The 72,089-nt window shown below is 37.2% G+C and overlaps 1 protein-coding gene across 2 annotated transcripts; it reads left to right on the top strand.

Annotated features, from left to right (window-relative positions):
* Positions 1 to 42,801: 42,801 nt before the first annotated feature.
* Positions 42,802 to 69,570, top strand: LOC143854232 (PHAF1 protein At3g51130). Of its 2 annotated transcripts, none has more exons than XM_077364086.1 (15): positions 42,802 to 42,966; positions 46,993 to 47,075; positions 55,527 to 55,601; positions 56,547 to 56,614; positions 56,692 to 56,794; positions 56,890 to 56,950; positions 57,307 to 57,470; positions 58,298 to 58,360; positions 60,379 to 60,426; positions 61,927 to 62,040; positions 62,265 to 62,364; positions 62,457 to 62,530; positions 64,824 to 64,928; positions 65,166 to 65,228; positions 69,334 to 69,570. In XM_077364086.1, the coding sequence occupies exons 1-14, from the start codon at positions 42,870 to 42,872 to the stop codon at positions 65,211 to 65,213; spliced, it is 1,203 nt and encodes a 400-aa protein (XP_077220201.1). In that variant the 5' UTR covers positions 42,802 to 42,869; the 3' UTR covers positions 65,214 to 65,228; positions 69,334 to 69,570. The 2 variants fall into 2 exon arrangements, with proteins under 2 accessions (XP_077220201.1, XP_077220200.1); XM_077364085.1 differs by having other exon boundaries at positions 57,304 to 57,470.
* The last annotated feature ends 2,519 nt before the right edge of the window (positions 69,571 to 72,089 follow it).

Raw genomic sequence — 72,089 nt, 5'->3', positions numbered from 1 at the left:
TTTTTATACCATAAGCATTGATTTAGGGGGAGTACCTAACTCAATCTTCATTTACTCCTAAATTGTTGTACAATTCAGTTCACCCTTTTTGCCGATGACAAAAGGGGGAGAAGTTTGAAATTGATTATCTATTCAATTGACTATATGCACCATATGCTTTTAATTGTTATAATTTATCTGTGTGCATATATTGAGGGGGAGTTCCAGCATTCACTTGCCTACTATGTCACTCCACACACACCTCATAATCAATTTTGTTTGTCATCATCAAAAAGGGGGAGATTGTAAGCCCAAGGGTCTACTCTCCTATCTTGTTTTGATGATTCTAAACATAATTGATTATGTTATTGAATACTAATCAATTTGCCTTGAAGTGTTGTGTTTAAGATAGGATTGATCATTGAAGAAACCAACACACTACATGGTCATGCTTGAAGATGTCCCAAACAAGAGTCAAAGGAGCTAAGTGAAGCTCACATCATCTCTCAAGCAAGCATACACAAGATGGAAGATCAATTGAAGACCAAGACTAAAGAGAAGTTGAAAGTTACATAGGTATCATTGTACATCCTTTCTCTTTAGATTTATTAGTTCAAGGCAAGGTTTTTAAAAGAGTTTTCAAAAACACTTAAGAACTTAAATGGTTTAGTGAATGGTTATGACGTGGACCAACATGTTGGGACCCTCATAAACATTCCAAAATTATCATAGGAGTTGAGTTCCAAAAGCCAAAAATCAAACAAGCAATAAAAATAAAAAGTCTGCTGATTTTTAGGCTTCTCGGAACTCCGAGAAATTGTCCAGTAGCTTCTGGCCATTTTCTCGGAACTCCGAGAAATAGTCCAGTAGAAATTTTCATCTTCTGGCCGTTCTCTCGGAACTCTGAGAATTTCTCAGAGCTCCGAGAACCTCGCGACAGCTGAGAATATAGCCGTTGGGATTTAAATTAAAACTTGGTTTTTGATAACAACACCCCCAAACGGTCATATTTTGACAAGAGGCTATATATACAACATCAAGAGGATCATTTCCTCCCTCTTGAACATTTGAAAAACCCCCTTAAGCATTCAAGTAAACTTGCAACCCTTTCAAGCTTAAGATTTTGTTTTTCCCAAACTTGCCTTGCACTTTCAAATCTATTGAGTTGGGATTTAGAGCTTTCACTTGCAACCATTATTGAAGAGCAATCAAGGGACTACAAAGTGCATCAAGCTTTCAAGAGAAGCCAAGCTATTCAACTTCTATTTCTTGTAAAGGTGGCTAGGGCATCCTACCTTAATACCCTAGGGAGCATCGCTTAGAACTCGGCGAAGAAGGAGAGTCGGTGTAAAGGTGTAAGGGCATCCTTATTTAATATCCCTTGGAAGTGTAATCGCCTCGGAGCCGGGCATCATGGAGGTCTCACATAGTGGAAAACCACTATATATCGGTGTGTTCTTTCTTGTTCTTGCACTTTCATTCTTTTTTGGTTTGGCATTTCATTTTGTTTTAATCTTATTTGCACTAACCAAAAATTTAATCAAGAGAAGAAAATTCAAATTAGGGTTCATAATTAATTTTCAAAAGGAATAATTTAGTGTTAAAATCAATTCACCCCCCCCTCTTGTTTATTTCACATACCATATGTAAGCGAGTACGGAGTGGCTCCCGTGGATGTACGGACAGACATTTTGTATGCCCAAAGTGCGAATGGAAACTTATTTGACCAATCCCTGTAGGATCGAGTCATTTTTCGAAGAATAATCTTGATATTTTTGTTAGCTATTAGCTTCTTCAACAGCGCCATTAGTTTGAGACCAGTACGAAGATGACTTATGATGCTTGATTCTAAATTCTTCACACAACGAGGCTACCTCTTTCCTGAAGTGGGATCTGTTGTCTGATATCAACTTGTGTGGGACACCATATCTGTAGATGATGCTGGCCCTGATAAACTTGGTAACTGATGCCGATAAAATCAAATCATATGACTGAGCTTTGATCCACTTGGTGAAGTAATCAATCGCGATAAGTATGTACTCGTGTCCACTGCAGGACTTGGGAGAAATTTTACTGTTAATGTCAATACCCCAAACTGAGAAAGGCCACGGAGATGTGAGAGAGTGAAGTTCTGAAGGCGGCAAGTGTATCAGGTTAGCACGAATCTGACGTAAGTAACACTTGACAATTGTGAAACAATCTGCTTCGAGAGTAGTCCAGAAGTAACCAAGACAAAGGATCTTTCGAGCTAACATCTTGTCATTCATGTGAGGACCACATACACCTGAGTGAACATCTTCTAAGATTTATGTGGCTCTTTCTTCATCAACACAGAGGAGTTGGACTCCGTCAAATGATCTGTAGTAGAGGTCTCCTCTACAAATGGCATACCTGGATGCAGTTTCCTTAACACACTTTTCTCCTTTAAGGAGGCCTCTGGGGGGTGTCCCCTGCCGGAGATAAGATTTTTGCTATCGAAATACAAGGTTTCCCGTCTGGACATCTGGCTGCTATCTGAACCATGTGTACATGTGCTAGGATGACGTGTCGCTTTATTGCCAAAGGATAGACCTTTACCTCTACTGGAATGTCAACCATAGATGCAAGAGTGGCCAAAGCGTCAGCAAACATGTTTCTCAATCTAGAGATGTAAAGCTGATATTGTGGAAACTTTTCATCAAGCTTGTAAGGTAAGTGTGATACGGAATCAACCTATCCTGTTTAGTGAGCCATTTCCCGTTTGTTTGACAAATAATCAATAGAGAGTCTCCGTACACATTGAGGTCTTTTACCTCTAATGACAAGGCTGCTTCCAAACCGACTATGCAAGCTTCTTACTCAGCCATATTGTTAGTGCAATCGAATTCTAACTTGATGGAAATTGGTATGTGCTCATCCCGAGGTGAGACAAGAATAATTTCAATTCCTTTTCCTCTTGAGTTTGACGCTCCGTCAAAGTACATAGTCCATGTAGTGCTACTAGGTTCGTCTATGATCGTCATGATCCTTTCATCTAGAAATTCACAGCTCAGCTCTGTATCTTCAGTAGGTGCACCAGCTAATTGTTCTCAATGATTCTACTTTTGACAGACTTCTGGGTGACATATGTGATGTCAAATTCTAATAACAACAACAACCAACGAGCGGTCCTACCGATCAGGGCTGGTTTTTTTAAAAGATACTTCACTGGATCTATCCGAGATATGAGGAAGATTTTCTGTGATAACAAATAGTACCTAAGCCTTTGAGTGGCCCATACTAATGCTAAACAGGTTTTCTCCAATTGAGTGTAACTCAATTCATAAAGTACTGAACATTTTCCAAGAACCCTCTGATTTCTTTTTCTGTTTGCGGAGACGACATCTCCTGGATTGCTTTGACTTTAGCAGGATCTACCTTGATTCCTCTGTAGCTGACAAGGAAGCCTAGTATTTTTCCGGATATAACTCTGAAAACGCATTTGTTTGGATTAAACCGGACCTTATATTTAACGATTCTTTCAAAGAATTTCCTTCAAACTTGAACATGATATGCTCGAGTTTTGGCTTTAACAATCATGTCATCAACGTTACCTCTACCTCCTTGTGGATCAAGTCATGTAAGAGGGTAGTTGTAGCCCTTTGATAAGTTACACCGGCATTCTTGAGACCGAATGGCATTACCCTGTAGCAGTAGGTTCCCCACTGTGTAGTGAACGTTGTCTTGGTCTTATCCTCTGGAGCCATCTATATCTGATTGTATCCAAAAAATCATCCATAAAGGAGAGTAGGGCATGACCTGCCGTGTTATCGACCAAGATGTCGATGTGAGGTAAAGAGAAGTCATCCTTTGGACTGGCTTTTTCAGATCTCTGAAATCAACACAACACCGCACTCTTCCATCCTTCTTAGGCACTGGAATGATGTTTGCCAACCACTGGGGATATGTGACAACCTCTAAAAAGCCTGCTTTCAGTTGATTGATCACTTCATCCATGATCTTGAGGACCCATTCAGGCTGAGCTTCTGCTTCTTCGGCTTAGCTTCTCGGTAAAGAGGGATATGGTGCTAAACAATCTCCTCACTTAATCCTGGCATATCTTTGTCTGACCAGACGAAGACTTCTTTGAATTCTTTAAACAATTTGATTAAGTCTGCACGCTCTTCAGGGGATAAGGTTTTGCCAATCTTTATCTCCTGAAGCAGGGATTCAGTGCCTATTTTAATAGTTTCAAACTCATCTTCTAATAGGTTTCTCGACGATGCTCCCCTCTCTTGATTAAATTTTTAATCTCGAGGGAAGTTTCATTTGTGTCCACATCTAAGGAGGGTTGCTCGATGTTGTTTAAAACATTTGTTTTGATAGAATCTAGAGAGAGATGAGAGTACAGAGAGTTCCTCGATTGATTCAAAAGATACATTAGAATAAGAACTGACTGATTCTTCAGGCATGGTTACATTTGACATTTTTTCAAAAGATGAATCCGAGTCGGAAAAGAATTCAGATTTAGAGGACGAGAAGTTCGTATCGGAGGGATAATTGTAGTAAGGAGTGGGACAAAGGTGTCCGACCAGTTGAAGAGTTCTGAAGTGCCAGCATTAGTAATCATACTCTGAGGGGAGAACATTAGAACGGATTCCCTGATCATACAAACAGCCAAAGAAGCTTCTTGGAACATTGATCGCATCAGCACCGGATCTAGGTAGTCTGTCCAATCAAAGTTCAAAGTCTCTGTACGTCTGTACTACTTTCTCCACCAAATCTCACCTTCTTCACCTGGCCAACCCGTAGCGAAGAAGATCTAGAATTCGGGAACCCTTTCTCCAGTGATAGGATGTATGGATCATTCTGGGAAACCATAGTAGGAGAAGTCTTCTCCTTCCCTGCAGAATTGACCACTGAGGGTCAGCTTGATTTCTGGCATCGGTATGACTTCTCCAGCTTCTTTGTACAACCTTCTTAGGGTTATACTTCGATACATATCTTGTTCCTCCTGGTACGTGTTGCGATAGCCCAGACCAGTTGTACCAACATTGGAAGGAAAATGCAGATCATCGAATTGAACTACTCCTTGCTGATATCGTCCTAATCTTATGCCTGGGATGTATCCGTTGATCTTATGGATTGCAGATATAATAGGATTGATATAGTACGGGAGTAGAACTAATTCGTTCTTAGCTTGTTCCTAGCTTATTATGGTAACATCAAGATGAAAACCATTGAGATAGACACTGTCTCCTACTGACTTTCCATTAGGATCTGATAAGATGGCGCCTACTTCTAAGTCTTCGTCACCTCGGATGATGATAACCTTGTTACCTTTCATAAATTTGAGCTTCTGATGTAAAGAGGAGGGTACAGATCCTACTTTTTGAAGCCAGGGTCGTCCTAACAACAAGTTGAAGGATGGCATGATGTCATGTACTTGGAACTCAACATCGAAAATTTCACTGCCCATATAGATGGCAGTAGAAAGAGATTCGACTACATCTCGCCGGGAGTTGTCGTAGGCCATGATGCCTTGATCAGATGGGGTGAAATCACTAGGACCAAATCCGACGGATGTGGCCATGCTCAGTGGACAGATGTTGAAAGCAGAACCATCGTCCACGAGTACGATGGATACCTTCTTTTGATTACATAACAAAGTAACGAGGAGGGTCTTTGAGTGATTCTTTCCTTCAGGGGCCAGATCTTGATCTGAAAATGATAGGGCTGTAGAGGCTCCAACTACTGCAACCAAATTCGTAAGCTGCTCGGGCGTAGTGTCCTTCGATACTTGAGAAGTCTGCAAACTTTTGAGGAGAACTTCTCAATGTTTAAGGGATACCATCAGTAATCCCCAAAGTGAGATGCCTTCCCGAGTCTTGCTGAGTTGCATGATAATGCTCAGATCTTCCTGATCAACTTCTATACTGACAACCTTATGTTTGATAGCGTCGATTTGCTTGTCTAACCTGAGTTCTGGGGGTTTGTAGTTTCTATTGCCCCCAGTGAGATGTCGTACCTCTTAAGTTCCAGGATCACTGATTCTACAATCTTCTAATGAAAGGACTAACAGAGTTTCATCTATTCCAACCCCTTCTAGATCCAGAATATAAGGAGGTTCTTTGTTGAAGTCTGTGTAAATGGCAAGATGATAGGGTTCTTCTTCGCCGACTTCTTGTATGTAATTGTTGTTAAGTAGCCCACGGATAAGGTTCGATGGTACAAATTAAGGATGAGACGTTGATCGGTGAGGATTCGGTGAAGATGGCATTTGAAGTGGACGAAGTTGGGTTATGATTTGGAAGAGGGTTGGTGTTGATATTTACTCAGACGGGAGAATTAATTGCTTCTTTTCAAGAAGGTCTTAGATAGCATGTTTCAAAGCGAGACATCTATCCTTTTGGTGTCCTTTACCTTGATGGTACTCACAATATTCTCTGTTGTTACAGTTTTTTTGGCAGAGGTTAGGAGGTGGACGGGGTGCAAGTAGAAATAACTTCTTTGCTTGCAGAATTAATTTCATGATGGTGTAAATGTAAGCCCAATGGTTTTTACCTTGGCATTCCCATCTTGTTTTGATGATTCCAATACACAAGTGATCATTTATCACTAATGTGTTTGATTGTCTAAGTTGTAGATCATGATAAAGTAAGATCAAGGATGCTTGGATTGAAGGCCAGGAAGCCCACATTGGACCACTAATTGGAAGGCCAAAGTCATCAAGCAAGAAGTCATGAAGACTTGAAGACATGAAGAAATTCATATTGAAGACCATTTTTTGTCTTTTAGAATGTAATTGATCCAAACCTAGATTAGGTTTTTAGAGGCATAATTAAGTTAATCTCACACACCCTAAATAAACAAGTGATTGTAATTGTGGAGTTCCAACACTTTGGAACCCTCATAGCAATCCCATCTTGGTTGAGAATTGGAAGCCCAAACAGAATTGAAAATCTGCTCTTCATAGGCTTCTCGGAACTCCGAGAGTTTTTCTCAGAACTCCGAGAATTATTCTCGGAACTCCGAGAAATGGTCCAGTAGACATTTTTAAGATTCTGTTAGAATTCCCGGAACTCCGAGATTCTTTCTCGGAACTCCGAGAACACTAATAACGGCTAGATTTATATCCGTTGGTGTTTTTCCAGAAATTACCGTAATGCCACTGAACGGTCATATTTTGTTTTTTCTATAAATATGGGTGTTCTAAACATTCAAACTATCAATCCTAACACTCTAAAATTTCATTTGAATATCCAAGAGTGAATCAAACTTCAATTGTGCCTCTCATCACCATCTTTAGGATTTGGATCATAGGCTCAAATTTGTACATCCATTTTGTAACCCTTGTGAGGGATTTTTCATTTCTTTCTTTCAAACCTTCGAGTGTTGTATTCGGGCGAGTATTCGGAGAAGCGTAGCCTATTCTCCGTGGTGAGGATAGCCACCGAGGTTAAAGCTATTGGGGTGAGGATAGCCACCAAAGTTAAAGCTATTGTAATTGGCATTCGATCTTCGCCAAGGTTAAGAAGATCAAATAGTGAAGCCATCAACGGGTTTGGTTGGTGGAGTGGAGTAGGCCTCGGATTTGAGGACCGAACCACTTTAAATCTCGGGTGCACTCTTTCTATCTCTTTGCTCTTTTATTTGCATTGCACCATTAGATTTAACTTGTATGCGTGAATATTGATTCTTGATCTCTTAACTTTAAAATCGGTTTAAAGGTTTTAAAATTGGTAGATTCTATTTCTTAAACAACCATATTCTCCCTCCTCATTGTGTTGCCAATCTAGTATAACTTGGGACCCCCCTACATCGGATTTTCAGTAAAGATTGGCTGGTATGGGAGTGAATTCCCTGGGTGGCTTGTTCACAATGGCAGGTCCCGAGGTGCATTGCTCTGTTGCCAAACGACTAGAGTTTCGAAGGTTTTTGGAACTGACTTCATCTCAGACTGAGTATTTCTAGAGTCGGAGGAGGCTTTACTGAGCCAACCACGGGCTAAAGAATCCTCAATTTTATTGCTGGTATCGATGAGGTGTTTAAGGTTAGTGAAGCATTGAATGGCCATGGGACGCTGGAAGGGCAAAGTCAGGTTTTACTTCATCATGTCGATCTGCTCTTCCTCGGTGAGCTACTTGAGCATCTGAGCTGTCCTGTGACGCCAACGTGAAATTCCAAAGGAAGGCCCGAGTACTTACTCTAACGGCAACTTATGAGGAGGTAAAATTTAAGTTACTAACAAGTTTTAATCTTTTGAATAACTCCAACCCAAATTTGAAGATTAAGAGATCAAAGATGAAAATTAAGCACACAAGTTAAATCCTAAGTGCAATGCAAATGTAAAGCATGAGATAAGAGAGAGTGCACCTGAGATTTAAAGTGGTTCGGTCCTCAAAACGCGAGGCCTACTCCACTCCACCAACCAAACCCGTTGATGGCTTCACTATTTGATCTTCTTAACTTCGGCGAAGATCGGTGCCGATTACAATTCCAATCGCCTTTAACCTTGGTGGCAATCCTCACCACGGAGAGTGGGCTCCGCTTCTCCGAACACTCGCCCGAATACAATCTTCTTAATAAAGAAAGAAAGAACAAAAAATCCCTTACAAGGGTTTACAAACTTTGTAGAAGATGTACAAATTTGAGCCTAATGATCCAAATCCTAATTCTAGAGGATGAGAGGCATAAACAAGCTTGATTCACTCTTTAGATATTCCAATAGGATTTTAGAGTGTTAGGATTGATGATTGGGAAGTAGAGAATACCCATATATATAGAAAAACCAAATATGACCGTTTGAGGGGCATAGTGGTAAATCTGGCAAAATCCCCAACGGCTATAATTTCTTCCCGTTATAGTGTTCTCGGAGTTCCGAGAGATTTTCTCGGAGTTCCGAGAAATTCTCGGAGTTTCGAGAATTTCTCTCGGAGTTCCGGGAATTGAAACAGAAGTTGGAAAAATGCTACTCGACCATTTCTCGGAGCTCCAAGGAATATCTCGGAGCTCCGAGAATTCTCTCGGAGTTCCGAGAAGCCTATGTCAAGCAGATTTTCAATTCTTGTTTCTTACTTGATTGGGCTTCCAACTCTACACCAAGTTGGGATTGTTATGAGGGTTCCAAAGTGTTGGAACACCACAAGGACAATCTCTTAGACATATTAGGGTGTGTGAGATTACTTTATGTATGCCTCTAAACACCTAAACTAGGATTGGATCTTTACATTCTAAAACGACTTCGATCTTCAATTGCGATGCTTCAAGCCTTCATTGCATCTTGGATCTCCAATGTCTTGGCCTTCCGAATGTGGTCCAATGAGAGCTTATTGGCCTCAATCCAAGCAATCTTGTCTATATACAATCATGATCTACAACTTAGACATTCAAACACATTAGTGATATAAAATCATTCGTGTATTTGGAATCATCAAAAGAAGATGGGAATGCCAAGGTGGGAACCATTGGGCTTACAATCTCCCCCTTTTTGATGATGACAAGCACAAGAGATTTTCCAATAAAAGCAAACATATATTTCCTTACACTAGATTTTTCTCCCCCTTTGGCATCAATAAAAAAGATGGGGTAAAAGAAAATCAAAGGGATAAAATTTTCAATTTTAAGCTCCCCCTTTTTCAAGGAAAAAGACAAACATAGAACTCCCCCTATTTAAAGTTTTTATTCAACACAAGAGGGGATATTTAACTAACCATAAAAAGATATTCAATTTTAAGTGCAAGCCCCTAATCTAAAAACACATATGAAGAGAATCATATGGGGGCTTTGGGAACCCAAGCTTTCTTGGTTCCACCACAATCCCTAATCTTAGATGCACATTGAAATTGGTAGTGACCATTGATTCCACAATAATGGCATCTAACATGAGGGTTAAATAGACTAGTCCTATCATAAAATACATGATTAGGTCTATGACTAGCCTTCTTCAAGATTATGTTAATGATTTTATCACCATTTAAAAATCCATGGAGACATAATCTTAACCTTTCATTTTCATTATGAAGATGGGTTATTTGATTTAGAAAATCATTAGTGTCATCTTCATAAGATTTGGAAGAGCTTGCCACATTATGAAATTGTACTAATTGGCAAGATTTCTCATCCAAAATACCCTTAAGGGTTTTAATCTCAAGTTTAAAAATTTCAATTTATGCTTGAGATTTAGATATGGAAGAAGATGACTCATTTTTTAAAACATCAAGTTCATTTTCTAATTTTGAAATAGATTTTTAAAGAACTTTGTTTTTTGAAATTTGAGAATGCAAAGTAATGCACAATTCATCATAAGATATGTTTCCACTATCACTGCTTGATGAATTACAAGAGGGGTTAGAATTTACCTCATCTTCATGGGTGAGTGCCATGAAGCAAAGATCATCTTTATTAGCTTCCCTTTCGCTTGAACTTTTGCCCGACGTGCTTGACGCATCCCAAGCGGCGACGAGACTCTGTTCTTCTTCCAATCCTTCTTTTTTCCCTTGTACTTTGAGGAAGATGAGTTGAGAAGAGGGCACTCCGGTCTTTTGTGTCCCGTCTTCTTACAATTATAGCATCTAATTCCTCCTTCTACTTCACTTTCTTCTTTCTTCTTCTTTTTATCCTTTTTGTGCTTCTTTCTCCATAAGCTTTTAAATTTTCTTAACACTTCTTCCTCATCACTATCCACGTCATTTGAGGATGATGAGTCCGTCTTGGAGGCCTTTAGAGCTAGAGATCGACTTTCTCTTTCTTTCTCTTTCAGCTTCTTCTCTTCTTGACGGCTAGTGAGGAGCATCTCATGAGTGATAAGAGATCCTACAAGCTCCTCCATAGTTAGCGTCTTGAGATCCTTTGATTCTTGTATGGCGGTGACCTTTGGATCCCAATGTGGCGGAAGTGACCTAAGCAACTTGCCCACAAGCTCATCAGTAGGATAAGATTTACCAAGATTAGCTAATTCATTTGATATTTTAGAAAATCGGGTATACATTTCAAAAATACTTTCATTTTGACCCATTCTAAATATTTCATATTTGCTCTTTAACAAGTTTATTTTGGAATCCTTGACTTGTGATGTTCCCTCATGGGTAACGGCAAGAGTATCCCAAATAACCTTGGCGGAATAAAAAAGAGCTACTCTATTAAAACTCCTCCGTAGATAAGGCGCAAAACAAAGAGTTTATAGCTTTGTAATTTAAATTTGCATGCCTTTTCTCTACAACATTCCATTCTTCAAATGGCTTATAAGGCAAAGTGTATCCATTTTCAACAATATGCCAAAGCTCCACATCTATCGAAAGAAGATAGATGCGCATCCTTGTCTTCCAATGTCCATAGTTGGACCCATTAAAGAAAAGAGGTCTAGTTGTGGAATGGCCTTCCGAAAGTTCGGTTCCATTTATGTTTGCCATTTTACAATTAGAAAGTTGCCAATGATCTTATGATATTTTCCTTGTTAAAATTTTAAAAAAAAATTAATAAAGATTTTTTAAAAAAAAAGAAAATCTTTTAAGAGCTAAGGCTCTGATACCAAGTGAAATTCCAAGGGTAGGCCCGAGTACTTACTCTAACGGCAACTTATGAGGAGGTAAACTTTAGGTTGCTAACAAGTTTTAATCTTTTGAAAACTCCAACTCAAATTTGAAGATTAAGAGATCAAGAATGAAAATTAAGCACAGAAGTTAAATCATAAGCGCAATGCAAATAATGTAAAGCATGAGATAAGAGAGAGTGCACCCGAGATTTAAAGTGGTTCGGTCCTCAAAACGCGAGGCCTACTCCATTCCACCAACCAAGCCCGTTGATGGCTTCACTATTTGATCTTCTTAACTTCGGCGAAGATCGGTGCCGATTATAATTCCAATTGCCTTTAACCTTGGTGGCAATCTTCACCACGGAGAGTGGGCTCCGCTTCTCCGAACACTCTCCCGAATACAATCTTTTGAGTAAGAAAGAAAGAACAAAAAATCCCTCACAAGGGTTTACAAACTTTATAGAAGATGTACAAATTTGAGCCTAATGATCCAAATCCTAATTCTAGAGGATGAGAGCCATAAACAAGCTTGATTCACTCTTTGTATAATCCAATAGGTTTTTTTAGAGTGTTAAGATTGATGATTGAGAAGTAGAGAATACCCATATATATAGAAAAACCAAATATAACAGTTTGAGGGGCATAGTGGTAAATCTGGCAAAATCCCCAACGGCTATAATTTCTTCTCGTTATAGTGTTCTCAGAGTTCCGAGAGATTTTCTCGGAGTTCCGGGAATTGAAACAGAAGTTGGAAAAATGCTACTGGACCATTTCTCGGAGTTCCGAGAAGCCTATGTCAAGCAGATTTTCAATTCTTGTTTCTTATTTGATTGGGCTTCCAACTCTACACCAAGTTGGGATTGTTATGAGGGTTCCAAAGTGTTGGAACACCACAATGACAATCTTTTAGACATATTAGGGTGTGTCAGATTACTTTATTTATGCCTCTAAACACCTAAACTAGGATTGGATCTTTACATTCTAAAATGACTTTGATCTTCAATTGCGATGCTTCAAGTCTTCATTGCGTCTTGGATCTCCGATGTCTTGGCCTTCCGAATGTGGTCCAATGAGAGCTTCTTGGCCTCAATCCAAGCAATCTTGTCTATATACAATCATGATCTACAACTTAGACATTCAAACACATTAGTGATATAAAATCACTTGTCTATTTGGAATCATCAAAAGAAGATAGGAATGCCAAGGTGGGAACCATTGGGCTTACACAACGCTTTATAAAATCGGAGAAGGCTTACATGGGTTCTTATCTGGTGGTCTGAAGATATCGACGAGAAGTTTCAGTGCAGTCTTCGTAAGAGGGATCCGACGGTCAATCCTGCAGAACCCTATAGTGGGCCCCACTGCGATCTCGCTCTGTAGTTAAACTACACTCGCATTAGGTCAGTGGCCTCCATCAAGACGTAACCCTGAAGATGACCGTTAGATCATCTTACCCCTAATCACATCTTGTATGTGCAAGTCCTTTCTTCTTAACTACATCTACTAAGTTGCGTCATACGGGAGGTGGAGACCATTTACCCCCTTGGCCCACTCTTGGTATACCATTTTGGTCAAGCGGTGTTCGGCCTCCAAATGCATTTATAAAATCCTTTGAAAACAATTCAATGTTTCATAAAACTTTCTGATAAATATTTTATCAAATTCACCTGACCAGGCTATTTAATAGGCCTACCGCTCTGACAAAATTGTAAATGTCAATCCCTAAATTTTAGGGTGAAGAATACCTTGTTGAGTATCACTATTGGTCTCGAGGGTTTGCTATAGGATATAACTCTATCCGAATGTGACTCTAAAATAGAGTCACTATAAGATAGACTAAGACCCTGGAACGGGCCGACAGACTATTAAGATCCCTCAGGTCTAAGGACTTGTGAAGGGTCCTATCTGGAAGAACAACTTTATACTTTCTTGTCCACAAGTTGTTCTTTATTTGATCCGGTTGGGTTGCGCGATCCAATCGTCGCACTCACTCTTCTTGCTTAGGGTCCACTACTCAGATGACCGAGATAAGTCACCTCACGACACGTGCATGTACGCAAGACTGGTGCTAGTTGTATATAGAAAGAGATGTTTAGTCTCTTTTCCAACTAGGATCTATTAAAGCTTGCATAGAACTGAGATGCCATATCTTCTTGCTCCCTTGGATCTGTGAATCCTTTGAGCATGGCATTTCTACAATGCTACCTAAGGACGAACATGTGCCAATAAAATAGCACATCACACACATTCTCTAATATTATTACCCATTCATGTCATGAAATAAATCTTTATTGATTAGAAAATGTCATTCCACTGTCTTTTCAAGGCATATACTCTAACACAAACCTTATCCAAATGTGTAGTCCTATCCCAATTCCCAATTCCATTCCAATTCTACAACTTTTGTAAAATCGGTTTGGGAATAACTATTCACATTTGGATTTCATATTACTATACATATTATTAATCATATTAATAATGTATAGTAAAGTATAATAAAAGAATAATTAATTAATAATTAATTATCCATTTAATTAATTGCCAACTCACATCCATTGGGAGTTATTTCAGCTCCAATTTGTCTTCAAAAAATTCTCTCATTGTCGCTTGTTAACTATTAACAAAGACATGTATATATATATATATATATATAAACATATATATATACTAGTAAAAAACCATGTGCGATGCACGGGCCGACAAAGAACTGTACGGACCACATCATAGGTTGATCCAAACCGTCCATGTGATGGATCACAACATCAATAGGTTGTGCCCGTAAAATCATTTCCATAGGCTAATCGTTGCCCTCCAATCTATAGAGGTTTCCATAGTTAAAAAAGCATAAAGGAGGGGGGTAGGATTGAAATTATGTGGCTTTAATGGGTGCCTTTGTTGAAAAGCATAAAGGACGGGATAGGATTGAAAATATATGGGTTGAATGGGTTCCTTTGTTAAAAAAAGTCAAAAAACGTGATGTATAATTCTCATAGAATTTTGGGAGAAATTAAAATAATTCTCTTCTTTTCTCTTCTATATATATATATATATATATATATATATATATATATATATATATATATACTTAATTAACATCCACATTGATCTAACGGATCATATCCATCCGTGCAATTACATAAAATGCGGAACTCCAGTCCGTTTGGATGTTATCGGGTCATTCGAGTTATGACTGGGATCGTCGTAGGGATCCGACGGTCAATCCTGTACAACCCTATGGTGGGCCCCACTGCGATCTCGTTATGTAGTTAAACTACACTCGCATTAGGTCAGTGGCCTCCATCGAGACGTAACCTTGAAGATAATCGTGAGATCATCTTACCCATAATCACATCTTTATGTGCAAGTCCTTTCTTCTTGACTGCATCCACTTAGTTGAGTCATACAGGGGTTGGAAACCTCTTACCCCCCCCCCTTGGCCCACTCATGGTATACCATTTTGGTCAAGCGGTGTTCGACCTCCAATTGCATTTGTAAAATCTTTTGAAAATATTCCAATGTTTCATAAAATATTCAAGTAAACCTTTTATCAAATCCGCCTGGCCAGGATATTTAATAGGCCTACTGCTCTGACAAAATTGTAGATGTCAATCACTAAATTTTAGGGCGAAGAATCCCTTGTTGAGTATCACTATTGGTCTCGAGGGTTTGATCTACAATATAGCTCCATCTAAATGTAACCTTAGAACAGGCCGACAGACCAATAAGATCCCTCATGTCTAAGGACATGTGAAGGGTCCTGTCTGGAAGAACAACTTTATACTCTCTTGTCCACAAGTTAATCTTTATTTGATCCGGTTTGGTTGCGCGATCCAATCGTCGCACCCACTCTTCTTGCTTAGGGTCCATTACCCAGATGACAGAGATAAGTCACCTCATGACACGTGCATGTAGGCAAGACTAGTGCTAGTTGTGTACAGAAAGAGATGCCCAGTCTCTTTCCCAACTAGGAACTATTGAGGCTTGCATAGAACCGAGATGTCATATCTCCTTGCTCCCTTGGATCTGTGAATCCTTTAAGCATGACATTTCTACGAGGCTACCTAAGGATGAACATGTGCCATAAAATAAGCACATCACAGATATTTATTAATATAATTACCCATTCATGTCATGAAATAAATCTTTATTGATTAATAAATGTCATTCTACTAGCTTTTCAGGGCATATACTCTAACAGTATCTTCTCTTGATTGCACAAACATAGATGGTGACAATGGAGAAGCTAGTGGGACTCATTTGAGTGCTTGTGGCTTTAATGATCCACGGCTCTACTTGGTAGAGGAGCTACTTGATCGTATGGCTATGAGATTTGCAAGATCAAAACGGTTATGTAAGAAATTGTCGCACCAAAAACACGCGCAGCGTCGTGCAAACAACATCTAAAAACTCATTATGAGGTTTTTATTTGGGCTTGCACATACATGCAAGTATTTTTCAAAAGAAAAAAATAATGTGCCCACTTCATAGGATGATCCAAATCGTTCATTTGTTGGGCCACAATGTAAATAACATGTACTACGAAAATCTTATCTATACGCTCATCCTAACACTCCAATCAGTAGAAGAGGACCTCTACGAATGAAGGATTAGGATAATCCATGGAGATAATTTTTGTGATGTTGCCCAACAAATGAATGACATGGATCATCCTATAAAGTGGACTTTCAGGCCATAAGTATTGTAAGCCCATCTAGTCCCGTATTTTTCCAAAGGTATTGTTCAGACCCCACTATAGGATGATCCAAACTGTCCATATGACAGGCCATAACATAAATAGGTTGTGCCCAAAACATCATTTCTATATGATGATCCCAACCCTTCGATCTATAGAGGAACTGGGAATTTTGGAAACATCTATAGAACAGATGGCTAGGATCTTCCTATAGAAATGATTTTTTGGGGGCACACCCTATAACCAAAGAAGGTGGTAATAGCTGAATTATTTTTTTTGATAGGTAAGCTGGGGTTTGGTGAGGACGCCCATCGGTTTATTAAGATGAGAAATATATTACAATCAGCTTACAAAGCAATAACCCTATCATAAGAATAGGGATACAAACCAAGGGAACAAAGGCAAGACCTATCCTTGGAATCAATATCTAAGGAAAAAGTGAAAACATAAAGGATCTCATGAACCACACTAACCCCAAATGATCCAGAACGTATATCATCCTCCAATTCAACTTCCTGATTCTCTTTTCAAATTCTGAAGCTTTTTTTAGTCTTTTGTCCCCGCTAATAGAGAGGGATCCTTATTAAGGAATGGGAAAGCACTTCTTTCTATTCACCTCCTGCCACACTTCATTCTTTTGGGGTGGGTCATCTTCCTCTGTGTTTGAAGCTTGTCGATGGTCACTTTCTTCATTGTGCGTAGGGTCAACCTCCAAATTCTCAAGAGCTAAAGAAGCAAGACGGGGACCTTCATAAAGAATTTCATGAGTCTCTGGCTAAGATTCTTTGTATTCCAATATTTCTAGAATCTATTCCATCATTTAAGTCTTCATCTTCTCCAATTGAAGAATTCAGTATGTAAAGCTGATGTTCTTTGTTTCGCTTTTGCTTAGTTTCTCGTCCTTAAATTGTTCGGGTATGCTTGACTTTGCATTCGTAGAATCCCTCTTCTTCGGAGTCCATTCCTATTTCTGGACTTTGGATGTGATTTTTCCTTGATCACTTGTAGTCGTAGAGCATCGATCCGAAGACTGGATAAAGTCTTTGTAGTGCTTACATGGTGAAAGCTTCTAGTCATATTCAACCCTTTGAAACAGGGAGCCGGATGGAGTTTGGATATGAATGAAGTTAGGGATTGTCAGCATTTACATCTACATAGACTCTGGCATAGCTTAGTCTAGATGCTTCACTATTAGGGGTATCCATGTATAGAGGATTACCAATGAGGCTGGCAATTTTCCCTAGACCCTTTATTGTTCAGAATTTTAGGTGTAGGCCCGGGAATCTGACTCAAATAGGTATTGTGGTGAGCTTTAGTCTTTCAAGGGCACATTTAGGGCCCCATTTTTGCATGATGAGGCATCTTCCACCATATGTGATCATGTTTAAATTCCAAAACAGAAGAACAATCTTCTTCATTTGTAAATTTGAACAGAAAGAAGCCATTTGCAAGCGAGAACATCTGAAATTCTCTCTTTAATTTCCATTTTCTTTGTAGGAAGTCTCTGAAGGCTAAGTAATAAGGTCTCTTCCCCATGAGATAGCCCACCAAGCAGTTGCTTCATTTCTCTTCAACTTATGAGAGCTCATTTTCATTAAACCTTGCCTTAGGATCACCAGCTTCAAATCTAACTGGTTCGTAAAATTCAAGCTTGGATTCATATGTAGTTGAGGTGCTCTTTGCAAATAGATTTCTCCAGGGTCCGGATGGGGTTGGATCTGACTGAATTTACGAGGAAAGTTTTGTCTTTTCAATGGATGCTAGAGATAGAATGGAAGGCCTCTTTTGCTCAGGAGTCTATGAGTTGAGTTCATTTTCTAACTCTTTTATTAACTATTCCTTTTCTAGCTCAGACTAGAGTTCGTCCAGTAGACGGTGCTGGGATTTTTCATTCGAGGGTTTCTTTGTTGTTGAAGATTTGGTGTTGAGTTCCTTTTCAATCTCAGCTATTAGCTGAAGCTTTTCTTCCTCTGTAAGAAGCTTATCAAGTTATCTTTGTCTATGGTTTGGGTCGGAGGGTTATGCAACTTCCATGGGTGAAGGCCTGTCTAATCTTCAAACCTGCATTTTGACAAACACTTGGTTGGTGTTCACAGAAAAACCCTCACATGAAAAATTAAACTCCCTAAAACCTTATAGAAGGTGAGAAACGAACGATCCAAGAAGAAAGGAAGAGTCTGTCAATCGATATTCAACTAGGAACTTGATCTCCGACTCTCTAGGGTTTCATGCAACCAAATCTATTTGTTGATTCTATTAATTGCTTATCTTTAGTTGCATTCAAATTGTGTACGTTCTTTCTCTCACTCTTTATTTTTTTGTTCTTTCTTTTTCTTTCTCTCATAAATCAACATCAAACATTGAACTATATCTTCTTTCATCATCATAAACATCATCATATTGTAACATCATCACCAACATCCTCATCATCATCAACAACATAATTTTTTATTAGCTAATATTTATTAAAATAAAGGAAAATGATAAGGTGAGAATAAAATCAAAAAATTACTATATTAGCTTGAACAACATGGTTCAAATCTTAGATTTTGTTCACACCAGACTCACAGACTCACAACTCAAGACCTAATACCCAAGACACGAGACATCAAAACATGATTTGCTCAGAGGAACGCCACTTTGGCATAACTTCAATCCAAACATTACAATATTAGCTTGAACAACATGGTTTCAGAGCTTAGATTTTGTTCGCACCAGACTCACAGACTCATGACTCAAGACCCAATACCCAAGACACAATACATCAGAACATGATTTGCTCAGAGGAACACCACTTCAATACAAAATTTGTTGACGAAACAATGTACTTTTTAATGTAACAAACATAAAAAAAAAAAACCTAAGAAACCCAACAAAAATAACCGGACCAGACCGAACATACCAATGAACTGAAACCAATCTACCTCTAGTGATTCTTCTCAAACTCTGGTCGGTATTTCATTTAAATCAAATTATTTATGGCCTTCTTTGGAGCCACATTTAGATCTCTATTGAGCCTTCCCATTATGAATATGAGCAAGAAGAATCTTCAAGAGCTTTTATAAGACTGAGAGTCGCCTTTTATTTCTTCTTCACTGAGCCGATTCGAAGGCCCAGCTCAAGCTTAGATCCATTGTCAGAAGCAGCCATGGGCTCTGACCTGGTTTTTCCCCTTTGTCGAACTTTATCTGGGCCCTTTAAAGGAAATGAAGTGGAGAAATATCTGTATCTGTTTTGATCAGCTCCAAATTCACTGCTTAGATCTTCTCTTTCATATCGATGTGCATGTTGGTTTTGGGGAAATACGAGCATGTATATATCAACTCTTCCCTATGTTGATGGTCAGTTCCTATTGTTAACCACCCATCTTGGTGGATCTCAGGTATCAAGCGGTTTGGTCCATAGCGGTAAGGTCGGTTGGGACTTGAGCTCAAACCAGTAGATCCATGGTTCCGCATAATGGATAATAAAGGCTGGAATGAGAAAAGAGGATACTGATAGGAAGGAAGTTGAGGCTAGAATAAGAGGATGGGAGGTGAAGAAGCTCGATGGCAGTATAGAGAAGGAGATGTGGATGGGTTTTCGAGGCCTTTGTTCTTAGAGTGTTAATGAATTTTTTGTCTTCTCCAAATTTGGAATCTTAAGAGATTTTGTCCATATCTAAGAGGATACGACATGTGTCGAGAGAGATAAGAAGGGATATGCATGACTACCACTAATTATAGAAAGCCGCTTGGATTAGAGCTCACAAGCTAATGAGAGATATACATGATTACTGCCTATTATAGAAAGCCAGCTTGCATTAGAGCCCACTCAACAGCAGACCTGTATATGGCATCCAAGATTTAATGGGAAATATGAGCTGATTTTGAAATGTGCTCAAGAAATCTAAAAGTGCCATATATTTTCAGGTGGAGAGGGGATTTTGAAATTCCAATGGTAGGCCCGAGTACTTATTCTAATGGCAACTTATGAGGAGGTAAAATTAGGTTCCTAACAAGTTTTAATCTTTTGAAAACTCTAACCCAATTTTGAAGATTAAGAGATCAAAAATGACAATTAAGCACACAAGTTAAATCCTAAGTGCAATGCAAATATAAAGCAAGAAATAAGAGAAAGTGCACCCGAGATTTAAAGTGGTTCGGTCATCAAAACGCGAGGCCTACTCCACTCCACCAACCAAACCCGTTGATGGCTTTACTATTTGATATTCTTAACTTCGGCGAAGATCAGTGCCGATTACAATTCCAATTGCCTTTAACCTTGGTGGCAATCCTCACCACGGAGAGAGGGCTCCACTTCTCCGAACACTCACCCGAATACAATCTTTTGAACAAGAAAGAAAGAAACAAAAAATCCCTCACAAGGGTTGACAAGGTTTGTAGAAGATGTACAAATTGAAGCCTATGATCCAAATCCTAATTCTAGAGGATGAGAGGCATAAACAAGCTTGATTCACTCTTAGGATATTCCAATAGGTTTTTTGAGTGTTAGGATTGATAATTGGGAAGTAGAGAATACCCATATATATATAGAAAAACCAAATATGACCGTTTGAGGGGCGTAGTGGTAAATCTGGCAAAATCCCCAACGGTCACAATTTTGTTCCCGACATAGTGGTCTCGGAATTCCGAGAGATTTTCTCGGAGTTCCGAGAATTTCTCTCGGAGTTCCAAGAATACAAACAGAAGTTGGAAAAATGCTATTGGACCAAATCTCGGAGCTCCGAGGAATTTCTCGGAGTTCCGAGAAGCCTATTTTCAGCAGATTTTCAATTCATGTTTCTTTATTCATTGGGCTTCCAACTCTACACCAAGTTGGGATTGTTATTAGGGTTCCAAAGTGTTGGAACACCACAAGGACAATCTCTTAAACATTTAGGGTGTGTGAGATTACTTTATTTATGCCTCTTAAAATCTAAACTAGGATTGGATCTTATACATTCTAAAATGACTTCGATCTTCAATTGCGATGCATCAAGTCTTCGTGCGTCTTGGATCTCCGATGCCTTTGGCCTTCCAAATGCGGTCCAATCAGAGCTTCTTGGCCTCAATCCAAGCAATCTTGTCTTAACACAATCATGATCTACAACTTAGACATTCAAACACATTAGTGATATGAAATCACTTGTGTATTGGAAACATCAAAAGAAGAAGGGAATGCCAAGGTGGGAACCATTGGGCTTACAATCTCCCCCTTTTTTATGATGACAAGCACAAGAGATTTTCCAATAAAAGCATACATTTATTTCCTTACAAAAGATTTTTCTCCCCCTTTGGTATCAATCAAAAAGATGGGGTAAAAGAAAATCAAAGGGGTAAAATTTTCAATTTTTAAGCTCCCCCTTTTTCAAGGAAAAAGACAAACATAGAACTCCCCTTATTTAGAGTTTTTATTCAACATAAGAGGGGATATTTAAACAACCATACAAAGATATTCAATTTTAAGTGCAAACCCCTAATCTAAACACATATGAAGAGAATCATATGGGGGCTTTTGGAACCCAAGATTTCTTGGTTCCATCACAATCCCTAATCTTAGATGCACATTGGAATTGGTAGTGACCATTGATTCCACAATAATGGCATCTAACATGAGGGTTAGATAGACTAGTTCTATCATAAAATACATGATTAGGTCTATGACTAGCCTTCTTCAAGATTATGTCAATAATTTTGTCACCATTTAGGAATCCATGGAGACATAATCTTAACCTTTCATTTTCATTATGAAGATGGGTTATTTGATTTAGAAAATCATTAGTGTCATCTTCATAAGATTTGGAAGAGCTTGCCACATTTTGAAATTGTACTAATTGGCAAGATTTCTCATCCAAACTACCCTTAAGGGTTTCAATATAAATTTTTAAAATTTTCAATTTGTACTTTAGCTTGAGATTTGGAAGAAGAAGATTCATTTTTCAAAACATCAAGTTCATTTTCTAATTTTGAAATAGATTTTTTAAGAACTTTATTTTTTGAAATTTGAGAATGCAAGGTAATGCACAATTCATCATAAGATATGTTTCCACTATCACTACTTGATGAATTACAAGAGGGGTTAGAATTTACCTCATCTTCATGGGTGAGTGCCACGAAGCAAAGATCATCCTTATTAGCTTCCCCTTGACTTGAACTTTTGCCCGACGTGCTTGACGCATCCCAAGAGGCAACGAGACCCTTGTTCTTCTTCCAATCCTTCTTCTTTCCCTTGTACTTTGAGGAAGATGAGTTGAGAAGCGGGCACTCCAGTCTTTTGTATCCCGTCTTCTTACAATTATAGCATCTAATTCCCCCTTCTACTTCACTTTCTTCTTTCTTCTTCTTTTTGTCCTTTTTGTGCTTCTTTCTCCATAAGCTTTTGAATTTTCTCAAAGCTTCTTCTTCATCACTATCCGCCTCATTTGAGGAAGATGAGTCCGCTTTCACCTTGAGTGCTAAGGATCTACTCTCTTTTTCTTTCTCTTTTGGCTGCTTCTCCTCTTGTCGGCTAGTGAGGAGCATCTCATGAGTGATAAGAGATCCTACAAGCTCCTCCATAGTTAGCGTCTTGAGATCCTTTGATTCTTATATCGCGGTGACCTTTGGATCCCAATGTGGAGGAAGTTACCTAAGCAACTTACCCACAAGCTCATCAGTAGGATAAGATTTACCAAGATTAGCTAATTCATTTGATATTTTAGAAAATCGGGTATACATTTCGGAAATACTTTCATTTTGACCCATTCTAAACATTTCATATTTGCTCTTTAACAAGTTTATTTTGGAATCCTTGACTTGTGATGTTCCCTCATGGGTAACGGCAAGAGTATCCCAACTAACCTTGGCGGAATAAAAAAGAGCTACTCTATTAAACTCCTCTGTAGATAAGGCACAAAACAAAGAGTTTACAACTTTGTAATTTAAATTTGCATGCCTTTTCTGTACAACATTACATTCTTCAAATGGCTTGGAAGGCAAAGTGTATCCATTTTCAACAATATGCCAAAGCTCCACATCTATCGAAAGAAGATAGATGTGCATCCTTGTCTTCCAATGTCCATAGTTGGACCCATCAAAGAAATGAGGTCTAGTTGTGGAATGGCCTTCCGGAAGTTCGGTTCCATTTATGTTTGTCATTTCACAATTAGAAAGTTGCCAATGATCTTATGATCTTTCCCTTGTTAAAATTTTAAAACAAAAATTTACCAAAGATTTTAAGAAAAGAAAATCTTTTAAGAGCCAAGGCTCTGATACCAAGTGAAATTCCAAGAGTAGGCCCAAGTACTTATTCTAACGGCAACTTATGAGGAGGTAAAATTAGGTTCCTAACAAGTTTTAATCTTTTGAAAACTCTAACCCAATTTTGAAGATTAAGAGATCAAAAATGACAATTAAGCATACAAGTTAAATCCTAAGTGCAATGCAAATATAAAGCAAGAGATAAGAGAGAGTGCACCCGAGATTTAAAGTGGTTCGGTCCTCAAAACGCGAGGCCTACTCCACTCCACCAACCAAACCCTTTGATGGCTTCACTATTTGATCTTCTTAACTTCGGCGAAGATCGGTGCCGATTACAATTCCAATTGCCTTTAACCTTGGTGGCAATCCTCACCACGGAGAAAGGGCTCCGCTTCTACGAACACTCGCCCGAATACAATCTTCTGAACAAGAAAGAAACAAACAAAAAATCCCTCACAAGGGTTGACAAGGTTTGTAGAAGACGTACAAATTGAAGCCTATGATCCAAATCCTAATTCTAGAGGATGAGAGGCATAAACAAGCTTGATTCACTCTTAGGATATTCCAATAGGTTTTTTGAGTGTTAGGATTAATAATTGGGAAGTAGAGAATACCCATATATATAGAAAAACCAAATATGACCGTTTGAGGGGCATAGTGGTAAATCTGGCAAAATCCCCAACGGTCACAATTTTGTTCCCGACAGAGTAGTCTCGGAGTTCCGAGAGATTTTCTCGGAGTTCCGAGAATTTCTCTCGGAGTTCTAGGAATACAAACAGAAGTTGAAAAAATGCTACTGGACCAAATCTCGGAGCTCCGAGGAATTTTTGGGAGTTCCGAGCTCAGAGCTCCGAGAATTCTCTCGGAGTTCCGAGAAGCCTATTTTCAGCAGATTTTCAATTCATGTTTCTTTATTCATTGGGCTTCCAACTCTACACCAAGTTGGGATTGTTATGAGGGTTCCAAAGTGTTGGAACGCCACAAGGACAATCTCTTAAACATTTAGGGTGTGTGAGATTACTTTATTTATGCCTCTTAAAATCTAAACTAGGATTGGATCTTATACATTCTAAAATGACTTCGATCTTCAATTACGATGCATCAAGTCTTCGTGCGTCTTGGATCTCCGATGCCTTTGGCCTTCCGAATGCGGTCCAATGAGAGCTTCTTGGCCTCAATCCAAGCAATCTTGTCTTAACACAATCATGATCTACAACTTAGACATTCAAACACATTAGTGATATGAAATCACTTGTGTATTGGAATCATCAAAAGAAGATGTGAATGCCAAGGTGGGAACCATTGGGCTTACAGATTTATTATTTTTTTCATGAGAAATTGTGAAATTGTCATTACTTAGGTTACCACTCAAACAATAATTTACTCCTCATAATCCAATAAAAGGAAAAAGGAATTCAAGATGAAAAATAGAGAAGGTACCCCAAAAATCGAAGGGGAGATTTTATCGCATTTATTTGGATTGCGAGGTTCATGCAGTGAAAAGGTCTTTATTTGAAGTGTGAAAATCTTATGTAGATTAACGCTAATACTGTCACTATAAAAAACTAGTATCCTACCATTGGTAATAAAATTGCCAGTATATTGCTTTTGTACAAGTGGTTTTAGTTGACTGTTGGCATATTACATTTGTACTTATGGTTTTAATTGAACAAGAGTTTATGTATAATAATATGCTAGAAATAATAAAAAACAAGTTGTATAAGTGTTATCGACGGTCAATTAAAACTGCGGGTACAAACACTACAAAAAACCCTTATTTGGCAACGACACATTACCATTGCCGAAGACTAATAATATATTGCTAAATGCTTATCTGTCTTTGTGTTTTATTGGTCAAGAGCGACCGACTTAGTAAGCGATGGTCCAGTTGGGTTAGGTCAAAGAAACATGGTTTTAAATTTCAGATTCGGTCCCAATTTCGGCCTTGGCCGAAACCCGAAATTTCAGCTGAAGTCCGGTAATAGAAAAAAGTAATATTCTTCTATATCCGAAATTTCAGCCGAAATTTTTTAAATCCAGGATTTCCCGAAATTTCCCAAAATTTAGACGGAAATTTCTAAAATTTCGACCGAAATGTGGTAAACCCAAAATTCCGGGTTTCGTAAAATTTCGGTTTCAATTTCAACCCAAAATCTGAAATTGCGGATTTCTGCCAAAATTTAAAACCATGCAAAGGAGTGACACACAGGCTGTCACATGTACCACCTGGGAAAAGGAGGACATGCAAGTAATGAAACCTAAGATAGACATATCAGAAGAGTTTCCTCCATGAGAACGTGGGGGTAATGGGGAACAGTTACCCGAATAAAGCTATAAAAGGAAATGTTTGTCTTCAAGAAATAGGTCCCAAAACCAAATCAAACATGTCTTAACACTTATCTTTTATCATTTACTTTTTATGTACCGTCTTTTACTTTTCGTAACTATAGCTTTTAGGATTAAACAAGCAATGAATTCATCTTCCCTAGTGAGTCTTTCTCTTTAATTCAGCTATCCCTTGCACTGGCCTTTTGCTATCGTTATTTTATTGGCTAGCTAGATCGAATGATCAGTCGACCTTGAAAGTTGTTTGTGTTCTATGCGCATCGACGTTCTACACCACGAGTCATTCAGGTTCTGCATGTATTGACATCCCCACATTTATGATTGCCTATGTACTATAAAAAGTCCATTCCATCGGTGTAAAAGCATATGAGCCCAAGGAAGAAGTATGGTTCCCCTCTTCTTCTCCATCGCCTGAAATCCAATCCTCGGGGAAGGAAATGTTTTGGCTCTCGGCTCCTCGAATTGAGTTTCTGATCTCTTGCTCACTTCACTCACACGCTTACACGCACATCCACAATCGGTGCACTGACCCACTGCGCCGGAGCGATTTCAGACCAAATAATTTTTATATTTTAAAATGAAAATATTTTGAAAAATATTCTACACTTGTATCTTCTCTTGATTGGACAAACAGATATGGTCACGATGAAGAATATAGTGGGGCTCGTTTGGATGCTTATGGCTTTGATGATCTAAAGCTCTACTTGGTGGACGAGCTACTTGGTCGTATGCCTATCAGATTTGTGGCCGAGCTGTCACTCAACTGGAACAGCCTTCACGCATCGATGCTCTGTGGCATAGCTTGAGTGGAAGAAGAGAGAGAGAAGGAAAAGTTTGCAAGATCCAAATGGTAATGTATGTAGTTGTCGTAGAGAAAAAACAAGCGTATAAACAACATATAAAAATTCGTTACGATTTTTTTATATGGGTCTGCACGGTAGTCACAATCCAAGAGGGGGGTGAATTGGTCAATTAAAAATTTTAGGCTTAATTAGGTGAATTATTAGAAATTGATTTACTAATTAAGAACTCACTAATCTAACCCTTGTTAAAATAATCAATATAATGAAAGCTAGGGTTTAGATGTTATTTTAAGCCTATTTGCCCTAACCCTTGTTCAATAAAACATAAATATAAGTTAGGTTAAAGTTTACCAATCACCAAGATGTGCAAAGAGATGGAGAAGAGAAAGCATCCACAAGGCGCAAAATTTATAGCGGTTTGGTCTATCACAAGACCTACTCCACTCTTCCAAGTTTTCCTCCTTGGGCACTCCACTAAATATGAGATTCTTCAAAGGACGAATCTCCAAGACATACACCCGACTTCTCCAATCTCCAAAGGGAACAAACCCTTTCTGCACTAAGCCTTGGCGAGGGATCACACCCTCTTACAATATCTTCACCTTTGTTAACGGGCCGAAGAGTAGACCATCTCTATGTCTTAACCTTTTTTAATGAACCGAAGAGAAGACCCTCGAGTACAATGAAGAAAATGAAAAATAGAACTCTCTTTGCCTCTATATAGGCAGACTACAAGCTTTTATTGCTCACAAACACTCCAAGAAAGAATAAAATGTAAAGTCTATGGAGTACCTCTTGATAGAATGTGCAAATGCAAGATCAAAGAGGTTTTGCTTTTGATAAGGTTTTGGCTCAAAGAAATGGGATTTGATCTTTCTCAAATATTCGAAAGCTTGTTTAGATAGGTTTTGATAGTGTATGTATAGCTAATTTGAAAATATGAACGTTTGGGGGTAAAACTGTAAAAAATAGGGTTGAAAAACTCAACCTGCGCAAGCCCCAATGGCTAGTTTACCCGACCGTCGTGGTCGACCGGGCCATAGCGGTCGCCCGCCCTATCGGACGTACTTTTTTATTTTCAAATTTCTTACCGTCGCGATCGACCGGCCCCATGGCGTCCGATGAGGGCTACCTGTCCGCTCAAAATTTAAACTCAAAAACCTATCTCAGTCGACTGACCCACTGCGGTCGCTCGTCCAAACCCATGACGGAATGGTTCTGATTCCACAGAACCATTTCCACAGTCGCCCGACTTAGCTTTAAGAGCACATGATAAGAGACTACTTCATAGACAATGAGATGATAATCCCAAGCATTGCACAATGAAGGAGAGTTCTAGAGATAATCAAATGAAGGACTGGCCATAGATGAGAAAATATGACAACATGTCAGTTCCAATGACTGAAAGATCGAATGATAGATCATGACCATGGTAACGACAAGTAAAAGCCAAAGACCAGATCTATATCTGAATAAAGAATGGATATAACTGATTGAATTGACTAAATAACCCTAACTAAGAGGAGAACCATATAATAATCAGTATATAGATATACATATATATATATACATATATCCTAACCAGGGGCACCAGCCCTAATATAATCTATCGGAGTCAAGGGGATCTTGACTCAAGACAGACTTGTGAGTGTACTAGGACCTTGTTGTAGCCATATAAAATAAGCTTCCCTAGTCTACAAGTGGGACAAAGCTCCTAACTCTAGGCTTCACATGTGTAAGCAACACATGTTCGTCTCTATATGAATGCAATATATACATATATAAACACGGGTACTTCCTAGTTGGGTTTCACTAAGTCAACAAATATATTTATATATAATAAATATGAAATAAAGTAGGGCTCCGGACTCAATTTATCGGGCACTATGCATGTGATCCATACTTTAGATGTATAACACAAGTACACCTAGTGTTATACATAGTATGCTTCGTTGCTCATCGACTGCTGTGAACACAAGTACACCTAGTGTTTACGGCTGCAGCACCGGCGCATAGCTTGGAAATAGATTCAACGGTTCCATCAGGGTAATGACATCCCATTTGGTACGCATTGAATCCATCCCGTGGAACCAATGATAATGAAAAATAATGAAAGAAATAAAGAATATGATAATGTATGATGTGCAGTGTGTGAATCCCTCGTTTTAATTGCGCACCTATCTGGTGCCCCTGGAATCTAACGATAGAGTTCCCATTTATAATGATTTTAGTCCAAATATCTCCAAAGGTAGTAAAAATGGCATATTTACAGAGTTAGGCAATGTTTCAAGAACTCCACAGCAGAGTCGCCAGCCTGTGGACCCCGATCCGGAGGAGAGGTGGGGGGACGAGCCCCCAACGGCCTATAGATCATCCACGAGTGAAGGAGAGCTCTACCAAAGAACTCTCGAAACAGATGCCACCCTCCTAGCATAGCATGAGTGGCGATAAATGAGATACTACTTGATCCAAGGATAAATCCTCAAACCAACACGTACCTAAAACAAACTCAGAGTCACCATCCATGGATAGGCCATGAAAATAAATATGCTCTGTATACCATAGATAACCAGAAATATATATGGGCTCGTGCCTGATTACGAATGGAGAAGCTCCGAATAGCACCCCTAATTTGTCCGAGTGCAAGCATTTGGTCTCTTAAGACATTTATTATTAATTTGAAGAGTTTTGAGCAAAAATCATGTAAAATAGAAACAAATATCCCCAAGTGGATGTCTACCTAAACATGTATGACCCGGGGATAAAATAATAAGCTTGCAAAAAATAAATGGAAGAAGTGTTGCCTAATCACAGCTAGGTTATGAGTGACATGCCAAACTGGTGTCTAAGTTCTGCTGAACAAACACATGCATGCTACAGCTAAAGTTATAAGGTCTGTACAGGAAAGTAAGAAAACACAACAAAACATATAATACAACTCAACATCACATACGATACAACAAGACAAATTTCTAAACTCTAAATGTACTCCTCGACTCTTTGATGGTCTGATGTTCATCCAAGTCGCCTACGTATCCCCGCCTCCACGAGAATCAGAGTCACATAGTTCTTCGCACCTATTCTAAACTATGATGCCTAAGACATCTAGACCTCTATCCTAGACTCAACCTAAAAGACCAAACTAGTTATTAAAGCTTCTTGTGCGATTATTTATATTCTAGTGGATTGTGGATTTTAGGACACCCTATATGCCCTAACTAAATGCAGGTTAGCCCTAAGCTAATGCAGGTGGTTTCTATAACCTATATGTAACTAGGCTGTGTGTCCTAAGGAAAATAATGGGATCACTAACGCATTCTAGACCTAGTTATCAGTCGGCGATGTGAATCGCCTACTGACCGGACAGGGGCGTAACAAACTCCTAACTCTAACACAAACACAAACAAAACACGCAACACATCAAAGACAAACTCCTAACTCTAAAGGAAGATCTTTTTTAAAACAAGGTTTTAAAGTTGTTTGAATAATTTTTGAAAGAATTACAAAGTCTATTTACAAAGTTTGGCTGGACTTGAGATAGAGATCTCAAGCTGCACTACGTACCTTGTGGAAAATTATCAAGCCAACGTAGTTCGGAAACAAACTCTTCTAACTACACTCCTAAAATTATAAAAAAAAAAAAACTTTGACTTTTTTCAGATATTTCAGTGCTTTTGATATTTTTAAAATTTTCAAATGTTTTTAAGTTTTAAATGTTTCCATGTTTTTAGATTTTAAAGCTTTTCCAATATTTTTTGGATTTTTAAAATATTTTAGATGTTTTTGGATTTTTAAATGTTTTCACCCTTTTGGTCAAAGACCTAAGGGAATACACAAAGTAACACCCTAGGCCAAACCCTAGGGCTAACAGGGGAAACCCCTAAACCGGGTAAGCTAGTATCCCAAAAACACTGAAAATGATCTAAGATCCCAAGCAAGCAAAGCTCTAATAAGACTGAGATAGTCTCTAACAAAGAACAGCGATGACAACACTAAGGCGAAACTCCTAACTAATAATACTAAAGAAGATGAGCAGATGAGCCAGAGACTCTCTAATAAACAAGGGTGCAAATAAGACTGGGCAAGTCTCCTAGACGCAGAGGTGGGCTCCAAGTAACCTCATCATTGCCCTTGCAATGAATAAGAAGGGTACACGTGACTAACAGACCAAGTCGGTCTCCAACTAATAGGGAGTACAAGTTGGGGTACAATTTAGAGAGGGTTCTATTAATCATGCAAGGCATGCCTCTTAGATGCTAATTCAATACTAAAATCAGGGTATACTCCCTAAGGGGTAAGGTCTAAACAACAAAGGCTTGTCTCGAAGGAGAATGGCCTGATGAGACAAAGTGTGTCTCTTAATGAGGGCTCTAGATCACTGATTTGATGGGGTTTTCATTCGATCAAAGCAATTAGGGGTTCGGTCAAAATGGGATGTCTACAGCTTCTTGAGTTGATCATCTTCAAATGGTGATGACTCCAATGTAGGTGAAAGCTCTTGGTTCTTTTGATCCTTGATCCATAAGTCATGTGTTGTGAAGAGTTGTGTAATGACGATTATGACATGAAAATTCTGTATATAACACAATACCTCAAAGCAACACATCAGTCCATAAATGCTAATCAATTTGGTTTGCTAGCATCAAAACAAGAAGGTAAGGTGAATGATTAACCCATGGGAACCCTTGGGCTTACATGGTACTTGTTTTAAATCCTCTATCTCATCAAAATATCATCTTTGAGAGAATTTAGGTAATGCACATGCCAGCCTTTAGTCATGAATCACAATTTCCTTAGTCTCTGTTCATCCTTCACTGTGGAAATAATGTCGAGTTGGACAGAGGAAAATTGTGTACATTTATCATCTTATTACATCTGGCATGATAGAGGGAGACAAGTACCTTAGATAAGCAGTGAAGGACAAATTATCTGAATTGGTCTTTTCTTCTACAGACAAGTCTGCTGATGAGCAAATCAATCTATTGAAGTCCTTCAGGCCATCAGCTCCCTGCTAACTATTTGTCATAGCCTTTGGTAAAGCTTATAATGTAAGGCATGACAATACATAGTGGCTATAGATATGACAGTGAATACATAGCCACAGGATCTTATCATGATGAAGGATATCTTTATATTCAAAACCACATGATAAGGACAACTTCATAGGCAATGAAATGATCAATTTGAGCACCAACATATGAATAAAAGTTATAGAGAGTTTTGAAACTCTAGAACAAGATACTTATCATTGGAAATGATGAAATCACATGAGTTCATCCAAGATAAGTATAAAGCCTACAATGATATGTCATTAACGCTCAGGCCAAGGGAACTTGACATACATGAGAGATAATCTCAACATGAAGGCATAAGTCAAGACCCAGACTACAACACATATGGAGCAATGGGGCTCCACATGAGTATACTTATCATATGTGATGTAGTATACACATTAAACATCATATGATAAGATGGATGAACAGACAATACACATGAATAGCTCCCCCTTTGTGAGTGACTCATATAAATTATGAATCCAAAGGGCTGTCCAACCTAAGCACCAAGGGATTTATAGGTGAATGGTTTACAATCAAACCTTGGGCTACAAATGCATGATTGCTAGGAGTAATCAAGTAATACCAAAAGAAATGACAGCCTAGCAAACCATGCTCCCCTAACTAGGCACATATGGCTAATCATGGTTAAGATGTTGGCTAGAAGCCAAAGATTTTAGATATTTTAATTAAAAAGATGATTGTACACTCTCCAACTTACTAGGTAAGAGGACTAAGAGTACCAATTGAGTAGCTTTTAACTTTAAGTTTACCATCTTTACCATGTAGCTAATGCCTTACAAGGGGATAAACCTATAGATTATATAGATAAGCTATTTTAGCTCAAATCCGTAGGACAAACAAAAGAGAAATTTGACTATAGAGGACTATGTCTGAGAGAGACATCCATGGCTCATGTAAGTGAGAGCATATCACTATGGGTAATCATGAGCAAGATATGACATTTTAAAGCATTCTTAGATAGTCTAACCATGTTTGGACACAAGGAACATGACACGTAAGGTTCATGGTCCAACATATATGTTTTACATCCACATACCACCTCTCTAAAGATAAGGCACTAAGCACAAAGTGCATAGGCCCACAGAAAACCAAAATGTGAGGGAGATAAGTGTTCCCATCACAATGTATTGCATGTCAACCACCATCATGGGTAAATGCCCAAAAATGATACTAGATTCTTATGAGATTTTTAATTTTACTCAAATAAGTATCATATATTGAATCTAGACTCATTTTCAACTTCCCTAAATAATATATTCTTATATGAACTTAGGGAATAATCCAAGGATTTTGAGAATAACAAGTGATAATCACCTTGGACACATGCATTCTAAAATGAACTACAATGACTAGATAGTTTAATCTTAGTCATGAGAGGATATTCATTTTAAGATTTTTGAAACACATCTACTTTAACCCATCAAGATTTCTTATGTATTTAATGATAATCATTAAGCACATAAGAATGGGTTTGAATGACAACGAGGTGCAAAGTAATAGATATATTTATTCACTTAGGGCATAAGAGATGTCTAAGAAAGGATTTGAGTTGATCTACTTAGACATAGCTATTAACTCCTTAATTTTGCTAGAGATGACATCCCAACCAAGTTGAATGTTCTAACATCTAGCAGGTGCCAAATTTTTCTTAAATAGAGTTCAAATATGGAAGAAATTGACTTGATAGATCAAATTGAACTCAATGGCTAATGGGTGGTTTATTTTCATGAAAGCACACATATGGTATTCACAATGAATTTTCTATTGTAGATTTTTGTTGTGGATGAATACTAAGTGCAAGAGGATTTATTATGCGATGTAAGCACTTAGATTGAACATACTAGAATGATATTCAATAAAGCACAAGAATATAGTCTATAGAGATGTATTCTAGTTTTCTACATAGATTAAGAATGAGAATGATGTGATCATGAAGCTCTATGGGCAAAGATATATTATATTAACTCATGGATAAAGATATGTATCTAAGCTCAAAAATAAAATGATATATCGTTTAAGCACATGTGATCCAGATACAATAAATGCAACATTGAAATAGTATCTAGAGAGAATTAAAATGATATAGCAATTAAAGCACAACACATTACATTAACATATTCAATGAATAGTTTTAATGGGGAATTTTGGTATCCAAATTACTGTGGCTCCTACCAAGTTTGTTTGCGGGAGTGTATCTTTACTTACCTAAACAAACTTGTTTGACTTCACAAATCTAAGCTTACACCTAGATTTGTGATGTCCTCATCTACCACACTAAGTACATGAGTAATGATTGGTAGACGAGGAACATGAAGAACCACAAGAATGCACATGATGACAAACGTGTTTGTCTTTCTCTTCTTGCAATCCTTGGTTTTTTATAGAGAGTTCTTCATTTACTAATTTTGCCTCATTTACTTGATTTTTAAGGCAATTTATTTGTTCAGATAAATTAGCTTTTAGGTTTTCTTCATTTTCACAAACAAGTATATATTTTTCATTTAAATCCTTGTTTGTGTTTTCAAGGTTTTTATTTTCTATATCAAAGGCATTGCATCTTTTAATTAAGTCATCATTTTTATTTATCAAAATTTTGCTCAAATGACTTAATTTTTCATTTCTTTTCAAACTTTCATTTACTTATGATTTTAAGTTATCTATTTGACTTTCCAAATCGGAGATTGAATATTTGAAATAATTTTCATTTGTAAAAGATTTTTGTGAAATATCTTTTTGTTCAAAAAAAATTTCATTTGAAAAGAGACAAACATTTTTCTCAAAAATATTTTCTAATATGGTCAAAATATCTATTGCATTGATGCATTTAGAGATTTTCTAAAAAATGTTTGGAGTTATATCACAACACAAAGTAATCATTGCCGTTGAATTCAAAGAAAATAATTTTAAATTACTTTTAGTACTTTTCCTTGAAATAGAAAATCCCCTTTCAATGACATCAAGATGTCATAATCTATGGATTTGAGATAGGCTAGCATTTGAATTTTTCAAGCTCTAAAATTCGTTCAATCGAAAAATGGAGAAATAAGAGCGGATTTGCCTAGCTCAAAATCCATTTGGATTGTCACTGATCCCTCTTGTAGATTTTTGAATTTAAAAATCTCTTTAAGAGCCTAAGCTTTGATACCACCAAATGAAATGTGGGTGTGACAATCCAAGAGGCGGGTGAATTGGTCAAGTAAAAATTTTAGGCTTAATTAGGTGGATTATTAGAAATTGATTTACTAATTAAGAACTCACTAATCTAACCCTTGTTAAAATAATCAATATAATGAAAGCTAGGGTTTAGATGTTATTTTAAGCCTATTTGCCCTAACCCTTGTTCAATAAAACATAAATATAAGTTAGGTTAGAGTTTACCATTCACAAAGATGTGCAAAGAGATGGAGAAGAGAAAGCATCCACAAGGCGAAAGATTTATAGTACTCCACTCTTCCAAGTTTTTCCCCTTGGGCGCTCCACTAAATATGAGATTCTTCAAAGGGCGAATCTACATGCCATACACCCGACTTCTCCAATCTCCAAGGGGAACAAACCCTTTCTGCACTAAGCCTTGGCGAAGGATCACACCCTCTTACAATATCTTCACCTTTGTTAACGGGCCGAAGAGTAGACCCTCTCTATGTCTTCACCTTTCTTAACGGACTGAAGAGAAGACCCTTGAGTACAATGAAGAAAATGAAAAATAAAACTCTCTTTGCCTCTAGATAGGCGAATTACAAACTTTTATAGCTCATAAACACTCCAAAAAAGAATAAAATGTAAAGCCTATGGAGTACCTCTTGATAGAATATGCAAATGCAAGATCAAAGAGGTTTTGCTTTTGATAAGAAGGTTTTGGCTCCAAGAAATGGGATTTGATCTTTCTCAAATGTTCAAAAGCTTGTTTAGATAAGTTTTGATAGTGTATATATAACTAATTTGAAAATTTGATCATTTGGGGGTAAAACTGTAAAAAACAAGGTTGACAAAGTCAACATGCACAAGCCCCAACGGCTAGTTTGCCCGACCATCGCGGTCAACTAGGCCATAGCGGTCGCTCGCCCCTATCGGGCGTACTTTTATATTTTCAAATTTCTTACCGTCTCGGTCGACCAGCCCCATAACGCTCGCCCGGCAAGGGCTACTTGTCTGCTCAAAATTTAAACTCAAAAACCTATCTCAGTCGACCGACCCACGTCGGTCGCCCGCCCAAACCCATGACGGAATGGTTCTGATTCAGCAGAACCATTTCCACGGTCGACCGGACCGCCTTTATTCGAAGGATGCTGAAATTCCAGCCATCCTTCCGCGGCCGCCTGGACACCCCGGTCAACCGGCCCTGTTTGAAATTCCTTTTTAACATTTAAAATTCAAGGGCTTTGGGCCATGGTCTTTGGGCTTTAGTCCTAGGTTTTCAAACACATTTTTGAGTGTGTGTATGGTTTTCAAAGATAAAAAAACTGAAGTATGAAAACTATTTGAAAACCTATTGAAAGTGCATTTTATGAAATATCAAGAGGACTCTAAATACATTCTAAAATGATACCATTGAGTCTTCTTGAAATATATCGGCTCCTTTGTACTTTCTTGGACTTATTCGGCTTATGAGTGAATTTCTTCAACTGATTTGGCTCTTATGACTTCTCCTCCAATCTTCAATGTAAGTTGAAAGGTACATGAGGTGTCACCATGGCATGTTCAACTCCAAGCTTCTTCTTGACACTTGATAGGGAACTTATGGGATCTTGAACTTGAGATTCTTAACTTTAAACATCCTCCAAATGGTGATGTCTTAACTGTGAGTGCAAGCTCTTGATCATCATGTGTGCGGATCCACAAGCCATATGTTGAGATGAGTTGTGTAATGGTGATTATGACATGAAATTCCTGTATATAACACAACACCTCAAAGAAACACATCAGTCCATAAATGCTAATCAATTTAGTTTGCTAGCATCAAAACGATAAGGTAAGGTGAATGTTTGAACCCTGGAAACCCTTAGGCTTACATCAGCAAAACGTCGAATCAAACGACGATTTTTTCAAAAACTCACGATTTAATAATTTGTGGTTTAATATGCTACTGCCATTTAAAACAGTGGTTTTTTTTAGAAAATCGATTAAAACATGAATAAAACATCTAAAACGCATTTTTTTCATTTTCCCCCAAATTTACCCATGTCCCGGATCTAAATTATAAAAAAAACCATAAAAGTTAAAAACACCTAAATCGAGTCTGGTTTCTTCCTCTCACGTGCGTTAAACACAAACTGTAAATAGATGCCATCGCCTCTCAACCCAAATGTCCAAACCCTAAGCCCCTAACCTCTATCTAACCATCCGGCCGTCGCCCTCCACCTTAAGATGTCACAACGCTTAATCTCATATACAAGATGAAGAAAAATAAGAAGACAAAATGAAAAAATTGGTATGACCTTTTTCCTTTTGATTCTTTTATAATTTTTATTGTTGTTTGTGTGGTTGTGTTGTAAGATTTATATATCATTTTCTCAAATCAATGAAATCTATAATAGTTGGGTGTTTGTATTGCTGTGAACAATATTCTTTTTTTTTGTTCTGATTTTCAATCTTTCGTCTATTGTTCAAGATCTAATAACAAGGATCAAATCATTCATTGTATTTTTTACGGGGGGAGTCGATTTTCATTGTTTCATCTGCTGATTTTCATTTCAGTGATTTTTTTTAGGTTTCATCCATTGATTTTTATTTGGGTGATTTTTTTGGTATCTGATTTCCAATCTTTCATCTATTGTTTAGTTTCTTAATGGATTGAATTAATTGCTTCAATGAATTGGTGTTCAAGTGTTAAGGGTTAAATAAGGGCTAAATGGGTTTTATGCATATATTCTATAGTCATTTTCTGAACATTGTTGGATTAGTTTGGGTAGCTAGAATTGCAGGTGTAGGATTCACAGATAGAAAATTTATGGATATCAATACTCTCTATTGAAATAAGATAGATAAATTGAGTAGGCTAAAGTTGTATTAGTGGTGCTTTTGTGATTTTGTAGTGTTTTGTTTGAATGGAATGTTTGTACAATTTGATATGATTGTTGGTTTGAAATGAATGGAGTCCTTATCTGTTTAAGTCATATGTGGGTAGTTCTACATGTTGATTTATGCATCTCTACAGGGTCCCATGTTTCTTCATCACCTCCATTGTATTGCTTTTTGTCTATGACATTCAGAGGGTAACAAATGCCACAATTATTTATTGAATCAGTCTAGGTTTCTTATTCTGATAAAGGATTGTTGTGATGTGATTAAGATGGCTAAATCTCACCCAAATCAAGTTATAAAGAAGCATGTGAAGAAGCTTTAACATGATGAATCATAGAAGCATCTTCATTCAATTTATTCTTTATTATAATATGTTTCTTTGTTCTTTGTTAAAACAGAAAAAATAAAAAATGGTGAGGAAGAAAGATCCTTTATGGGAATATGCTGATGATGTGGGAAGTAACCGTTTTTTTTTTATTTTGTCAAAAAGAATGGAGTGGTGGGATCACTCAAGTGAACTATCATCTATCGAGAGAAGAAGGGCATGATATTAGTGTTTGTAGTCAAGTATATGACGAAGTTCAAGCTCTAGCAATGATAGCTATTCTTGAACATGGTGAAAATCACCTTCAAAGAGGAAAAAAGATATCTCGGCATGTACATCAAGTTCTTCTACAAAGCAACCATCCATGATGGATGTGGTAAGGAAAAAAGATAAGGGTTTAATGGATAAAGCAATAGCAATATGTCTTATTGAAAATAATATTACTTTTAATATTATCAATTTATCGTCATTCGCAAATATGATAAAAGAGGTTGCTAACTATGGTATTGGATATAACGTTCCTACGTATTTGACTCTCCGTACCAAATTAGTACAAGATACGAAGAATAATGTTGAAAATTATGTATCTAAAATAAAAGAGTCATGGGATGTTTTAGGATGCACGTTGATGTCCGATATATGGATCGATATGAGAAATTGATCGTTTGTGAATTTTATAGCAGCATGTCTGATGGGAGCAATTTTTATAAAAATTGTCGAAGAGTCCGAGCATAAGAAAACTGAGATATATCTTGAGCAATTATTGGCTTCAGTAATTAACGATATAGGCACCGAAAATGTTCAACAATTTGTGACGGATAATGCATCAAAATTTTAAGTTGCTTTTGCATTAATAGAAGAAATTTTTTCCCATATCTTTAAATCAAAGTGTGCTTAGTGGAGTTGACTTACTCCTAAAAGATGTTTGTAGAGAAGTTCAATAGATCAAAATTGTCTTTGACGATGCAATGACCATTTTCAAATTTCTATATATGTAGTCACTTTTTTCTACTCTTAAAAGTTATTAACGAAGAAAATGAATTAATTAGAAATAAATATATTTTTTAACAATATTGATACTTTTAGAGGTACACTACTCTCTTAACTCTGATAAGAAAGTATACAAACAATAAGGAGCTTCATAAGTATTGCAAGACCAAATTTGCAACCCACTTTTTGATGTTTCAATCCGTTTTACAAGTTGAAGATAGCTTAAGGTTGATGGTGGCATCAGTTGAATGAAGAGAGATGCTATTCTAGGACTCAAGGTGGAAAAACAGTTGTTAGAATAATTCAAGGTTCTGATTTTTGGAAGCAAGGCAAGGATATTATTAATCTTTTAGAGCCTTTGGTTAGAATGCTTCGTTTAGTAGATGATGATAGATATACTGCAGCATATATGTATGAAGCGATGGAACGAACAAATGAAACAATCAAAGTGAGTGATGATAGTGATCCAAACAAGTATGCAAAAGTACTTGAGTTCTTTGAAAAAAGAAAGTAAGGAAACATTCTTAACGAAATGCATCCAGCTGCTATTTTTTTGAGCCCCCATATGTTACATTATGGAAAAATTAAATTTGATATGCTTGAGGTGAGAAAAGTCATTTCTCGAGTTGCCCAAAAAATGATTCTTGAGATGGATAATAGTAGACAATTTCTTGATGAAATGGTGATGTATGATGGAAAATATCCAAATTTATATGAGGATATTATTTCTGTACCAATAATTTCTAGAGTACATCCTCGTAAGTATCCTAACATTTTTTTAGCATTTATTTTTTCTAAATGTGATAATAACTTCATGATTATATGTAGGTGAAATATGTGTGGAGGTTCAGTTCTACATTTAAAAAAGTAGTTATTCATATTTTAAGTCAACCATGTAGCTCTTCAACATGTGAAAGAAATTGCAGCGCCTTTGCAGTAGCACAAATGAACAAAAGAAATAGGTTATCTCCAAACATGCTAAATGACTTGATCTATATACATATGAACTTAAAGATGATGGAAAAATTCAAAGAAAATGAACAAGAAGATCATAAACTAATGAAACTTGACAAGTTAAGTGCCTTTTCTGAAGAATATGCTAAAAATGATACTGAAGGAATAGTTGATGTATGCGATCGAGAGGAAGAAGATGGTGATGCATGGCTCAATAGGATATGATGCTTCATTGGCATCTTTAGATGACATCATCTTTTTTGTTTACTTTCACTTTTTGATACTTTCATAGCAATTGGCATTGGACCATTTGAATTAGATGTGCGATTAGTTTTGGGGGTTGAATTTAATGATAATCTTAGTTTTTTGTGTTACATTTACATATAAAGAGATACAAAGTCATGGACACACCCGTTTATTTAAACCAAAAATGTATTAAACTCGTTTTTTCATTCAACGTATTTTTGGCATTTTTGTTTACATGACTGTTTTTTTACTACGTTTTTTTATCCAAAACCGTATTAAACTCGAATTTTCCGTCACGTTTTTTTTTGTCGTATCACGTTTTAATTGAACACCAGTTAATGTATAATAATATACTAGAAATAATAAAAAAACAACCTGTATAAGTATTTACCTATAGCCAATTAAAACCGCGGATACAAACACTACAAAAAAACCTTATTTGGCAACGACACATTGCCATCGCCGAAGACTAATAATCCATTACTAAATGTTTATCCATCTTTATGTTTGATCGATCAAGAGGGATCGAGTTGCTAAACGATGGTCCAGTTGGGCTAGGGCAAAGGAGCATGGTTTTAAATTTCGGTTTCGGTCCCAATTTCATTCTTGGCCGAAACCAAAATTTCGTCCGAAATCCAGTATTAGAAAAAAATGAATATTTTATTATATCTGAAATTTCGGCCAAAATTTGGTAAAATAGAAATTTAGTCCGAAATTCCCCGAAATTTGATAAACCCGGAATTTCGGTTTTGGTTTCAACCGTAATATGAAATTTCAGATTTCGGCCGAAATTTAAAATCATACGAAGGAGTGACACGCAGGCTGTCACATGAACCACCTGGAAAAAGGAGGACATGCAAGTAATGGAACCTAAGATAGAAATATCTGAAGAGTTACTTCCATGAGAACGTAGGGAAATGGGGAGTAGTTACCCGAATAAAGCTATATAAGGAGATGTCTGTCTTCAAGAAATAGATCCCAAAACCAAATCAAACATGTCTTAACACTTATCTTTTATCATTTACTTTTCCTGTATCATCTTTTACTTTTTGTAACTATAGCTTTCAGGATTAAGCAAGCAATAAATTCATCTTCCCTAGTGAGTCTTTCTCTTTAATTTAGCTATCCTTTGTGTTGGCGTTTTGCTTTCGTTATTCTATTGGCTAGATAGATCGAAGGATTAGTCGACCTTGACATTCGTTTGCGCTCTACGCGCATCGACGTTCTACCCCGTGAGTTGTTCACGTTTTGAGTTATTTCGACATCCCCATATTTATCATTGCCTTTGTATTGTAAAAAGTCCTTTCCATCGGTGTAAAAGCATGTAAGCCCCAAGAAGAAGCGTGGTCCCCTTTTCTTCTCCATCCCCTGAAATCCAATCCTCAAGGATGGATATGTTTCGGCTATCGACCCCTCGATTTGAATTTGCGATCGCATGCGCACTTCACTCACATGTTCACACACATCCACGATTGGTGCAGAGTCCAGCGGCACTGGAGCGATTTAGACCGAATAATTTTTATATTTTAAAATAAAAGTATTTTGTAAAACATTCTACACTTGTATCTTCTCTTGATTACACAAACATAGATGGTGACGATGGAGAAGCTAGTGGGACTCGTTTGAGTGCTTATGTCTTTGTTGATCTTATGGCTATCAGATTTGCAAGATCAAAGCGGTTATGTAAGAAGTTGCGTACCAAAAACACGTGCAGCGTCGTGGGAACAACATATGAAAACTTTGTTATCAGTTTTTTATTCAGGTTGGCACATACATGCATGTATTTTTCAAAATAAAAAATAAAAAATAGCGAGCCCACTTCATAGGATGATCCAAATCATTCATTTGTTGGGCTACAATGTAAATAAGCTGTACCCCGAAAATCATATCTATAGGCTCATCCTTACCCAACAATCACTAGAAGAGGTTAGGATAATCCATGGAGATAATTTTCATGGTACAGCCTAACAAATGAATGGCATGGATCATTCTATAAAGTGGACTGTGTTTTTATATGGTGTAAGCCCTTATAGTCTCGTATTTTTCAATAAGTACTGTATGCACTATAGGATGATCCAAACTGTCCATATGACGGGCCATAACATAAATAGGTTGTGCCCAAAAATCATTTCTATAGGATGATCCCAACCCTCCGATCTATAGAGGAACTGCGAATTTTGGAAACCTCTATAGATAGGACGGCTAAGATCTTCCTATAGATATGATTTTTGGGGGCACAGCCTATTTACATTGCGTTCCATCACATGGACGGTTTGGATCAACCTATAATGTGGTCCGAACAGTACTTTTCAAAAATACGGGACAATAAGGCATTACACCATATAAAATCTCAAGTTGACTTAGACATTGACTATATTTTTTTTCCAAAATACGCTCTCGTATGCGCGGACGCCATATAAAAACTCCACAAATTAACGAGTGCCATTATCAAAAGCGAGATGATAAATTCGCAACTCCCTTTAACGTGAATTGACGTCAAAGTTCGTCAAAAAACGTCACTTTAACGCTTTTTGAGGTCAATTCCCGTTAAAGGGTGCGAATCATCCTACGAGGGATGCGAATTTATCACCACCCTATCAAAAAATAGACTACGTTACTTGGCTTTATAAATAAGAGAATAAGAGATCATAGAAAGCATATAAAATCTTCCGTGTAGGCGAAAGAAACGGAAGAGATAGAAAGGATAGGAAAAGAGGATCAAGATGATGCAGAGACCAAGACGAAGGTGTGAGGGCATGGCAATGGGTGCAATTAGTCTCGATCTACGCCCTGGCCTTGGAATCGGCCCTTTTACCCTAGGTAAAAAAAATAAGAACGTTAGGGTTTCATTTCTCTTCTTCTGTGTGATGTAATAGACATTGATTGCTGATTACAGGAATTCTATATGATCCATTTCAAAAAAAATAAAATATGGAATTCTATATGATTGCAAGGATTTTATTTGGAAAAGTTTGGAATGGGATTTTTTTTTAAAAACATTTTGTACTCTTTTACGCGCTGAAAAAGATTACTTGAACGAACCCAATTCAATTTTTATTTAATATCCCTCCAAATTAATTGTAATCATATCATTTCCCTCTAAATAGTTGAAAGGAAAAAAAATTCTACATCGGAATTGTTTTTCTTGCAATCCAAACAGGGCCTAATTTAATGTTTATTTAAAAATTTCAAATTGGAAGTATTGATTGGGATGAGGGAATTTTGAAATTCATCAGTGGAACTTAAGAATTTCGCAATAAGGGTGTAATGTTGTTAGTATAGGCTTCTCATTTTTTGTAGTACTCTAGGTTGCAGAATTAGATCGTTGCTTTAAATCATGTCTATGCTTATTAATTTATTGGGTATAATAATTTAACAAAGGACATCAAGTATCCTGTGATGGTAAGTAATAAGGAAAATGTTTAGTTGGATAGAGGAGAAGTTACTCAAGAAGGGCGAAGGGTGTAGCATGACGAATTGGTTCTTTATTTCCATTTGTCAAATTGGAAATATCTATTGAGATGAGGGAATTTGGAATTTCGTTAGTGAAACTTCTCAATTTGGGTGTAATGTTGTTAGTAGGCCATTCTTTCTGAGGCCCCTCATTTTGTGTAATACTCTAGGTTGCAGAAGTGGGTCCTTGCCTTAATCACATATGTGCTTGGCCTTATTTATTGGGCATATTAATTTATCCAAGGAACTGAAGCATCATGTGATGGTAAGAAATAAGGAAAGTGCTTAGTCGGATGAAAGGGAAGTTACTTAGGAAGGTCGAAAGATGCATCATGATGAATCGGTTCCTTCTGGCATGACACTTAACTCCATGTCCGTTTTCCCTATATGTTCTATGGATATGATAGAATAGTGGTAATCTAACTTGTCAATTTGGTTTTGTTTTAGATGGACTTTGTTGGAAATTCTATTTAAAATAGATTCTGAAATAAAAACACAGACAAGACTTTCATGTTGGAATTTTGGAAGAATTAGGGCTTTTAGGTATTCCCATTGTCTCACACTGTTCCAGAAATTCCGTCCAGAACACCCTCAAACTCAACTCAACTCAACAAAGCCTTTGTCCCAAGCTAGTTGGGGTCGGTTAAATGAATCCTTTAGAAAGAAAATAATAATAATAATAAAAATTCATCCATCCAGAACACCCTGATTCATCTAAAATCTGAGTGAACGATCGTAACTGCACTTTTTTTTTTCTTTCCTAAAACCTTAGAGACAAGAATCTTCCTCATGGGTGCCGCTCCCGCTCTAGAACCGCGAGTCGATGCTCCTTAGGATGGAAATCACTCCCATGACGCTCCCAACCTGCTCCAATTACTCCATCAGTCCCCCATTGCAAAGTTCCTTGCATCAAACTCCTCAACTCGTCAAAGTTCTTCATGGGAGAAAGCACAAAGACGTCTTCAGAAGTTACAAGGAAAGCGGGCACGCACAAAGACGTCTTCAGAAGTTACAAGGAAAGAGGGCACGAAAATGAAGATCGTTAGAAATTACTACTTTTTAATGTACTTAAATTTTGAAAGGTACATATGAAAATGGTTAGAAATTACTATTTTTTTATCTACTTAAATTTTGAAAAATATATAAAGAAAATATTACATAAATGCTCCATGGTGCTTCCAACCTTATACTCTTCTAGACCCTCCCACTTCCCCATTCCCCATCCCCATCGTCGCTCCCACCCCCGCCCTTGCATCGCACCTGCTTAGTGCTTCTAAACCTAAACCCTAGAAAGTGGAAATTTGAAAACAACCCTATTTTTCCATATTTCATCACATCCTACTACCACAGTAACCACACAAATCTTCATCTAAGGGTGACCACATGGCTGTCGTCCAATGATTTGATTCGAAGGAGGCAACATCTCTCTTTTTTTTCCTCATATTTTTACTTTTTTTTGTTGCATTGAAATGGCCAAAATGTATTCTTTACCTTTTGGTGGTGCATCACCTTACCGTTCTAGTCTTGTGAGTCTCTTTATAATTTAGCATCCCACCACCACCATATATTGAGTATATATCAAAATAACTCCCCTAGACAATGAATAAATAATTGGCTTGAGCCCTTATCTTTGTTAGAAAATCCCAAGTGTGACAACCACAAGGTCGTGGGCTCAAGCCAGCATACCTGTAGAAAAATATTGAGTATATATTTTTCTTTGAATAAATATTAATAGAGGAGACAAAAGATCCATATACAATGAAAGAAAAAAAAGAAGAAAAAAACAAAGTATGCGACACGTCACAATTACAAACTTGGCATCCCATGCCATACTAACACCTCTAAGCAAGAAAAACCATAGATTGCGATTGTTGGCACACATATTTCCGTATGATGAATGAGTAAAGGCACACTCCATGAACACCACCAAGTCCTTGTTTCTCTAAATAATTGTGTAAATATTTGAGGAGTAGACTCCTTCATAAGCCATCTAATTGTGTTGAGGTAATATCCCTGTATCCAAATTTTGGAAGGGCTTAAAGGAGACATAAGTTTAATCTTGTTCCAAACTGCTTTGACTTCTGCCTCGGCTGCATCACTATCCAGTAGGTTTACTTGTATATACAAACGTTTCTTTTTCATTATTTTTTTTTTAGAATCAGGAATGGTTAAGGGAACATTTGCTTCCATATGTCAAATTGGGAATATCGATTGGGATGAGGTAATTTGGTAACTCATCACTGAAACTTCTCAATTTCACAATAAGGGTGTAATGTTGTTCGTAGGCCGTTATTTCCGAAGCCGTCATTTTGTGTAATACTCTAGGTTGCGTAATTGGATCCTTGCTTTAACCATATCTGTGCATGGGTTTGTTTGTTGGGCATATTAATTTAACCTGAGACCTTTTTCTTGTAATGGAAAGCAATAAGGAAAGTGCTCAGTGGGATGGAAGGGAAGGTGCTCAAGAAGGGCGAAGGGTGTGGCATGATTAATCTGTTCTTTCTGGCATGGCACTTTACCACTTGTCTGTTTCCCTATAAGTTCCATGGCTATGATAGAATAGTGGTAATCTAACTTGTCAATTTGATTCTGTTTTGGATGGAATTTTTGAAAGATTCTGTTCTGGAATTTATTCCAAAATAAAAACACTCACAAAATTTTCAAGAAGGAATTGTTGGAGATTTCAGGTATTCCCATTTTTCTGTACTGTTTCAGAAATTCCATCGAGAACACCCCTGTTCCATCTAAAATCTGATGGACTGACTGTAGCGACATTTTTTTCTTCCCTAAAACCTGAGATGTAACCTGGATCAAGGTTGCCAGGGCAGGAATCGAAAGTGGGATTCGATTCGTGATTCGAAGCGGGAATCAAAGGCTCCGGGGATGGTTGGGAGTGTGAATCGTGGGTTCGCCGGAGAGTCACCGGGGATTCGTTGGGGAATCGCCGGGGAGTTGGGAATCGCCTAGGAATCATGATTCACAAAATTGGGAATCGGGGTTCCTATAAAGTGGGAATCGGGGTTCCCACAAAATGGGAATCCGGGTTCCCATAAATTGGGAATCGGGGTTCCGACGAATCCGAACCCGGATTCCCAATTTTCGGGGATTCGAAACGATTCCCGAATCGGAACCGTGTACTAGGGAATCACGATTCCCTAGTCCAGTGAACGAATCCTGCTTCCTTGACCTGGATATTGCTGCTCGTAGCTGGGTTCTTTTCCACCATATTTATAGCATCCAATTTTGCCTTGTAAAATATACAATCTTCTACTTCAATACTACATATTTATGAATTTATCCGGCTTCTTTTAATAGACATGATCTTGTTTGTTATGTATTAACCATGTCTCCACACTCTTATTTACATTGCATTTTATGTGATGTGTTATGCAGGGATGCCTATATGTGAAGCATTTGCTCAAGTAGAGCAGCAGCCCAACCTCTATGATGTCGTACATGTGAAGTACTATGATGAGGTTTGAATTAAAAATCGTGAAAATTGTTTGAGTGAATTTCTTGTAAATTGCTTAGCACACCCGTGGAAGCTTGTATTCATTCTTTAGCTAATTTAAAACATAGATGGGTATAACTTTTGCTGGTCATTTTAGGAAAACTTCATTTCTTCTGGTTTCTTTTGGGACTCTCTTAACATCAAAGGTTTGAATTAACAAATACTGCTGATATCATATGTTAGTACTGTCAAAATATCCATTATGTTGCCATTCAAATATATATATCCATTATGTTACGTAGTTTCTCCAACATTTTTTCACTTGGGGCTATTTTTGCTGTGATATTCTGCTTGATAGCAGAAGATGCATTTCTTTGTTAAACAAGGGCAAGATATGATCAGATGTATTTGAAAAATAAGTTGAATTATTATATTATTGATAGCTAGAGACCTAAAGATGTGGGCTAAGTACTATTGATGGGGCCAGCATTTCAAAGATCATAACTATTCAGCCATGAGGCCCACTTTGGATGGGCGCTATGATACTCAGATATGGTTATACCGTGGTACACTTTCATTATTTTTTCCAAAATGCAGGACATGGATACGGATACAGGTAAGTCGGGTATCCGGTGCCATGAGATAAGACACATTATGGGGACCATCCCTATGTAAAAGGGATCTTTCTTCTATTTTTTCTTCTAGAATATCATTTAAGTCTTTTGAGTCATTATTTTGGAGGCTAGTAGTCTTTTTTCACCTAAACCACTTAAGTCCCTTAAGTTAGAAGTGTTTTAAATTGGACCCACACATGTATTACGAAAATTTTAAGTTGTAAGGGCAATTCATTCATTATTTTGTCATTTCACCTCAAGTAATTAAGTGACCAAAAGGGCCCACATGACATCAAGGGACATCATGTCACTTAAGTGACCAAAGAGGGGCGTAGGGGAGCACACATTGCAACAAGAGGAGGCTTTATATTTTCGTTGGACTTATTAGGACAGTTGTTTGATTAGGAGACTTATTAAAGAGTTGAGTCTTTTATGTTTAGTCCTTATAAGAGTCCATGAAATAGGAGCTTAAGAGTCATTGAAATAGGTGAATTGGAGTCCTAGTAGAGGATGGTTGAGTTGACCAAGTCCAAGCTAGGTTGCTTAGGTGGCATCTTGTTATTGTTTCTGGTAGTAGATGCATAATCTTATTAGAATCCTAGTGTGATATTTCTTTAAATTTTCATGGGGTTTGCTTTGCTATATAATGTAATGGCCTTTTGTCCTTTAGCTACAATTGAGTGATTATTGAAATTTCATAATATTGATGCTTGGGTGTAGATATGAAATTGTATTTTGAACCATGCTTGTACCAGATACTCAACGGACACTTCTATTGGCTAAAATAACTATCATGTTTCAAACATGTCAGTTTTTTTTTTAATGGTAGGAGAGAATTCATTGAAATCAAAAAAGACCGAGAAGGTCCCTGAAGTTACAAGAAGAAAGATAACAAATAAAGCCGAAGAATAGAAAAAAGAAGAAGTGAAAACCAGTTAGGGGGGAAGGTATTCGAAGAACTCCACCCCCGCCCTATGCATACCCTCTCTAGCAAGTTTGTCAGCCTCTCCATTAGCTAAGCGCCTTGTGTGATTGAAGGATATCGAAGAGGATCCAATTCTATCTTGGATTTTGACAAATAAAGTAGCAAATCTCCATGGTACAGTATGAGTCTCTAAGCCACCTAATGACATTGAGAGAGTCCTCTTCTATCACCACGCTATTCATATCTTGATCTTGAAGCAATTTGATACCATGATATATATCTCGAACTTCTGCCTCATTAGAGTCTGCCACCCCTATTGGACCACTAAATGCCCAAATCAAAACCCCTTCGTCGTTCCTTAGAAGCCCTCCAATACCTGAGGGTCCTGGATTCCCCGTACTGGGGCCATCAAAGCTCAATTTAAGTATCCCTTGGGAAGGAGGGGTCCATGCATGAATTACTCTAGGGATATTGCTAGAGGCGCCACATATCTCTCTCCAGCCGTGCCACAAGTCATGTGCTAAGACAAATCTAAAAGATTCTGAGGTTTTCACCCAGGATATAGTTAAAGCAATCACTTTTTTAAATAGGAATTGGCCTCCCTTTGAAAAACCTTTGAAAGCCCTAGCATTGCGCTCCTTCCATAGAACCCAAATGGTGGCTAAGAATGTGACATACCAAAGGGTCTTGCATTTCTGTTTCCATGGTGCCATGGCCCAACTTTCAAAGAGCTCCAAGAAAGTCTCTGGAATACCCATGTAATACCAAATCTACACAATACTCTACTCCATACCTTTGATGCCAACTTACAGTGAACTAGTAAATGGTCCATTGTTTCCCCTGCTAAGCAAAGAGCGCAGTGATCGATAATCATCATTTCCTCTGTCTAAGAAAGTCAATGGTCTAGATTCTTTCAAGAATTGTCGTTCCAACCAAATAAGGATACCGTCGGCGGTGCCTGAATGTCCCACACTTTGGCTACTTTGGAGGTACTGAGGCAAGGTAGTAGATGGTGATAGAATGATTTAACAGAGAATTCCCCACCTGAGTTGCAGACCCAAATTCTCTTGTCTTCCCCATCTAGCTTTATATAACACCTTTCCAAAGTCTGTAGTAACCTTCCCACCTCTTACAATTCCCTATCAAAGAAGTTTCTCTTGAAAGCTGGACACCATACCACCCTATTATTTGACCTTGTGAAGCATTCTTTAAGCATAACATCCTTGTCCTCTGTAAAGGCAAACAACCACAGAAACCTCTCCTTCAACAGAATATCTGAACACCATATATCCCACCAAAATCTGATTCTATCCCCAGAATATATTCTGAATTTTACACTTTCCATGAACTTGGTATTAAAGCACATCACATCCCTCCATATAGTTCTCCCTGGTTTCCTGAATTTGTCTTACATCTCCCAATGCCATTGCAGGATCAATCACTTTTGTCCACATGTTATGGCCCTCCTAAACCACTTCCCTAGAAGCGCCTAATTAGTTTCCTTTATGCGCCTAATTCGTAATCCACCCGCCTTTATGGGTTTGCATACTTCCTCCTTGCTAACCATAGGAATTCCTTTTTTATCATTAGCCCCTCCCCATAAGAATCGCCTTCGAATCTTTTCTATTCTCAATATGATACTCATGGCGCATTTAAACATTGATAACTGATAGATGGGTATATTAGCCAACACTTCCTTTATCAAAGTGAGCCTGCCTCCCTTGGAGACCAAATTCCTCTTCCAAATTTCAAGCCTTTTCTCCACCCTATCACCTATTGGTTCCCAACTTTCTTTCTTTGGTTTACTTACCCCCAATGGTAACCCAAAATAAGTAGATGGCAAAGAATCAACCGCACACCCAATTATACCTACCATCCCTTGAGATTCTCCTCTGTTATATTAATGTCGAAGACTCTTGATTTATGGTAATTCGTACTTTGACCCGTGATCATTTCATAGCATCTAATGATAGCTTTTAGATTTACCACTTAGAGGAGATCTGCGGAATTGAACAATAGCGTTTCGTCTGCAAACTGTAAATGAGAGATTTCTAAAAGATCATCCCCAACTGTAGAGCCCTTTAATAAACCTTCTTGCTTGCCTTTTTCTAGCAATTTGCTTAATGTTTCTACTGCTAGGGGTGTAAATGGATCGAATTCAAATTTGACGGATATTTAATATCTATTATCGAATTCATATCCGTCGGATATTGTTCGAATTCGGATATTATCCGTATCCGTTTATCCTGTAAATTCGAACATTTTATCGCAGCACTTTATCTTTCTTCTCCTTCTTACTCCTCGAATAAATTTTCCAAACCCTAAAACCAGACCTCTACCTTCTCTTCACAAAATTAACTCTCAAACCCTAAATATATGAGATCCTCTTCTTCCTTTTAAAACAAAGGCAGAGAGAGAGGCGGTGGGGATGGATGATGGTGTTGGTAGTGGTCTTTGGGTTTTTCTTTCTTTTTTTATGTATATGATGGAATGGGTTTGGGCTATTTTCAACAGGGGAAGTGAGAGTGCTGATTGTGGAAGATGAAGAGAAATGGGGATGGAGATGGGGATTGGGTTAGAGATGGAGGTGATTGGCGGTGATGGAGGTGGCTGTGAGAAGGTGGAGAGGGGCGGCGGTGGATTTTGGTGGGGTTGGAGGCACCAAGGAATGCTGAAGATGGTGTCTCAGCCTCCTCCTTTCTCCTCTCTCTTACTTCTCCTTGCAAACCTTAGAAATCCCCCCTTTAATTGCATTTTGGGTTTTTATATAACCCTAAGTTGGAAAATTGACCGGAGCCGTCCATTTACCATCAATGACTATTGTCTTTTGCTCTGGAATTCTCTAGAAACTATGACTTCTTTCAATCAACATCATCCATTTGTCTCTTTCATCCTACAACCTACATTTGTTGCTTCATAAAGAAGCCATGTCAAACTCTAAGAATGCCCTTAAAATGAGAGATAACTTCATTTCCTACCCAAAACACTTTTTGTTTTTGTTTTTTTCTAAAGAGAAAATTCACTTTTCTTTTAGAAAAAAAGATAGTGTGTCATTACTAAAAATAAATATTAATGATATTATTAATAATAAATAAAAAGGATTTACTTCTCGGATTCGGATGTTAAACAGATCAGATATACCATTTACCAGATTCGCATCCGCTAAGAGCCGGATATCTCATAAACGGATTCGGATAATATCCTCTTGAAACAGATCCCTATAACATTCGCTTTAAACGGATTCGGATGCGGACAGTAATCGAATTTTCGAATATCCATTGATTCCATTTACACCCCTATCTACTAAATAACAAAAACAAAAGGAGAAAGGGGATCTCCTTGTCTTAGCGCTTTGGAAGACTTTAAGAAGCCTTTAGGAGAGCCGTCACTTTTCTAATTTATTATCATTTTTTTCAAAATATTGTATCATTGTTGTTGTAAGTTGAGTATGTGAGTCTTATAGATGCTATTTTATATTTATTATTAATTTCATATTTTAATTTAAATCTAATTAAGTTTATGCTATCTATCTATGTGTCCCTTGTCTTTTATCTCATGGAATGGAGACTCCTATCCCCTCACCCCCCCCCCCCCCCCCACACACACACACACACAGGAAATGGTTTCTGCGCTCGAGCACAGAAACAGGGTGGGGCCACATTTTTTATGGGATCCAAAGCATTCATTTGATGGGCCCTTTCATGGATAGGGTGTCCACCAAAAATCAGCTCCATTGGATCACCTTAGGGTGTCCATTTGTAGGGCAAAAAATGGACAGATTTGTAGACAAACAGTATCTGTCTATTTTTGGCCCCACAAATGGACACCCTATGGTGATCCAATGGAGCTGATTTTTGGTAGACCCCTCCATGATGGGGCCTTCCAAATGAATGGTTTGGATCCCCCCCCAATGCCCCCCTCCCTCTGTTTCTGTGCTCGAGCGTAGATAAACTTATTTGCGCTCGAGCACAGAAACCCTTCTCTTTCTCTCTCTCTCTCTTTGTGTGTGTGTGTGTGTGTGTGTGTGTGTGTGTATATATAGCAGAAGAGAAAATGAGAGAATTATTTGAATTTGTCCCAAAATTCTATGAGAATTACACATCACTTTTTTTAACAAAGGCACCCATTCAACCCACATATTTTCAATCCTACCCCCTCCTCTATGCTTTTTAACAAAGGCACCCATTAAAGCCACATAATTTCAATCCTACCCCTCTCCTTTATGCTTTTTTAATTATGGAAACCCTCTATAGATTGGAGGGCTAGGATCAGCCTATGGAAATGATTTTACGGGCACAACCTATTGATGTTGTGTTCCATCACATCGACTATTTGGATCAACCTATGATGTCGGCCCGTTTTTTATCCTACCCCCTCCTTTATGCTTTTTAACAAAGGCACCCATTAAAGCTAGATAATTTCAATCCTACCCCCTCCTTTATACTTTTTTAATTATGGAAACCTTTATAGATTGGAGGGCTAGGATCAGCCTATGGAAATGATTTTACGGGCACAACCTATTGTTGTTGTGTTCTATCGCATGGACGGTTTGGATCAACCTATGATGTGGTCCGTACAGTTCTTTGTCGGCCCGTGCATCGCACGGGGTTTTTCACTAGTATGTATATATATATATATATATATATATATATATATATATATATATATAACCTAGAGTTTGGGAAATACGGAGTCGTGTCTCCATTCTCGTGTCCATGTCCATATCGATATTTGTAATGGTATCCATATTTCTTTTTGTCTTATGATTTAACCGACACTCTGAATTTATTGCCGACACATGTTTCTTGTCATGTCGACATTGACACACGCGTCAACACTCCTTTCAACACTTGTAAATATACTACTAGAATTGTCAGACTTAATCTGAGTGTGTCAACATGTTTTTGTACTGTTACAAGTATGACATTCTGTTTTATTATTGAATATTGTGTTTATCCCTTTTATTTTCAATTCTTCATTTATTATAAACTCTTCTTTTTGCTCTTCTTTCTCAAATATATGTTGTCATATCTTTTTTTGAAAGATAAATATATGTTGCTATATTCCTTCCACTAAACCTAAAACCCTAAACAAACTCTTATTCTAATATTATATTTATTGTATCCTATGTCCACCAATTTTATATATATATATATATATATATATATATATATATATATATATATATATATAGAGAGAGAGAGAGAGAGAGAGGAAATGAACTATGTGCAGCTGCACAAATAAGCTATCTGTGCATGGATCACAAACCATTGTGGGGGCTACATTTTTGGGGGGATCCAAAGCATTCATTTGGAAGGCCCTTCCATGCATAGGGTGTGTACCAAATATCAGCCCTGTAGGATCATCCTAACCCAATTAAAGTTGGAGGGGAAAATGGACAGACACTGTTCTGCTGATTTTTTCCCTCCACAAATGGCAGGGTCAGGATGATCCTAAAGGGCTGATTTTTGGTACACACCCTATCCATGGAAGGGCCTTCCAAATGAATTCTTTGGATCCCCTAAAAAATGTGGCCCCCACTATGGTTTGTGCAGCCATGCACAGATAGCATATCTGTGCAGCTGCACATACTTCATTTCCTCTATATATTGTTTTAGCCGTGTCCCTATTTCTAAATTTTGAGGGGTTGCCGTGTCCGACACTCCATGTCCGTTATCGAGACGCGAGATTTGTGTCCATGTCCTCAAACCATAGGTTTTTTTTTCTCTTTTTTGTTTTTCTTCACTCCTGCTTTTGTTCTATTTGACCGCCTCATTCATGGGCGTCACCCTTTCTTTAATTATTATTCAGAAAAATGGTATCTGTATCTGGGTATCATAGAGATTGTTAAATTTAGGAGGAAGACCATCTGATTCATTTGCATCAACTAGTCTGATCTCTGATACAGGCAATAATTTTAAATTTGTGGTTTTTTCACATAAAGGATGAAAAACTTGCTAACGAGTTAAAGACTTGAAATTGTACTTGTTTCCATTCTGTGTGATGCCTATGTACAGTTAATCTGTCATCATCTTTTTCCGAGTTTAGGGTTCTCGTTTGATTATTTTCTTTGTTTACTCTAAAGAACTTCCTAGGATTTGATATTACTTTTGGCTTGGAAGATCTTGCTAATTATGGTTGTAGATGTTGTAACCTAATCTTTTTGCAGAATGTCTGATAAGTTTGTTGTTTTTGGCTTGGACCCTGTAGACTGCTGTCTTTCTTTGGTGCTTTCTGAGTTTGTCTTTCAGTCTTCTTCAATAAAATTTTATTTCACCTGCTATATAATATTGCTACTTTTGATCATTTATTTCTTAATTTGTTCTCTTACAGTATGATTATGTGCTGAAATAACAAGGTTTGTTTTGCTGCTGTTCTACAACTAACCTGAAATATTGTGGCTTGAAGAGATTGGTTATGAAAGAGTCTTATTTATCAGAATTAGTGGTCTTAGTTGCTTAGAATTCAATCAATTTGTAATACTTTCCTTCACAATCTACGTTGGTTAGTGAGTAATGTCATCTTTCTGCTGGTTCTTTGTTTACTTATTATGTTTGTTGGGCTTATGCTTTCTGTTAACTAACCAACTTCTCCAAAAGCTTAAGCTGTTGGAGAAAGGCGTTATTTATCCTTTATACTTACACTCCCCCGCACGTGTGGCCCAGTTGGCTAACACGTGGCACACGTGGTCCCACTTTGGGCCGACCATCGCATGTGGATTTTTGCTATCCGGGAGGTTTGAACTCGAGACCTTTGCTCTGATACCATGTTAACTAACCAACTTCTCCAAAAGCTTAAGCTGTTGGAGAAAGACGTTATTTATCCTTTATACTTTAACACTTTCCATTGTCAAGGTTATACTTTTTGTATGCAAATGCACATATTTTAGATGCCATTGTTATTGGAACTCTCATTACTATGGTCCCGTTTCCTACAGGAGCCGTTGAAATTGGACATTGTTATTAGCTTTCCCGACCATGGATTTCATCTTCGTTTTGATGCATGGTCACAGGTAACCTCTTCTAAGTATTATGAGTGTTTTGCTAGTTAGATTTTCTGTTTTAGTGAATAATCGTTTGAAATGTGGTTCCAATTTTTAAATTTATAAGTAATGTTTTTGGGAAATGATAAATGTGCCCCTTTTTCATCACTTGGGACACCCAGCTGTATTGTACGTGGCAATCAGGTCACTTCATTCCTTCAGATGTGAAGTACATCAGCACCTTTTCAGTCATAGATACAGTGTAGCTGGGTGTCCCTAGTAATGAAAAGGGGCGTAAATATCACTTCCCATGTTTCTAGGTGCATAGTTGTTTGAACCAAGGTTCCAATGTTTTCAATAAATAAGGAACATTTATGTCCATGGGGTTTTTCTGGTTATGTGCGTGCATAACAATCAATCAAACTTCGAATTTCAGTCCCCACCGAGTATTAGCCGAAGTTTAAAACCATGCTTTAATATGAAGTTAGGCCAAATTTTGCAACTGCGGACACAAATCAGCCCCTTGTATCTTCTGCCCTTGATATTTATTCTTGTTCTTTGATTTCTTGTTGAAAATTTTCCTGGAGGTTGGAGGTTCAATCCCAGCTTTGCTACCAAAAGCCAAGAGATTACAATATCTTAACAGGGATAGCAATTTGACTGGTGATTGTTGAGGCGAGGGATGTTTTGTCGAACTAAATTTGTTTTAATGTATGCTGTATTCAATCATTGCCTTCTTTGTCCGGAATGGATTCATGATTTAATAAACAATACTCCATGATGTATTCTTTCTATTATTGAATTGCATCTTAGATAAGATTGAAAATTTTCATCATAGTTTTAACTGCATGATTAGTTAAACTTGAAGTTCAAATCAATGGATCACTGTTATCAGTACTTTCTTATGCATCTCAGGGTGCTTGTGAATGATTCACTGATACAATCTCGGTCAATCTAACCATTCATCTTCTGCAGAGACTACGTCTTATTGAAGTTTTCGATGTCAAACGTCTTCAAATGCGTTACACAACTTCTCTGATCGGGTGGGTCTTAAGTTAGCCTTCACTTTTATTTTATTTCATATCAATAGCTATTGTTTATTTGTGGTTCATATTTCCAGTGGTCCTACTCTAGCTACATTCGTAGCTGTCTATGCACTTTTTGGGCCAACCTTCCCCGGAATTTATGACAAAGACAGAGGGGTTTACACACTGTTTTATCCGGTATGTTAGGTGACTGTTCGATGGTGTACCGATAGCTATTTTTTCTTTGGTGTTTGGATTTTTCTTGGGTGCTTACTTGTTGTATCTGTTGTTAGGGATTATCATTTGCTTTTCCAATTCCATCACAGTATACAAGTTGCTGCCATGATGGAGAAGGTATTTATCTGTGTCATTTCTTTACTCGATTGGCATTATACTTCTGCTTTATTTATTGAGAAATGTTAGAATGAAGGGCACCCTGGGAAAAATCAGCTTCGAGGGGGGGCGCCCCTATTTGTTAATTTCTGCAAAGTGGGGCCTAAAAAAGTGGATGGCACCTAAAAAAGTGGAAATCGTGTTGACTTTGCAGAAATCAACCAATCAGGGCCCTTGAAGCTAATTTTTGCAAGGGGTCCCTTCATTCTATCATTCCTCTGATTTATTTATTGTTCTTTTGTTGGTGGAAAAGCTGCTTTATTGTTGAAGTCATGAAACTGGCATTTCTTATTAGTGTTTTCTTGTTGTGGCAGCAGAGTTGCCACTTGAGTTCCCCGATGGGACAACTCCAGTTACATGCCGTGTCTGTGTTTATGATAGTTCCCCAGATACTAAAGTTGGTGTGGGCTCTCTTATGAATAAGGCTCTAGTTCCTCCATTACCCGCTGGCAGCCTGTACATGGAAGAGGTGCATGTCAAGGTTGGCCTCTTGCTTTTTATGTATGCTTGCCGAAATTGAATTTCGGTGTAAATCTTAAAATTTCAGATGAAATTGGTCCCGGACGAAATCTGAAATTTTGGTGAAAAATTCTGTATTTTGGCCGAAATTTAAAACCATGTTCATTTTGATATTTGGTCATCAATGTTCTAAAAAGCGCTGGGCGGAGCTGGGCAGCTGACTGACTTCCCAGCGCCCAGGCGGCGCCTAGGCATTTTTCATTTTTTTTAGATATTAATATATTTTCATAATATCTTGCATTTTTTATATAAAATATAAATACTTGAATACATAACAATCCAAATCATTTTATGCATAAGCACTAAACATTAAATAATAACAAAAAGTCAAAAACGCCCAGGGCCTAGGTAGGGCGTTTTTTCTACCCCCAGCGCCTAAGCGGCACCTAGGCGGCCTGGGCGGCCGCCTTTTAGAACAGAGTTGGTCATATATGTGAGCAATGACAAGGGGAGCTTCTTTATTCTTTGTTCCTAGCTTCTTGGTGTCTTTTTAATGATTCATTTTATACTTATTTGCACTCAGTGTTATGTAGCATTGGCTGTATGGATTTTTAGTATTATTTTTTCTGTTTGTGAAATTCTCTCATATTTAAGATAAGGTATTGCTGCTAGAAAAATATGAATGTAGCAGGAAGCCATTCCCCTTTCCTGGTGGGACTTTTCACTTAGATATATAAATGGGTAGAGTGTGTAATAGTGTGTAAGAAATATAATCATCATTTTGATCTTATATGCTGTGATTAAAGTACCAATATCTGATTTTGTGCTACACATTGCATTATCATCCAGCTTGGTGAAGAGCTATGGTTCACTGTTGGAGGTCAGCGTATTTCCTTTGGTGCATCTCCACAGGTTAGAATTCTACTTGATATTATTAGAGCTGTCCTATTTGTATTTTGTAACTCTATTTCATGGTTGCTTAAAAGTAGTATTGTCTTTCTTTTCACTATGATTCTTTTGTCCTGTTGGTTTGGATTTGTATGAATATTTATGAATGCTACTCTCATTTATTTAGAAGTTCCATTGTGTAAAGTTATAGTCTCATATTTTGTTTCATGAATGTTTCTTTGCCATAAAACTTTTTATTAATTTCTTTTGACTTTCATGCTTGGCTTGTGCATGAATCCTGCATACAAAAGAACTCTACAGGTCTCACACAGTCGGATTCTTATTTATTATTAACTTTTTTCTGATTTCTTTTGACTTAAATGCTTGGCTCGTGCATGAATCCTGCATACAAAAGAACTAGATGGATCTCACACAGTCGGATTCTTATTTATTATTAACTTTTTTTTCTGATTTCTTTTGACTTACATACTTGGCTTGCGCATGAATTCTGCACACAAAAGAACTCTAAGGGTAAAATTCAAAAAAAAAAAAAAAAAGAACTCTAAGGGTCTCATTGGCGCTGATTTCTTATTTATTTTCCAAACATTTCCAGAAAATTCCTGGAATCCAAACAGGGCCGTAGATAAAGACTACAATTTCAATTTGAGCAAGCTTTTAGTATTGTTATTTGTTAGAAAAGAGCTAGGGTGAGAGAGAGAGAGAGAGAGAGAGAGAGAAGATGAGTAGAGAAGATGGGAAGTCTCCACATATAAATGATGTATATAGAGGCCCATCTAGGGCAACAATGGTACAATGACACTAAACTACCCTACAATTATTCAACACTCCCCCTCAAGCTAGAGTGTATTTATTATGGAATTCCAGCTTGCTACAAAGAACTACAACAAATAACTAAAAATACAGCAAAAAAAGTTCCATACATCAAAAAGTACAATAAGCTCATAAACACATCCAGCTTGATATAACACTCATCCTCAAGCTGGTTGGTAAATACATATCGAAAAGCATAAACAAAAGACAACGGCCACCATGAAGAGCAGTACTACAGCAAGAGCGATCAAATAGGGCCTCCCCCTATTTAGCCTAGTTGCTTGATCAAGAACAGTATGTATCATATCAAAATTATGCACACTACATGAGTGTATTACTTGGTTCGCATTGAATATTATTATTGTGTTATTGGCAACCACTCAACTTTGCTATACATATGTAGGATCATGTGAAGTGAACAGATTGGTGAATCCAATCTTTCCATCGTTCTGGCCAGTTTGTCAAAGTGCATATATCATATATGTATTGGTTTTAGCAAATTCTCTCTAGTTACTAGAATAGGATCGATCTATGGTATCATAATAGTATTTAGCTGAGAATCTTAGTTTTTTTGGAAACAGCTATCAAGACCATAACCTAACCATTCTAAATTGTGAGATTGTAAAATCACACTAGCTGTTAAGCCCATGTATGTTACTTGTATAAGGACATGATATTTGGGGATAAACAATATCAAGTAACAAATTGGTGGTTACTATAAAAAATATCGAATAATAAAATTGTGGTTATTATAAAAAATATCAAATAACAAACTGGTGGCTACTATATTTTAACCCAACTTATTAAAGGGCTTACTATGATCATCTGCTGTTTTCATGCATATCTTCATCATGATTGAGATGCTGCTTCTTACTATAAGCTCTCTTTTGAGTTTTATCAAACTTTTTTTACAATGTGAACTTCTTCATTATATCTAAGACAAGGGTACCATATCAGTATCGTTTTTTTCTCAAGTCTCGAGTGTTTCTTTATTTATCTACTTTGATTCCTTCCGAGAACAGATTAAATTTCAGATGGTGTGTCTGTTCTCACCTGTTGATCTGTTTTACTTTCCCTGTTCAACATTTTTTGATCTGTTCTAACTAGTTGATCTATTTTATTTCCCTGATCAATATTTTTGATATATTCTGAATGCATTGCCATTGGTTTTTCTAATCCTGTGCCTCTTTACCGTTATTTGTTTTCTGCAGGATGTGTGGACTGAACTAGGACGTCCGTGTGGCATTCATCAAAAGCAGGTAAGCTGTCTGCGTCACTTTGTGAAACTAAAACTGAGATTTGTGGTTTCCAAGGTCATCATTTTGTTGATGTTATCTTGCTTAAGCCCATTAGAAAACATAGTTGGTTTATATCATGCCGATTTCTCATCTAAGGTTGTGAAATTTAAAAAACTGATGTGATTCAGCCCTCTTGATTCACTGATTTTGTTTATTTCTATTTTTAGCTGTTTTTTAGATTTTTATTTCTAGTTTTAGCACTTATTTATCCTAGATGTGGTGGTTGTTCGCATCACCTAAGGCCTACCTCACTTCCCTCTTATTTTCCATTCCCCCGCTAGCCAATCCATGGCCCACTCACTTATTGTCTTCATTCTTTGTTGGACCATAGAACACCATTTAACCCCTTATACCCACCTAAAGCCCATCACTTAAGCCCTCAAGGAACGATTTCCAATGGGCACATAGAATAAGATAAATAATTGGAAGGCTGGACCATATGCCATGTTAAATAATATTGGGTGTAATGCTTATGTTATTGACATGCCAAAGGATATGGAGACATTCAACATCTTCAAATTTTTTTTTATCGATACAACATCTTAAATTTCATATTTTCCAGGTCCGAGCTGCGTGAGTTTTGGGGTTGTTTTCAATGATCTTGAATTTATCATTGCAGATTACGTCAGATCTTTAATTTTGTAAAGCCGGACATCATCATGTGCTCTTTAGAGCATGTTTCATGTTAATTTTATGCACATCATTGATTTTCGAGAGGACTGTTGCTAGTGGAACCATGGCACCCAGTATTCTTTCTGGCTTTTCCAATTTAATATTTGTTTTTAAAAAATAATGCATACTTGATGGATTTATATTATAGTTTTTTTTTTCTTTTTTGAATATCAAGAAATTTATTCATAAAAATGTATTCATACAAGAAAAGGCTGAAAAAATGTCAAGGTGGTAAGAAATCAAACTGCTGCAATGCCTCCATGTGAACCCCCTCCCTTGCTAGCTTGTCAGCCTTCCCACTAACAGATCTCCTAATATGATGGAAGGAGGGGGATGTGCTTCCTAAGATGTCCTTCATCTCATAAAAAAGCTCTGCAAACCTCCTAGGAAAAGCATGAGAGACCCCTTCAACCAACGGACCACGTTTAGGGAATCCCCTTCTATCACCACTTTGTCAGAGTCTTCACCCACAAGAAACTAGATTCCTTGATGAACCGCGCGAACTTCTACTTCGCTAGTCTGCTACTCCTATATTATAGTATTTATACGGAATGTGATTATTCCGATCTTAACCCAATGGATGCTCAATTTCTGGTTTATTTTTAATTTGAGTTGCACTTATCTTTGAAATTGATTATTAAACTTATAAAATGACATTATATAAATTGATTTTTAAACATATAAACTGACATTAAATAGTTACTTCATATTTTTTTAGATGCTGAAGCAGTAGGTAATTAACTTATGGGTTATATATTCATAGAGAAGGGTACTTTGCTTATAATGTAGGTAGACCAAATGATGATTCACTCTGCTTCGGACCCTCGTCCACGAACAACTCTCTGTGGTGATTACTTCTATAATTACTTCACTCGTGGTCTGGACATATTATTTGACGGCCAGGTAGTCTGATTACTGCTACAACATCATTTTAGGCCATGTTCGTTTGAGATTTGTGGCAACCGATTCTGAGCCCTAAACCTATTATTGGGCTCAAAATTAAATGTAGTTTTGAGTCCAATAATCGGTTTAGGGTTTACAATCGGTTGTCACAATCTCAAACGAACAGGGCCTTAATTAGTTTGGAACGGTTGCATCTTATAGACGGCTATCTTGTTGGAGTGCAGACTCATAAAGTCAAGAAGTTTGTTTTGCATACAAACTTTCCAGGGCATGCAGACTTCAATTCATACATAAAATGCAACTTTATTATATATGGTTCTGATGGTACGCTTTTCTCTAAGCCTTGAAGTTTTTAATTATGTAATCTCATAAAAAAAACACAAATAAGGTTCATTATGAGTCTTGTTTGCATGCAGTTGGTGGACCAATTCAGGAAGGGTCTACTCTTAAACATTGCATTACACCAAGTACAAAATGGGAACAAGTAAAGGTACAACTAACAATATATTTAATCTGATTGTATGTGGATGGTTTCTTATATTTTAAATATAGGCATGGAATATGAAAGTCGAAGAGTGAATTTATGTTGTATAATATGGAAGACATGGATTATGCTTAAATATTTATCTTCTTTTTTTATTTATTTTAATAATGAGGCATGATCTTCTTTTCCACTCCATGCTCCTATGTTGGTATGGTACTTTATTGTTATTCAGTTTTAGAATAGTTGATGTTTGCTAAGAATCAAGGTTTTAAATTTCGGTTTCGGTTTCGATCGTCACGGAAGAGGAAACATTCCAGTTTCGGTGGGAATTTGTGTGGAAATCTTGTAAAATCACGGAAACGCATGGAAACATATTCAAATGATAAAGTTTTTAATCTTTGAAAACATGTGCAAATGATGAAATTTTAAGATGAAACTTCGGGAAATGCTAGAATAAGCAAAAATGTATGCATAAAAATCATCACATAAGCAGCATAAGCAACAAAACCATCCATAATAGCTTAATCAATCAAACACCCAGTGACATGCGTTGTGCGCATGTCTAGAATAGTAAAGTCTATAAAAATGTACAATGTAAAGAAGTATAAGAAAGTACAATGACCGGTCTCCTCTCTCAAGACCCTACCTCTATGTCAATACCACATAGAGTTACAACGTATTATTGGTCCTAGGCCGATCTGACATCCCGTGCGTAAGATGCTGTGCAATTCAATGATGTTGCCTACCAAATATCATTCTCCGCATTAATGAAATAAAATGAACTATAAATAATAACATCTTTATATTTTTTTAGTCGTTCCAACCATTTCGGTCGAATTTTGGGAATTTCGGTCAAATTTTGGGAATCTCGGATTAATTTCAGGAATTTTGATCAAAATTTCAGGGAAATAATGACATAAAAGGAAATCATGCAAATTTCGTTTCGTTGAGGATGGAAATGAAAACATTTCGGTCATTTCGGGGAAATTTAAAACCATGCTAAGAATTTCATGCTAGTCAATATGCCTCACTTTAGCTTTGATCGCTTGGGTTTCTACGGTAGGTCTCTCCTACAATGATACACCAATTCCACATTTCCATTGGTGTCCAAAATAATACCTCTAAAACCAGCATGTCTATGGTTTCTTAACTCTTTAGAAGAATTTTTTTTGTTTTTATCAAAATTAAGCTTGAGCCACCCCGCAGGAGGCTTCGACAATTCTCTAGCTATCTAGGTTTTGCATGAAGTACTTACTTTGGAGTTAAGAACTTATTTGAAAGATCTATCAGATACCTCTACTGTGTATGGAATATATGGTTTCCATTGGTTCATATCCAATCACTCATCGTAAAAGATCTACTCATTTGAAAAAATGAATTCCCTATTCATCGCCACATTCCACTAGACTTCCCTGTTCTCAAAGTGAATTGTTGAAGTGTTCTCCACTGTAGGCTTTGTCTCATTGCATATCTTGTCATCATTCGATCCATTCGGATCTTCTCCTTTTTCTCCAAGATCATCATTTTCTCATTGTTCGTAGTGGTGAATGTAATGTTAAAGCTCACCCCTGATTATCATCTTTTAAAACAGAAAATAAAGAAATAAAAAGGTGGTCCTTAAATAAAGAAATGAAAAGGTGGTCCTGACTTTGTTGTGGGACAATACTTATTTGCATGTCTGGATTCTTGTGTCTTGAGTTTGTATGCCCTTTTGCCTCGTTTTTTTGAAATATTTATTCTTTACAGCCATCAAATATCATGCCGAAAATGTGAAAAGAAATCAAAAGACAATTTTGTTGTCTTCTTTGTGTAGGTAGGTTCCAAGGAACTTGTCTTAGTTGGGTACTTGGAAAGCCGCAGTTTGATGTTACTCATTCATTGCATGATCTATTTCCTATAATTAGATGAAGTTCTACCTTTCAAAAAATAATTAGATGAAGTTCTCGAACGATAGACAATGAAAAGCCGTAGTTCCTTAGAATTGTTGCTCCATCTCAGCACATTTCTTCCTTTTTCTAATATATCATGAATCTTTTTGGTCTTTCTTGGTGGCCACTGTATTTGATGTTGGCTTTCTGTAGTGTGCAACCACATTTTCATGTTTTTCTTACTTATCGATACTAATGTTGGGTCAGTATCCTCAGTATCAATGTTGGGTCAGTATCCTCAGTATCAAATTGCATGTGAGTCATCATATTGATAACTTTCTACCCCTTAGCTTTCCTCCAGCTCTTTTATGTTCACTAGATTCTTGCTTTCTATGCTTAACACATTTAGAATAATGAAATGTTCATTATAGGAGATCCTTGGGGACGGCGGGCGAGCTGCTATCCAAACACATGGATCTACAAGCAATCCTTTTGGATCTACTTTTGTATATGGTTATCAAAATGTTGCATTTGAGGTAAGACATTGATTGACCATTTATTTACACACACACACACACACACACACACACACACACACACACACACACATATATATATATATATATATATCAAGAAATTATGATCATTGCTGTGATTTAATAATAGTTCTGTTAATTATCTTTTGCCATGTTTAGACCCTTCCATTGCCATTATGATATGTACAGCATTTGATCATGGACTAACTAGTGCTATTTCATAAACTACTTTAACAGGTTATGAAAAATGGTTATATAGCCACTGTTACCCTTTTCCGGTCATAGCAGAAATTTTATGAGGTATGTTAATCATCCACTTCTGCATGAATGTTTTTAATGATGCAAATTTTAGTAAGAAAAAGAAAGAGATTCAAACAATGACCACGGACCGAGCTGGTCACCAGTGGAGTGGCAAACTTCTACAGAATTTTGGCTTCTCTCCATCTTTCATTAATCACGACTTGCATTTTTCAAATTAGAATTTTTTGACACCAAAGATTTCTTCTTAGATCTATTTCTCTGTTAATTTTTCTGATCATTTTCAATTGAATCTGTAACTATCCTTTAGAAAGCTTCTGGATTTACTAGATGGAGTTTTTCTACGGGAAAGATAGCTTCTAAATTTCACTCACAAGTGCATAAGACTACCTATTTTTGTATTAGTGTATAATTAATTTATTTCAACAGAAACAATCTTCCCCAACTAAGTAAACAATCTTCCCCAACTAAGTTTGGAAATTTCAAATAATTATACCCAAAGAACTAGATTAGAGTTGATTAGTTCCTAAAAATATAATCAACCCTTGGCCAGCTTTGGAAAGTGTTTTCTCTTAGAAAAATAGTCATAGGTGAGCTGATTTATATTCAGAAGACAATAATTTACGGTTAGATTCAACTTGATCTTCAAATAGATTAACGCGACTCGCAACAATCAAATGTTGGAGAAAAAGAAATAAACCACATGTAATAGCACTCTTCACAAGAATTTGTCTAAGGAGAGGATTTAGAGAACTCACAGCAGAAAGCTATAAAGCAAAAGGTTGAAATTTCAAAAAGTTTATAAAGTGTGATATACAACAGTTTATACTAGTTTCAAAATCTGAACATGTATGGTATTCTAACTCAAATTTCTGTCTTATTTCCTATCTTCTATTGTATTCCTACTTAAAAATCTAATGTAAGAATAACTTCCTAATCATGTTGGTAGTTTAATAGTTTTATGAACCCATTTAGGAAATATTGAATTCTCATAACAGTTCCATTGATTTTCTAAAAGTCAGCTTACAAATTCTAATCAAAACGCTTCTAAAAATTCTAACCAAGTAACCAATTTTCTCAAAGTACTCATTTTAAATCTTTTCAGATTTTGTAGCATTGCTTCCATGTGTGTTGCATCAAGCACCCCCCCCCCCCCCCCCCTTCCCCTGTTGGGGACCATTAAAAAAAAAATGGCTGTAGATATCTTCATTTCACAGTAATTCATCCTTGGCGATCCATGTGCTTTATGCACTAGGCGTGTCCTTTGACTTCATTTGGTACTTTCTAAGACCTGTCTTGGCGACTTTGAGTTGTACAAACATCAAGAATGACTTCATTTCTTTCTTTAGCTTCTTGAGAAGTTGTTCGACCCATTTCACCATTTTATTGTCTTCTTCATTATAATGTATTGGGTACTCATAAAAGTGGGCAATGTTGAAAGTGATTGATGTTGAAACTGTTTGGGACACTTCAAGTAATAAACATATGGTCCTACTTTCTCCAATATCTTGCATGGGTCAAATTCTTTGCTTTGAGCTTTCAATAAGAAGTTTTCCTTTACATCGAAACATTATCACCTTATCTCTTTCAAATTCGTTGTGCCTAAGCTGTGTATTCTCTTTATAAGGCAAGCCGAGGTCTTCAATTGCTTTCCATCATGCAATTTGTGGATATTTTCCACATAGATCTCTGCATCATCACTTGTGTGACCTTCCAAAGTTGAAGCTACCAGATCAAGGGCACAATTTTCCTTATGTCCGCATGCCACCTGAAAATTTTCTTCCAGATCTGAATCTGGTTTCACGACCACCTCATTCCATTATCCTAGTTCCTTTGGCGGTTTATCCATTGCTAAATCTTGTCAGGTCTTGACTCTCAATGATACAAATATGATCTTAGCAGATTAGACAATCGCTGAATGAGAGTTCAACCAAAATAAAATTCGAGAGTGGATAAAGCAAGGGCAACAATGGATGACGATGAGGATGGGGACTCTTGCTATTATTGCTGGTACAGGGAGAAGCTCTGTTAATATACAGAACTGAGCTTTTGAAGATTCAAAACGTGTAGGCTTTCTCTTTCTCAATATGAGTAAATAGACAAAGATGATTTCCTTTATATCTTGACGAGTATGATTTAGAATTAACAGATTAGGAAACTAACCATATAAATAATGTGTAGATAACAATGATGTACAATATCTATAGGCTACTGACATCAGCACTACCATGTTTTGATAATGGGGTGAACTCATCTTGTTTGACATTTTAATTGTCTTCTCAGAGCATTTTGGGAATTGTAATAGCCTTTAACAGCTGATTAAACAATGTAAAACAAGGTGACTTCCCCCCATTATCAAATTATGGTCGTGCTGATATAAGTAGCCTATCTATTATTCAGAATTAGTACATTGCTGGGTTGTTTATTGCCACAGTGACCACAATTATCACGGTCTGAATCATTCACTATCTGTTGTGATCTGTTGTGAACATCTGCGCTTACACTAGCATCCTCTCGTGGCATCCTCAAATCATTTTAGTTACGTAACTCTTGGTTGGCTCAAATGTATAGTTTGGCTTATTCCTTCGTCGTACTCTTGCGGCAAGAGAGAAACATGAATTCTGTAGAGCTTTAAGAACTTAAATTTTGCATTAAGAGAAGTTTAGAGTTGCTTTTCGTTATGCTTTAGGGTGTGTTGGGCATCGTTTTTTAAAAGCATTTTTGGTGTTTTTTTCCGATTTCCGAAATAGAAAAATATAAAAACGTGTTTGGCTGGATTTTGAGTAACCGTTTTTTTGCTTTTTATTCCGATCCAAAATCGAAAAATTTGGAGCAGATATTTGACGTTTCTTGGAGGAAACGAAATTGGTGGAACGTTTTATCGGGCACGAGTGCACGACCTCTACAACTCGTTTTATTCTATCGAGCACGTCTCTCGACCCCTATGTTAACTCTGTCTCCCAACTTTCTTCTCCAAGTAGTGTTGTCTTCTCCACAGTATTTTCCAAAGAGCTAACCCCCTCTCCAAGGAGCCAACTAGTAGCACAGCGACCCCTGAAGCTTCCATTTTAGTCTCTCTCTCTCTCTCTCTCTCTCTCTCTCTCTCTCTCTCTCTCTCTCTCTCTCTCTCTCTCTCTCTCTCTCTCTCTCTCACACACACACACACACACACACACATCTAGGGCACTTTCACCTGTATTCTGTTACAGGATGTTGTCGTGTTCATTTCATTAATTTGCAGTTGTTTTGTTTGAATGCATTTACAACCCATCGTCTTGCTATATGCATTGTTTTATGAGTTGAACATCATGTGTTTGATGGATTTACTCACAGAAATTTTTGGATAGTCTCTGTCTCTCTGATGACAAAAGTCAAAAAAATGGAAAGACAATTAATTGCCTGAGAGTTATGGATGACTTTCCTTCATTTTGGACCATATGCAATTGGAATAAATTTTGATCTGGAACGTGATTTGAATCAATATAAAGCTTGTTAATCAATTCCCAACTTGCTGTGTAGAAAAGAAGTGAAAGACTATGAATAGGTGACTAGTTGAAAGTGGAATTCATGAAAAGCTGTTTTGAACACTCCATCTGCCTGTGGCCCGCTAGTTCTAATCTACAACTTGGACAAGCAGAGGCACCCATAGTCCTCAAAATGGTGTTAAAATGTATCTGCTACATCTCTGTCATGCTACTCACAACCATCTCATAGAAATTGTCCCTTAAGCTTTGAAAACTATGTTGTGGGCTGCCAAATACCAAACAATTAGCTGAGGCCTTTTTTTTTATTCCAAACACAACTTCTCTATACCACAAAAAGATGTAAAAATGCTAGTTAGAATTTCAAAATCAAGGAACGAAAGAAAATCATTAGCAAACACGATTATGTTTCAAAAACAAAAAAAAAGTTCATTTTTTTTTATGTCAGTTACCAAACATGATTCTGATTCTTCAGTATCAAAATAAAAATAGAATCAAGAAACAGAATGAGAATTGCTGCCAAACACACCCTTATTGTACCATTTCGTATCGATCTTCTACGCACAAATTGAATATATATGGTGTTTCGCTATGCCGCACTGTGCCTGTTCTTTTTAGTTTTTTTTTTTCTCTTCAGTTAATTCGGATGTGGATCTCTTGTACAGGAAGTGCTTGGATATGGAAAGTCGGTGAAAGAAAGCATTGCACTCGTGATCATTCGCCAGTGAAAATGGCGAATAATGTATATATGTAATACTGTGTACAGTTGCATGGATCTCAATCTACCTTATTGATTCTTCTGTAAGTAAACTTATCCAATTAAAAAACCTATGTTCTCTTATCACAGCATTAAGAAATGTATGTTGTCTGTTAATTGAGATTTACGACTCGTGTTTCCGCAAGTATTGAGTGTTTGCTAGTTCTCTTCACCTCACTTGACAGTTAAGCAAATAGCGAAGCATGTACCAGCGTGTGACAAGCTTTGTCTCAATAAACTCCATTACTGGTGTTACATTAGGAACTTGATGGATGTCTAAGGTGTTTTCTTGGAAATGTACAGTGTGGTTGTTCTTTATGGGGATAGAAATATTGGATTACTTGTTACTGGGATTGCCTATCCTGCATAGATAATGTTATGTTGAAATCAAACTTGGAAGTCTATAGTGGGGCTGTTCTAAACGGGGATAGAAATATTGGATAACTTGTTACAGGGATTTCCTAATTAGTGTATTTAATAATGCTCTAATGTGGAATTTATATAATTTTTCATGCTTGGAGAATGACTTTTCATGATTCTTGCGTTTCTTTGATCGCTAGAACTGATTTTCTAAGGATAAATTCAATTGTCTTGAACTAAGAGGAGACTGTTTGTTAATTTTATTAGATGGGTTAGTTGGAAGGGGATTAGTATGTTTTGGCTTGTGGGACCCCCATAAATTAGTGCCCCAGTCAATCTCCACTATATAGATGCATCTGCACGGTTGGTATCAAGGGTTGATATCAACTATGAATGGGTCATGAATGACGTTGTGTCAGTTGGGCAATCTTAGCCGTTGAATTGGTGTCTTGTCATTAGTAAAACAAAACAAATAGACAGTTTAATTGTTGCCAGATGGCCCATCCTTTGTGGGGTCCAGCTCTTAATTGATTTGCGTGCCGTACTAAATCAGTAAAATATTTGCTTGCCGTACTAAATCAATAAAATATCAGGTTTCAAATTTCAATTTCGGAATGCATTTCGGTCCTCACAGAATCTGAAATTTTGAAATTTCGGCCGAAATCCGCTGAAATCAGTTTAAATAATATTTTATCTCATACGTAATCTCGGCCGAAATTTTGGGAAAATATTAAAAAATGCACAATATCGAGATTTTTTGTGAAATATCGGGAAAAATGAAATTTCAACTAAAATTTTGAAATTTCGGCCGAAATTTAGTAATGTTTCGGGTATACCTGGTTTCGGTTTCGGTCTCGACTGAAACCTAAAATTTTGGATTTCGGTCGAAATTTAAAACCATGGCTATGTCACAAATATCTCTGACATTTTTATAAATCGGCAAAAACTTGAAATAATTTCGAGATTTTAAAATTATATATTTTTAATAAGTTTATTTATATCATTTTTGTCAAATATAAACCTGAAAAAATAAAAAATAATAAAATAGCCTGAGATTTTTCCTTGCCGAGACATTTCGGATATGGATATTTGTGACTTAGCATATGGCACATTGACTCTTGAAGAATCTCCCACATTTGGAGAGAGGCAAATTCAGCAGTGGATTACTCGTCTGAATTTGATTGCCCTTGTAAAAGGGTAAAATGTCTCGTACCCTCCGCCCCTCCTGATCTTCTTAAACATTGAGCAGAAATATAAGAGTAAAAGTTTAGCATCCCTTTATTTCTAATAAACTGCTAGGGTCAGCCAAACCCTAGCTTATCCATAAAAAAGGTGATATATTCACTACATGTTCTTCCTTGGGCCACCCCCCTCTAGTGAGTCCAAAATTGATTATTGGACTCAAACTTAAATGATTTTTAATCCAGTAATAAGTTTGTGAGCTTAATTTTGAGAGGATTTCTCATTCATCGAAAATTACATCGTTGTCATTGAACACGGATATGTTTTTTATTTCCTCTATTAGATCTCACTATAATTCAAAAATTTTACTTTTGCAAGATTGGAACCATTCTAAATCTTTCTTTCAAATTATGACTCAATCGTAATCCTAAATCCAATATTTAGATCTAGGTTTTTTTTTGGGAAGTGATATATCCGCCCCTTGTAATTACTTGGGACACCCAGCAGCAGTGTATGTGGCAATCAGACCCATTGAATACTTCTGACGTGAAGTACATCAGTTCTCGAGTCTCCCGAGTTGACTCCTTTTCACATTGGTTGAGTTTTTGTTTGAGCCTGCATTTTTCCTAGTAATTCAACAAAAACTCCTTTGACTCTGTCGAGTTATGAATCCATGCGATACGCAATCGTGTCATACTGAGCCGACTAGGATTTACTTTGACCACATTTTGGTCCACGTCCACATTTTAAAACACTCATAAATACGCAGGTGAAAACTATTATATATGCAAAACAATCATCCACAATTTGGCTACCCTAATTTTTTTTTTTCTGAGAATATTAGCTTATCCAAAGGTGAGGAAGGGTGGAGAGGGATAGATATGTAAGGGGATAGATATGTAAGGGACTGAGTGACGAGAGCGTAAGAAAAGGTTGAAAAACTAGGAAACAAAAGGTGAATCCTGAATTTTTTAGCCACCCCTCACCCTCCACTCAATCATGCCCTCTCACCAAAGGTGAAACCAAAAAAAAAAAAAAAATCCCGGTTGCCCGACATTGCCTTAGTGATATGCGATGTCACAAATGTTTGGAAGAGTAAAGTTCATTCTAAACACAAAATAT

Source organism: Tasmannia lanceolata, unplaced genomic scaffold (assembly GCF_043159265.1).
Source record: "Tasmannia lanceolata isolate RefF3 unplaced genomic scaffold, GAP_Taslan_0.1 ptg000020l, whole genome shotgun sequence".
Lineage (NCBI taxonomy): Eukaryota > Viridiplantae > Streptophyta > Magnoliopsida > Canellales > Winteraceae > Tasmannia > Tasmannia lanceolata.
The sequence above is the reverse complement of the archived record's forward strand: the minus strand, read 5'-3'. Positions and strand labels throughout refer to the sequence as shown.

What these genes read in the sequence shown, in the direction of transcription:
- LOC143854232 (XM_077364085.1), top strand. Translation starts at nt 42,870, where the DNA reads ATGATGCAGAGACCAAGACGAAGGTGTGAGGGCATGGCAATGGGTGCA. An exon ending in GTTTTGATGCATGGTCACAG is followed by an intron (nt 55,602 to 56,546) that starts GTAACCTCTTCT and finishes CATCTTCTGCAG; the next exon opens with AGACTACGTCTTATTGAAGT. An exon ending in CAAAATGGGAACAAGTAAAG is followed by an intron (nt 62,531 to 64,823) that starts GTACAACTAACA and finishes TGTTCATTATAG; the next exon opens with GAGATCCTTGGGGACGGCGG.